Source organism: Pinus tabuliformis, chromosome 9 (genome assembly GCF_031772625.1).
Source record: "Pinus tabuliformis cultivar Carrire ecotype Pingquan chromosome 9, CPIR1, whole genome shotgun sequence".
Lineage (NCBI taxonomy): Eukaryota > Viridiplantae > Streptophyta > Pinopsida > Pinales > Pinaceae > Pinus > Pinus tabuliformis.
This window is the reverse complement of record NC_142307.1, coordinates 815,830,840-815,902,928: the sequence shown is the minus strand read 5'-3', so window position 1 is coordinate 815,902,928 and position 72,089 is coordinate 815,830,840.

The window sequence follows — 72,089 nt, the reverse complement described above, 5'->3', positions numbered from 1 at the left end:
CTTTGCACAAAAATGAGGCTTGGGATCTGGTGGAGTTGTTAGCTGGAAGGAAGCCCATTGGCAGCGAATGGGTGTTCAAGAAGAAGACAAATGCAGAAGGAAAGGTGGAGAAATACAAAGCTCAGTTGGTAGCAAAAGGTTATTCCTAGGTGCCGGGAATTGATTTTGGTGATATTTTTTCTCTTGTTTCCAAGGTAGCTTCCATGAGATTACTTTTATCTGTTGTTGCTGCTTTTGATTTTGAGGTAGAACATATGGATGTGAAGACAAAATTTCTTCACGGGGATCTAGAAGAGGAGATCTACATGAAGTAACCTGAAGGTTTTGCGGTGAAGGGTAAGAAAGAACTGGTATGCAAGTTAAAGAAGCCTCTGTATGGGTTAAAACAGTCACCAAGGATGTGGTATCAGAAATTTGATACATTTATATGGGGACTTGGCTGCACCAGAAGCATTGCAGATCATTGTGTGTCTTTTAAATTAATTAGTGACCGTGTTATTTATTTGGTCTTGTATGTGGATGATATGTTGCTGGTTGGAAATGACAAAGAAATTATCAAGGATTTGAAGACCCAATTGTCCTCCAAATTCGACATGAAAGATCTTGGTGCTGCAAACTATATTTTGGGCATGGAAATTAAAAGAGATCGGGCAAAGAGGAAGCTCTGGTTAAACTAGATGAAGTATGTCGACACAATACTGTAGAGGGTTAAAATGCAGGATAGTAAACTGGTGAAGGTTCCTATTCCTGTAGGTGTAAAGTTATCTGCTAAACAATGTCCCAAGACATAAGAAGAGGAAGAGGACATGTCCCGTGTTCCATATGTAAGTGTAGTCGGTAGCCTGATGTATGCAATGATCTGTACTAGACCAGACATTGCACATGAAGTGGGAGTATAGAGCAGGTTTATGTCAAAACCGGGGAAGGAGAACTGGACAATAGTGAAGCGGGTTTTCAGGTATTTGCATGGTACTAGTGATTATGGTTTGTGCTACCAAGGAAGACAAGGATTGGAGAGAGTGTTGGATATTCATGGGTTTGTTGATGCAGAGTGGGCTAGAGATTTGGATCAGAGAAGATCTACAAGTGGGTATGTGTTTAACCTATTTGGAGGTACAATCAGTTGGATGAGTAAGAAACAATCTATAGTGGCACTATCAAGTACAGAGGTAGAATACACAGCAGCCACTCATGCAAGAAAGGAATCAGTTTGGTTGTAGATATTGTGTTTAAGTATGGGGTTAGTATAGGGAGCTATAAGGATAGACTGTGACAACCAAAGTGAAATTTCCTTCGCAATGAACCTTGCTTATCATTTAAAGACAAAGCACATTAATGTTCAGTATCACTTTGTGAGGGATATGATAGAAGACAAAAAGGTGTTGCTGGTAAAGGTGGACAGTTTGAAGAATACTACAGATGCATTGAAAAAATATGTAAGCTCTAAGAAGTAGATAAACAATTGGCATTGTAGGGATGGATAAATGACTAAGCTCTCGTGTGGCCCCCTATGGAAAGAAAACAACAAGTGGGAGAATGTTGGGTTGTGTTATATTCTTTCCATGACTAGACTACATAGTTAACTGGGGGGTTAGAGGGGGAGAGGAGCCCCCCATTCATTGTGCTGATTGAGTAGCGGGCGGTCATAGGGGGGCGGGTAGACCACCTCTACGGGTTCGGGGGCAGCGCCCTGATAATTTTTTTTTGGATCCTATATTAGTTTGGCAGACCTACCTATGGTTTTGTGCATGGTTTGCGCACATTGTTTTGTACGCGATGGTTTTCGGTCCATGGTATTGTATGCTTTAGCATGTATAAATGTGTATTGTAACATTGAAAGGAACATTATGAAAAATCAAGCTGGTAGTCCCGGTTTTGGGTTCCAGGGGAAATCTCTGTGTATATGTGTTTTATGTGTTATGCTCTCGGATTGTTTATTTTCTGTGTTATAGAATTCGTATGCATGTAATTTCTATACGGGGTTAAAACCTACATCCTGGTCCTGTGGCTCTTGTTCCAACTCCTTATATATTGCTTCAACCATCTGCTCAATCTTCTGAGTAATTTCCCAAACCCTACTCACCCTCTTCTTCATTTATTGACTGCTCTGACTCCTCAACCTGTATAGGTGTAGTTTTCTCTATCATTGTGCCTTACCTTTCTTCCTATTCATGTTTCCACTTCTCTTCCCTTTCTCACCTCCTTAGCTCTTGCTCTTCTTTAAAATTCTTATATGTTTACTACAACTTCCTTTCTACATCCTCAAACCTTTGCTTCTCTCTCTTCCTCCATTCTACTCTCCTTTTTCTTTGTGCCTCATCGCCTCTATTTCCAAATCTACTTTCTCAACAAGAAGATTTTCTTTGAACTTGTATCTTTTCTCAGACTCTGGGTTATATGAAATCTTCCTCTTGCCTTTGTCCTACACTGGTTTTCTACACACTACTACTATTGTTTCTACTTCCTATGGTGCTATTGTCTGTAAAGCTTCTTTCCATTCTATAGCCATGCTGACCGGTTCATTAAGCCTAGAGGGGTTGTAGCAATACCTCCAAGGCTCTTCTTCTTGCCAATGACATGCCCAATCGATTCATGGATAATACACCATTTAATAGTGTTATTGCATATGCAGTTGAGATCATATAGATTGAAAATCTTGGTGCCGAAATCAAACTTCTTGAATTCCTCAGCCTTGGCATCCACATCCCTCAAGATTTGGGTCTCATACAATCCAATCTGTAAAGGAAGAGTAGGCCATGATGCCTTCATCCTCCTGTGCAGTCCTGATGATAACCCTATGGAGATGTGATATGAAACATCTTATATGACCAACTTATCCATGGAAAACCTTGGTAGCACATGCGAAGGTTTTTCTCCACCAAACATCATGATGAATGTGCCACTATGCGAGGCATACCAATCTTCAATGTTAAGAAATTCCTGCATCGCTTCTTGGGACATGCAAGGTGGATCCTCCTAAAAGATCATCTTATAAACCGAGGTGATGAAGTGGTTAGATAGGCTCACCATGAATCCTCGGTAGCTACACTCATAAAGTAACTTACAATAATATTCACAACATCCTCTGACAGTGTCCCTGTCCAACCCATGGTAGGAAACTGGTGTTGGGCACAAATTACATCAAGCAGGTATGTGGACATATAGAATCTCGCTTTCTCATCCTTGGGAGGATTTTAGGAATTAGTCACATGTAATTTCAACTGAAGAGCCAACATATCTGACAAGTTGAATGGATTTCCTTCATTTTCCAATTGATCCAATAAAAACACCCAATTTTGTGGAAAGGTTTCCATGCTCTCTTGATTATACAAGCGGCATGTAAAAATGATCAAGAGTTGGTAGGCCTTCCTAAGTGACTTAGTCTTGTAGACCTGATTTGGCATCAAATTAAACTTAGATGGCCCTTCTACCTAATGCTTCATGATTTCTCTAGTGCACGTTGTTGTTGGGAGTATAGAAGAGTGCATCCATGCGGTTCACCAACTCTAGTAAGTGATTCATCTGATGATAGTTTTCCAACCTGAAGGTAGTAAGTTGTGTTCCACTAGTACTACTCAATGTCATCATCTAAGGATTGATGTGTGAGACAATCTAGTGAATGATGTCTTTACATGGGAAGGTGGGGTACTTGCATGCAACCTTGTACAAGACTAACTTGTGGATGTTGACATAGACCTATCAATATTTGAGATATTCCTTCAAATTTCCTGTATATATGTCCTTAATTTCTTGCCATTTAATCTTCATGTCCTTGTCTATGAACAATTGTTTGTCTGAATAGACTGACAATTTCATTGACACATGTTCAACTACATCTCCAATGCTGCTCTCTACAGTATCCCTTGATCCAACTCTCCTAGAAACCATGTTTATTGTACTCTTGGGAAGCTGCTCAACAACTGATATACTTGGAGATAGAGAGGACACTCATGGCATGCAAATGTCAAATTGAAATCAAAAAGCACTTCAAGGACCAATTAATCAAAAAACTGAGAAACTACTAGGAAATATTGGACAATTCAGAATTTCAAAGGCAAGGGACTGGCAGCTCGATTTGTGCATTATGTAGTCACAGCTGCCAGAGAGAGGTGATGCTGACTGGAACTGTGCAATGCATAGTCCACTGTGCCTTGCTAGTGATTGGAACTACACAGTGCATAGTTCAGTCTGGCTTTGATGCTAGCTGGGACTACTCATTACACAATCCCAGTGGGCAAGTCTCTAGGACTATATCCTAGAACAAGACAATGCATAGTTGGAGCCAGTCACTTGCGGTCTCTGTTCAATTTCTAGAGCAAAGATAGAGCCTTGAGATCCATAAATGCGCTATGCATGCTGGGAAGAGCTAGATCTGAACCAAGGAATCTGAGATCTTCCCAAGAGTGACTTGTAAACGAGAAGATCTGAAAGTGTGTGCAATGGTTGGTGTAGATTTGAGTGAATAGTGGTGAATGCAATAAAAAAAATGCAAGAATTAGTCAAACATAATAACAACGAAGCTTGTGGGGAGAGTCGTCACAACGACATTGTTAGTGCAAAAACTGTGTTATGCATGTGACACTTACGAAAGGAAATGAAAAACTTGAAACACTACTTGTACAAGCTAAAACAAATCAAAATTCCAGTAAATTAGGAAAAACAAAACTCACACAAGCCAAGGAAACAAAAGTGACAGAAAAAGCAACAAAAGACGAGAAAAGTAAGACTTACCTAAAAAAGTTGTGATGATTATTCCAAAGGTTCTTAGATGCCTCGGGAATGCCATAGATCTAAGATCAAATGTGAAAATTAGCTCTAGACGTGTCCATTAAATAAATTTGGTCGATTTAGGGTTTATTATGCGAAGGCCAAAATTCTAGGAAAAAGTGACAAGTGGTGATAGTTTCTAAAATTAACTCAAGTGTAACTCCAACTGCTAAAAATACATACCTATTTTTTAAGGATTTTTCACTTTTTTCATTTTTCTTTTCTACGAAAGGATGCCATGCATGCATGGAGAAATGGTTCAATTCTAGGGAGAAACTAGGCAACTTACTTGCACATGCATCAGACAATAGCTGAAGGAATGGTTCTGCGCAATTCCTGGGTTGAGTGGCTCTAGATGCCTCTCATGCTCTATGCAGTTTCCCAATTAAAGACAAACTTCCAATTGGGTTTGTGCAATTCTGGAGCTAGAACTAGATGCAACCAAGTCAAAGGAGGTCAACTTGTGGTTAGAAAAAAAAGAAAGTACGCAAACACAAGCTATAAAGAAAAATATAAAACTTGATGAAAGCACAAATACCTGGGTAGTGTAAGATAAGCTACCGAGATGTTAGTAGGGATGCTCCAAAACAAATTGTAGGGAAAATTTTAGAGGGTGGTTGTATCTGCTACAAAATAATGAAAGTTGGAACATACACTATTATATTGGACTGTTGGACATAAATTTGGAATGCCTTTAGGGCTTTGACCAACGAATAGCCTTTTTTCCTTAAGATATTATACTTCAGCTTTACATCTCATAACACCTGTCTAAAGAAGGCAATTTGTGTTCACATCCTTCATTATTTTTCTCCAATAGAAGAGTTGTGACCATGTTGGGAGAGGCAAAAGAGAAAATGAGGAATGGACTCTCATAATTTGGGCTAGATAAGAGTCAGGCTTCTAAAAAAGTTTTTTTAATTCTGGAGAATGATTCCCTAGTTCTTACAATCAACTTTACTTCCCAGACCTTCTTCAACATCTTTGTGATCTCTTTGATAATTTTCACACAGTTTGGTATGAAAGCTTAAAAAGTTCATTCTAGCCAATAAAACTTGAATATCCTTCCTATTTCTTGGTAAGGTAATATTGTTAATATCATCCACCCTTTTAGGATCAATCTTCACTCCTTCCTTTGCTACAATATGGCCCAAAAGCTTCCCTTCACTTAAAGAAAATTGTGATTTCTTAGGATTTAAGGACATACCATACCTTCTACATTTTGCAAATGAGAGCTGGAAAATGCTTGAGGTGCTCTTCATTTGACTTGGAGAAAATATTTACGTCATCGAGGTATATTACTACGAATTTATCCTGCTCTCCAACAAAATCTATATCCATCACTCTCTGGAAAGTAGCTCCAATGTTTATGAGGTTGAAAGGCATTATGGCATACATAAACCTTCCCCATGGTGTAGTAAAAGTTTTTTTCTTCTGATCCTCAAGGTGTATTGTGACTTGTTATATCCAAAGAAACCATCCATCATGGACATTCGGGCATACCCTACTACTTTTTGCATAATATAATCCATTTTAGGTAGAGGATAGTTATCTTTTAGTAAGGCTTTATTCATATTTCTAAAATCTACACACAACCTTTTTTATCCATTCTCCTTCCTTCCAAGAACCAAATTTTCTACCCAATCGAAGTGCCTTAATGGCACAATTATCTTAGCCTGTAATAATTTCACTAGCTTTTCAATTCATGGGAGCAACATAGGATTAATCTGCCTGAGCATTTCATTATATGGATTCACCCCAATTTTTAAAGGAATTTTGTGTTGTATGATGCTAGGATCAAAAGTCTTCAAATCATCATATTACAAGGAAAACACACCCATGTATTCCTTAAAAATTTCTGATTATCTTTGTTTGTATTCCTTAGGAACCCCTTTAGCTAATTTGATAACTCTCAAATCTCCTTTGGTGCCAATGTTACAATCTTCCACATATTCCTCAAGTTGTTGCTTAGTTGGCTTAATAGCCACATCATTTCAGCTAAAAGTCATTCTAATGGAACCAATCCTCTGGGGATGACATTCCCCTTTAGCTGTGATATCTTGTGACCAGTGATGGTTTCTTACCAAGTACCTTGTTGTTCACATTTCATCTTCTCATCATCCTGACTAATCACCAAGTTCAAGAAATATGCAATGACCTCCATGAAGCGCTTGCTCCGTTCTTCATCTTTAAACACCTCCAATACTTCACATTGTCTGGCACCGATGGCCTGTACTTGACCTCGACTTCATATTTGAGCAAGGGATTCTGGAGAGGTTTCAAAGTGCTAGCATCAATGGCCAAGGAGTGTGCTATCCTATTATGCTCCCTCAACAAAAACTGAATATTGAAAGGTAAGAAGAATTTTTCAATCAAATACCATACCTCATTTTGATAGGACTTCAATCTTGGATACTTGGTTTCACACTGATTTTTTATTTTCTTCACCACCAACTCTGAATCCCCAAACACATTTAAGCACCTAATGTTAATATTTCTAGTATCTTTGAGCCCCAACAACAAGGCTTAATATTGAACAACATTTTTTGTGGCCTCGAACTCTAGCTTGAAATAGAGAGGGATCAGGTTGCCTTCTAGAGACACCAACAACACACCTACCCCATTTCCTTCTCTAGAATAAGCACCATCAAAATATAATTTCCATACCTTTTCATGATCCAATGATTTTTTACTTAGTTGAGTTGTACATTCCAGATGGGTGTCTCCCATGATTTGATCGTCTTATTCTAACAATAAAAAAGAAAGATCCTTCTCCTTACCATACACAAGATCATTGTTTGAACAATCTAACCTTGTAACTATCTTCACAAATATATATTCCCTTTACAATTGATGCTCTTCTCCACTAAACAGAAGAATGGTAGCATAGGTTAAATCCATTTTGATGGAAAATCCAAGTTTTAGTCCCATGACCTAGAGAAAAGAATACCAAATATTGCAGGGATATCAACCACTACAATATCCATTACCACACTTATGGTTGTGCTTTAGTCAAATTTACCACCAGATGCTTTATCATACCCAAGCACTTAACTCTTTTGGAATCAAAGGAGTAGAGGTCTTTGTATGGTTTCATTATCTCAAGTCCTAACTATTCCATCACAGATAGTGACATTAAGTTATGAGATGCTTATGGTTCAAGCATACAATCATGTAGTAGAAAGTCATGAATTATCAAGGTGGCATAGAATGGAGGAGTGGAAGGGTCCTTCTCCTCCACGTGGGGTCCAAACACAACCATAGGCCTCTCTTCTTGAAGTTTAAGGCTATCTTGCAGGGGGTAGTGGTGGGTGAACTCATAATGAGACCCTTGAGCTTTATACTAGGGTTGCTTCAATAATTCAATCAAAGGAAAATCTATCTTGACTTTCTCTAACTCTTTTTGGAGACCGAAGGGAGAGGGGTTCTTATCAATTTTACCATACTTGATAGGTTCTTTATCCTCATTGGATATTGGCTTCATCGGTGGGGGAAATTTCTCTGTTTTGGAGGCTCAAGACTCATATGAAGTGGGATGGGAGGATTCTTTCTTGGTTGGTGAGACATGGTTGAGTGGTTTCTTTCCTTTATCTTCTGGCTTAAGGGAATTTGGATGAATAGTTTCTTCATTCTATTCCTGCCCCCTAGACCTTTTCTTGGATGACCTTACATCATATTTCCTCTGTAATTGGGCTTGCATGAAGTCAACAATCTTCTTACAATAGTTGTCTATATCATCATCATCTTGTGGGGCCTCTAAATCATACCCTTCTCCTTCATCGACTTCTATTTCATTTTCTCCCTATGAGAGATAAGAGAAATGATTTTCTTGAACTTCTATGGTTTCTTCAATATTCTCTTTAGGATCATATTCTAGGTACAGAGGAGGTTGAATATGATCTTGTGTATCCTTCCTCTCCCTTTGCAAGAGATGCAAAGGTGGCCTTTTGTATTAAGGATTAAAACTTTTGTTAGGAGCCTGCTGACTTTGTAGAGGGGGATTTGTGTTCTCCAACTCTAGTCTTAATAATTTGTTAGAGAAATTCCTTATCAACTTATTTATCTCTTCTAACTTTTGTTATTGATCCAAGTTGACTCAACTCATAGATTTAACCAAGATCTTTTGCTTTCATGATGTGATTAGAATTGTATTTAAAAGAGCATAAAGGAACATATATGCATGTTGTAAAGAAGAAGGAACATGACACGAATCAACAACATAAAACACAACACGTTGATAACGGAGTTCATCCAGGAGGGACTATATCTCCAGGCCTAGTGTCAAGAAGGTTTAGGCCGCTACATTAAGTGCTGGAAAGAGTGATGATGCACATGCATGTGTTTTCTCTATCATATAAGGAATATTCCCTCACACAGGAGTGGCTCCAAGAGAGGTTCCGCTGCATGAACTCTCATTCAAAAAAGGACTGCTATCAACATGACATAATTTCACATATGTTAATAATGAGCATCCCACCAACACGGCATCAAAGGGATCTAAATTCAAACATACATGGCAACAACATGAGTATCCCATCGACATGATGACAAAGGGATCTCAATCAAAACATGACAATAAGTACATCTCACATCAAGAACAAAACAAGATCCTAGAAGCCTAAGAAGGCAACTCTGTGTCTTAACAGGGCTTCTCCGACTTCACTGTTGTAGTTGATTTGTGACAAGTCATCTATGACATCCTCCGATGCTTCGAAAACATGTGCATGAGAAAAAAAGCTGGAGTTGAGATTGTAATGTAAGTCGTGAATGATGTGCAAAGCTTCAAAATGGACTTTGAGGGATCAACTTGTCATCTAGCCCTCCTTCTAGCACAAGAAATGTTGACAATTCTTGACCCACCAACATCTCAGGGGATCTCCCTGATAATAAGTCCCAGCTAGACCTCAAACCATTTGGAATAGGAGTCCCAGTAGTGGGTAGTAAAGTAGTGCATTGACCATGGTAGTGTGTAGACGTAAGTATGATAACTTTGTCAAAAGAAAGTGTGTGATCTTACAACGAGTCAAGTGAGATGCATGGGGTTCTAACACATAGATGGGAAAAGGAAGTATGTCCCTTATAATAATGTAATTAGCACGCAACTTGAAAGGAACACAAAATCAGAATGACATCACAGGATGGAAGCAGAATAGTCCACAATCAGAAGTGACAAGTTAATCTAACAACACATCTCCAACAAAATTCATACAATTCCATACAGAATAGTTCATACACAAATGCGTTAGTTAAATAACAAACATTGCTAAAGTAACAAAAATAGTTGAACTACAATAACAACATATGCATGAAAACATGTTGGCTCAGTTATATTATTAAGTGAAAGTTCCATCCATACATACATCATTGACAACCACTAGATCAACTTGTCATCTAGCCCTCCTTCTAGCACAAGAAATGTTGACAATTCTTGACCCACCAACATCTCAGGGGATCTCCCTGATAATAAGTCCCAACTAGACCTCAAACCATTTGGAATAGGAGTCCCAGTAGTGGGTAGTAAAGTAGTGCATTGACCATGGTAGTGTGTAGACGTAAGTATGATAACTTTGTCAAAAGCAAGTGTGTGACCTTACAACGAGTCAAGTGAGATGCATGGGGTTCAAACACATAGATGGGAAAAGGAAGTATGTCCCTTAGAATAATGTAATTAGCACGCAACTTGAAAGGAACACACAATCAGAATGACATCACAAGATGGAAGCAGAATAGTCCACAATCAGAAGTGACAAGTTAATCTAACAACACATCTCCAACAAAATTCATACAATTCCATACAGAATAGTTCATACACAAATGCGTTAGTTAAATAACAAACATTGCTAAAGTAACAAAAATAGTTGAACTACAATAACAACATATGCATGAAAACATGTTGGCTCAGTTATATTATTAAGTGAAAGTTCCATCCATACATACATCATTGACAACCACTAGCCCAAATAGTGGAACATTATAGTCAACACTTCCTACTCCTCCAAAGAGATGTACTCACTCTACACTATGGAGAAGCCAAGGCTCATCACAATACTCTCCAAGCCTTCTCTAAGCAATGCATAGCCAAAAAATTGGCTCCCAAAAGCCTATTCGATGAGCTATGAGATTCTATATATAAAATAGGGTGGGGTGACCTTGGACATTCCCCTTTGACTCTTTCACTACTGTCATGACTCTTCACATTACATAGTGACTGCTCACATTCCACTAATGACACTTGGAATTTAACTTACCATATATTTACAAATAATAATACAATTTCCACATATACCAATGTGGGAAAAAATAGGCTTGAGACATCCTGAAAAGACAAACACCTTCACTCTAAAGCTTGGGGAAAGACCAAGTTGGCAACATCCTCTTGATGGTCTTCGGTGACAAACTGATACAAAGCTTGGTTGTGCTATTGTGTCCCCGTAATATTCGGTGATGTATTTCTGAAAAACGGACTCTTACATCCATCGCTTCTGGGTATATGGTTCTAAAACATCTTTCCAACTCATCTTGGAGCATGCACAACATTGTCTTGTGTGTGGCTAGACCACTGATGTACTTCTCCATGTTTTTTTCACTTAGCTGCAAGTCATCGCTAGTGGCCTCTCACATCAAGTGCTCCATGTACCTGTTGACCTCTAGTAGGAGTTGGTTCTTCTTCATGGCTTGAGTGAGGGATGTGATTGAAGAGATCCTATATGTCCTCATTATGACATCCAGACTCTTGAACAATAGTGCATAGAAAGCCTCGACATAGTGATGAGCACATGGAGCTACTCATAATTCTATATCAACATCTAAATCCGTGATTTCTCTAGCTCTGCCTATGGCTTCATCATCTTATGCAAGTAAAGCGAAGCTCCCTTGTACATCATTATGCATTCCTAGACATGCATAATAGCAACATGTATGTCCTTGAGAGTTTGGAAAATATTCATGCACTGCTTCTGAAAACCATATAGATAGACAACCACCTTCTGCACAGTGAGAAATATGTGATACAATTTCCACATGGTGGTCTCAATGGCTAATAATTCAACAAGTATCGCTTTTCTCATTTCTGCCATAGTGGATCCCGCGGACTATTCTATCCTTTGCCTGGTCTCCTGCAACTGTTTTGACATCCTATCATTCTCTGCTAAAGGAGCTTGATAGTTGAACCCGTGGCTTCTGCATAAGCCTTCGAAGCATCAACCATGGCAGCTGGATGTCTTATAACATCTGACACAATCGCCCTTTCCTCTATGTGTGCAGGTGACATGTGATTATTCCGGAGCTTCTTTCTTTGTGCTTGTACAATCCTTTGTTGTGACTCATCAAATGACAGATTGTACACATCTAGCAATGGATCATCATCAAGAAAGACAACCTCTCCTTGCTTGTTCGAGAATGGTTTTGATTCTGGAGGTGGCAGAGACTGAGGTGTGACCTCAAATGTTCTCGTCATGAGGTCAGTATCTTGTGTTGGGTTGTGTTATATTCTTTCCATGACTAGCCTACGTAGTTAACTGGGGGTTGGAGGGGGGGCGGAGTGCCCCCTTCATTGCATAGTGTGGGGGTCACAAGGGGGAGGGTAGCCCCCTTCTATAGTGTCCAGGGTAGTGCCCCGGGAAAATTTTTTTGGACCCTATATTAGGTTGGGTGGACCTACCTATGGTTTTGTGCATAGTTTTTGCACATGGTTTTGGACGCGATGGTTTTTGGTCCATGGTTTTGGAGGCTTCGACATGTATGAATATGTATTGTAACATTGAAAGAAACATTATGAAAAATCAAGCTGGTAGTCTTGGTTTTAGGATCAAAGGGAAAATCTCTGTGTATATGTGTTTTATGTGTTATGCTCCCGCATTGTTTATTTTCTATGTTTTAGAATTCATATGCAGGTAAATTATATACGGGGTTAAAACCTACATTTGGTATCAGAGTTATTTTGGCTTCAAGGGGATGCCTTTGTTGCTAAGGGGTTTCGCTCGGGCCTGTGGTAGACCCTGTTTAGTGGGAGATCTGCGGGATCGATTCTGGTGGTGAAAGAAGATGGTGAGCAGTAGAAAAATAGAGATCAAGAAATTTAATGGTCAGAGTTTTGAGTTATGGAAACTCAAGATGAAGGATATGTTGGTGGATAAAGATCAATGGATTTCGGTAGATCCAGGTACTGAAACAATGGGAGTGTCCGATGAAGAATGGAAGAAGTTGGATCGGAAGGCAAAGAGCACAATATGATTGCGTGTCTCAGATTTAGTATTTTTAAATGTATCAGGGGAAGCTACAACGAAGGCTTTGTGGGACAAGTTAGGGACTTTGTAACAATCTAAGTCTCTGGTGAATAAATTGTTCCTACGGAAAAAAGTTGTAAAACCTGAGGATGAAAGATGGAGACTCGGTGAAAGAACATCTGAACGCATTTAATACTATGGTAAGTTAGTTATTATCTGTTGATATTAAAAGTTCATATGAAGATAAGTGCATCAATTTGTTGTGTTCTATACTAGATTCGTGGGATAGTCTGGTTATTGCAATAGGTAGCAATGCAACTGCCTTTCAGTTTGATGAAATAGCCTCATCCTTGCTGATGGAGGAGATGAGATGGAAAAATATGGAGAGCTAGAATGGTGATGCCTTGTTTGTACAAGGACAGTCCCAGAGTAGAAACAAAAATAAGTCATCGAGTGGGAGATCTAAATCTAGATGGAGATCTAAATCTCCAGGAAAACTTGTAAAGGTGGTGTGCTGGAAATGCGGAAAGGAAGGTCACTACAAAAGGGACTGTAAATCTAAAGCTCCTAAAAAAGGAAAGGGATATGATGATGCTCCTTCTATAGAGGTGAAAACCACCTTAGATGAAGGTGGGGATGTGTACTTAGCTTCTTCAAGTACACATGCAGATCATGAGGCATGGTTGATTGACTCAGGTGCATCCTTTCACTTTACTCCCCATAGAGAGTGGTTCTGTGAGCATGAGAAATATGATGGTGGTGATGTCTTCTTAGGGGATGATAGGAAGGCTAGAATCCTTGGTTGTGGAAAAGTAAAGTTGAAGTTGCAAGGTGGAAGGGTTAGAACACTTTCGGGTGTTCTGCATATTCCTGCATTGGCCAGAAATATAATTTCCATAAGCAAGCTGGATGATGCAGGTGTAAAAACACTATTTGAGAAGGATACCTACAAGATAGTTCGGGGAGCACTGGTATTGATGTGGGGAGTTTGGATTGGAACCCTGTACAAGATACAAGGTAGCACTATTGTTGATGGGTGCAATAATTCTGTGGTTCCTAAAAGTGGAGCAGAAAATCTAGTGGTATTTTGCAGAGAAGACCATGTTGTGGCATCAAAGGCTTGGACATATTGGAGAGGAGGGCCTTCAAATTCTTCATGGTAAAGGTATGGTAGAAGGTATGAGTAATAGCTCTTTGGATTTTGATTTCTGTGAAAATTGTCTTTATGGGATGCAGAATCAGGTGAGTTTCCCCTCTGGTGGTAAGAGGGCGAAACAGATATTAGAACTTGTGCACAATGATGTGTTTAGACCTGTGAAGGTTCCATCACTGGGTAAGTCTATGTACTATGTATCATTTATAGATGACTTCTCAAGGAATACATGGATATATTTCCTTAAGAAGAAATCTGAAGTCTTTGACAGGTTTAAAGAATTTAAGGCTCCGATGGAAAACCAAACAAAGAAAAAGATAAAGGTGCCGAGGACAGATAACGGTGGAGAGTTTTGCAGTAAGGAATTTGAAGAATTCTGTAACAAGTGTGGTAAAGCATGACAGAAGACTACTCCATACACACCTGAGAAAAATGGAGTTGCAGAAGGAATGAACAATATGTTGATGGAAAGGGCAAGAAGCACGCTTAGTGGTGTTGGGTTAGGATAGGGATTTTGGGCAAAGGTGGTGGAGACAACATGTTACCTGGTCAAAAGATCAGCTTCATTAGCATTGGAGGATAAGACTCCATAAGAGGTATGGACTGGTAAGAAACCCTCTCATTCAAATTTTAAGGTATTTGGATGTGATGCATATGTACATGTTCCAATGGAGAAAAGAACCAAGTTGGATAGTAAATCTAAAAAATGCATCTTTATTAGATATAAGGATGGTTTAAAGGGTTATAGGCTTTGGAACCAAGTAACAAGGAAGGTTGTGTACAGTTGAGATGTGGTGTTTAGAGAGGTGAAAGATGTTATTAAACATGAAGTCCAAGCAAAGGAACCTGAGAAGATAGAGTTTGAGCCTAAGGAGGAAGAATCAATCTCTACAGCAAAGGAGGAATCAGAAGATGAAGAGCCACAAGCTCTGTGTGTGAGAAGACCAGTTCAAGAAAGAAGGCAACCAGAAAGGTATAGTCCATTTGCTTTCTATTCAAATTTTTCTTTATATGTTACTGATGATGATCCTAGAACTGTGAAGGAAGTAGTAGTTTCAGAGGATGGAAAACTCTGGAAAGAGGCCATGGTTGATGAAATGGCATCTTTGCACAAAAATGAGGCTTGGGATCTGGTGGAGTTTCTGGCTCGAAGGAAGCCCTTTGGCAGCAAATGGGTGTTCAAGAAGAAGACAAATGCAGAAGGAAAGGTGGAGAAATAAAAAGCTTGGTTGGTGGCAAAAAGTTATTGCCAGGTGCCGGGAATTGATTTTGGTGATATTTTTTCTCTTGTTGCCAAGGTAGCTTCTATTAGATTACTTTTATCTATTGTTGTTGCTTTTGATTTTGAGGTAGAACAGATGGATGTGAGGACAACATTTCTTCACAGGGATCTAGAAGAGGAGATCTACATGAACTAACTTAAAGGTTTTTCGGTGAAGGTTAAGAAAGAACTAGTATACAAGTTAAAGAAGCCTCTGTATGGGTTAAAATAGTCACCAAGGATGTGGTATCAGAAATTTGATACATTTATATGGGGACTTGGCTTCACCAGAAGCAAAGCAGATCATTGTGTGTCTTTTAAATTAATTGGTGACCATGTTATTTATATGGTCTTGTATGTGGATGATATGTTGCTGGTTGGAAATGACAAAGAAATTATCAAGGATTTGAAGACCCAATTGTCCTCCAAATTCGACATGAAAGATCTTGGTGCTGCAAACTATATTTTGGGGATGGAAATTAAAAGAGATTGGGCAAAGAGGAAGCTCTGGTTAAACTAGAGGAAGTATGTCGAGACAATACTGCAGCGGTTTAAAATGCAGGATAGTAAACCGGTGAAGGTTCCTATTCCTGTAGGTGTAAAGTTATCTGCTAGACAATGTCCCAAGACATAAGAAGAGGAAGAGGACATGTCCCATGTTCCATATGCAAGTGTAGTCGGTAGCCTGATGTATGCAATGATCTGTACTAGACCAGACATTGCACATGAAGTGAGAGTATTGAGCAGGTTTATGTCAAAGCCAGAGAAGGAGCACTGGAGAATAGTGAAGCGGGTTTTCAGGTATTTGTGTGGTACTAGTGATTATGGTTTGTGCTACCAAGGAAGACCATGATTGGAGAGAGTGTTGGATATTCATGGGTTTGTTGATGCAGACTGGGCTACAGATTTGGATCAGAGAAGATCTACAAGTGGGTATGTGTTTAACCTATTTGGAGGTGCAATCAGTTGGATGAGTAAGAAACAATCTGTAGTGGCATTATCAATTACAGAGGCAAAATATATGGAGGCCACTCATGCAAGCAAGGAATCGGTTTGGTTGTAGATATTGTGTTAAAGTATGGGGTTAATATAGGGAGATATAAAGATAGACTGTGATAGCCAAAGTGCAATTATCTTGGCAATGAACCCTGCTCATCATTCAAAGACAAAGCACATTGATGTTCAGTATCACCTTGTGAGGGATATGATAGAAGACAAAAAGGTGTTGCTGGTAAATGTGGACAGTTTGAAGAATACTACAGATGCATTGACAAAATCTGTGAGCTCTAAGAATTTATCTTGGTGTAGAGAAACAATGGGCATTGTAGGGATGGATAAATGACTAAGCTCTCATGTGGCCCCCTATGGAAAGAAAACAACAAGTGGGAGAATGTTGGGTTGTGTTATATTCCTTCCACGACTAGACTACATAGTTAACCGGGGGTTAGAGGGGGGGACGAGCCCCCCCTTCGTTGTGCTCATTGCGTAGCGGGTGGGTCACAGGGAGGCAGGTAGCCCCCCTCTACGAGTTCAAGGGCAGCACCCCGATAATTTTTTTTTGGACCCTATATTAGTTTGGCAGACCTACCTATGGTTTTGTGTATGGTTTGCGCACATTGTTTTGGACGCAATGGTTTTCTGTCCATGGTATTAGATGCTTTAGCATGTATAAATGTGTATTGTAACATTGAAAGGAACAATATGAAAAATCAAGCTGGTAGTCCCAGTTTTGGGATCCAGGGGAAATCTCTGTGTATATGTGTTTTATGTGTTATCCTCTTGCATTGTTTATTTTCTGTGTTATAGAATTCGTATGCATGTAATTTTTGTACGGGGTTAAAGCCTACATCTTGGTCCTGTGGCTCCTGTTCCAACTCCATATATATTGCTTCAACCATCTGCTCAATCTACTGAGCAATTTCCCAAACCTGCACCTACTCACCCTCTTCTTCATTTGCTAACTGCTCTGACTCCTCAACCTGTATAGGTGTAGTTTTCTCCATCATTGTGCCTTACCTTTCTTCCTATTCCTTAGCTCCTGCTCTTCTTTCAAATTCTTATCTGTTTACTACAACTTCCTTTCTACATCCTCCAACCTTTGCTTCTCTCTCTTCCTCCATTCTACTCTCCTTTTTCTTTTTGCCTCATCGCCTCTATCTCCAAATCTACTTTCTCAATGAGAGGATTTTCTATAAACTTGTATCTTTTCTCAGACTCTGGGTTATATGCAATCTTCCTCTTGCCTTTGTTCTACACTAGTTTTCTACTCACTACTGCTATTGTTTCTACTTCCTATGGTGCTATTTTCTGCAGAGCTTCTTTCCATTCTATAGCCATGCTGACCAGTTCATTAAGCCCAGAGGGGTTGTAGCAATACCTCCAAGGGTCTTCATGTTGCCAATGACATGCTCAGTCCATTCATGGATAATACACCTTTTCATAGTGGTTATTGCATATGCAGCTGAGATCATATAGATTGAAAATCTTGGTGCCGAAATCAAACTTCTTGAAGTCCTCGGCCTCGGCATCCACATCCCTCAAGATTTGGGTCTCATACAATCCAATCTATAAAGGAATAGTAGGCCATGGTGCTTTCATCCTCCTGTGCAGTCCTGATGATAACCCTATGGAGATGTGATATGAAACATCTTGTATGACCAACTTATCCATGGAAAACCTTGGTAGCACATGCAGAGGTTTCGCTCCACCAAACATCATGATGAATGTGCCACTACGTGAGGCATACCAATCTTCAATGTTAAGAAATTCCTGCATCGCTTCTTAGGACATGCAAGGTGGATCCTCCTGAAAGATCATCTTATAAACTTGGGTGATAAAGTGGTCAGATAGGCTCACCATGACTCCTTAGTAGCTACACTCAGAAAATAACTTACAATAATATTCACAACATCCTCTGATGGTGTCCATGTCCAACCCATGCCAGGAAATTGGTGTTGGGCACAAATTGCATCAAGCAGGTACGTGGACATATAGAATCTCGCTTGCTCATCCTTGTGAGGATTTCAGGAATTAGTCACATGTACTTTCAACTAAAGAGCCAACATATCCGACAAGTTGAATGGATTTCCTTCATTTGCATTTTGATCTAATAAAAACACCCAGTTTTGTGGAAAGGTTTCCATGCTCTCTTGATTATACAAGCGGCATGTAAAAATGATCAAGAGTTGGTAGGAATTCCTGAGTGACTTAGTCTTGTAGACCTGATTGAGCATCAAATTAAACTTCAATGGCCCTTCTACCCAATGCTTCATGATGTCTCTAGTGCACATTGTTGTTGGGAGTATAGAAGAGTGCATCCGTGCGGTTCACCAACTCTAGTAAGTGATACATCTGAGGATGATTTTCCGACCTGAAGGTAGCAAGTTTTATTCCACTAGTACTACTCAATGTCATCATCTCCGGATTGATGTGTGAGACAATCCAGTGAATTATGTCTTTACATGGGAAGGTGGGGTACTTGCATGCAACCTTTTACAAGAATAACTTGTGGATGTTGATATAGACCTATCAATATTCGAGATATTCCTTCAAATTTCCTGTATATATGTCCTTAATTTCTTGCCAATTAATCTTCATGTCCTTGTCTATGAACAATTGTTTGTCTGCATAGACTGACAGGTTCATTGACACATGTTCAACTACATCTCTAATGCTGCTCTCTACAGTATCCTTCGATCCAACTCTCTTGGAAACCATGCTTATTGTACTCTCGGGAAGCCGCTCAACAACTGATATACTTGGATATAGAGAGGACACTCATGGCATGCAAATGTCAAATTGAAATCAAAAAGCACTTCAAGGACCAATCAAGCAAAAAACTAGGAAACTACTAGGAAATATTGGACAATTCAAAATTTTAGAGGCGAGGGACTAGCAGCTCGATTTGCGTATTATGTAGTTGCAGCTACCAGAGAGAGGTGATGATGACTAGAACTGTGCAATGCATAGTCCACTGTGCCTTACTAGTGATTGGAACTACACAGTGCATAGTTCAGTCTGGCTTTGATGCTAGCTGGGACTACTCGTTACACAATCCCAGTGGGCAAGTCTCTAGGACTAGATCTTAGAACAACACAATGCATAGTTGGAGCCAGTCATTTGCGGTCTCTGTTCAATTTCTAGAGCAAAGACATAGCCTTGAGATCCATAAATGTGCTATGCATGCCAGGAAGAGTTAGATCCAAGCCAAGGAATCCTAGATCTTCCTAAGAGCGACTTGTAAATGAGAAGATCTGATATTGTGTGCAATGGTTGGTGCAGATTTGAGTGAATAGTGGTGAATGCAATAAAAAAATTCAAGAATAGTCAAACATAATAACAATGAAGCTTGTGGGGAGAGTTGTCACAACGACAACTGTTAGTGCAAAAAATACATTATGCATGTGACACTTACAAAATTCAATGAAAAACTTAAAACACTACTTCTACAAGCTAAAACAAATCAAAATTCCAGTAAATTAGGAAAAACAACACTCACACAAGCCAAGGAAACAAAAGTGATAGAAAAAGCAGCAAAAGATAAGAAAAGTAAGACTTACCTAGAAAAGTTGTGATGATTATTCCGAAGGTTCTTAGATGCCTTAGGAATGCCATATATCTAAGATCAAATGTAAAAATTAGCTCTAGAAGTGTCCATTAAATAGATTTGGTCGATTTAGGGTTTATGATGTGAAGGCCAAAATTCTAGGAAAAAGTGACAAGTGCTGACAATTTCTAAAATTAACTCAAGTGTAACTCCAACTGCTAAAAATACATCCCTTTTTTTCGGGATTTTTTTCTGTTTTTTTTTTTCTTTTTTATGAAAGGATGCCATGCATGCATGGAGAAATGGTTTAGTTCTGGGGAGAAACTAGGCAACTTACTCGCACATGCATCAGACAATAGCTGGAGGAATGGTTCTACACAATTCCTGGGTTGAGTGGCTCTAGATGCCTCTCATGCTCTATGTAGTTTCCCAATTAAAGATAAGCTACCAATTAGGTCTGTGCAATTCTGGAGTCGAAGCTCGCTGTTGTGTTGAACTACGCATTTCCTAAGAGCAAGGCTAGTTGCCTCTAGGATTGCGTAGATCAGCAAGGCAATGCTAGAACTAGATGCAACCAAGTCAAAGGAGGTCAACTTGTGGTTAGAAAAAAAAGAAAGTACGCAAACACAAGCTGTAAAGCAAAAGATAAAACTTGATGAAAGCACAAATACCTGGGTAGTGTAAGATAAGCTACCGAGATGTTAGTAGGGATGCTCCAAAACAAATTGTAGGGAAAATTTTAGAGGGTGGTTGTATCCACTACAAAACAATGAAAGTTGGAACATACACTATTATATTGGACTGTAGGACATAAATTTGGAAGGCCTTCAGGGATTTGACCAACGAATAACCTTGCTTCCTTAAGATATTATACTTCAGCTTTACATCTCATAACACCTGTCTAAAGAAGGCAATTGGTTGTTCACATCCTTCATTATTTTTCTCCAATAGAAGAGTTGTGACCATGTTGGGAGAGGCAAAAGAGAAAATGAGGAATGGACTCTCATAATTTGGGCTAGATAAGAGTCGGGCTTTTGAAAAAGTTTTTTTAATTCTGGAGAATGATTCCTTAGTTCTTACAATCAACTTTACTTCCCAGACCTTCTTCAACATCTTTGTGATCTCTTTGATAATTTTCACACAGTTTGGTATGAAAGCTTAAAAAGTTCATTCTAGCCAATAAAACTTGAATATCCTTCCTATTTCTTGGTAAGGTAATATTGTTGATATCGTCCACCCTTTTAGGATCAATCTTCACTCCTTCCTTTGCTACAATATGGCCCAAAACAGGGAAAATTTTAAGAACCCCCCCAAATTTATAAATATAATAAATGGGCGAATCTCCATGGTATATAGGAAAAATGGAAGGCGATTTTATCAATAATATAATATGTATATATAATTTTTTGGCGAATCTCTCACCAGGCATGGCGAATATTTTACTCAATTATAAAATCTTGTAATATCTTGCCGAGTCTTTCACTAAATAATAAAACTTTGTAAAGTTGAATCTTAGCATAGGCTACATGCTGGTTTAATTCCCCCATTTAAATAGGCTACATTCCAGGTGAATACCATGGGTCAATACCATGTGCCATTTTGGTGAATACCATGGGTCAATACCATGTGCCATTTTTATTTTTATTAATTCTAATATTAGGGTTAATAATGGTTTTTTGCATGGTATTAATAACAATCTAGTCCATGGTATTTGTCCCATAGTATTTTGGCCATAGGTTTCACCTAAATATAACCCATTTTTTGAGTGTTCGTAAATATAAGATGACTTATGGAGTAAATATAAAAAAATGTTTTATTTGTTTACCATACCTCTCGTTTATTTATATTTTTATTAATTTACCATACCTCTTTTACAAATATGGTATTTGCCCATAGGATTCACTTAAATAAAACCTCTTTCTTGAGCCTTCATAAATAGAACGAGGGTTATGGACTAAATATAAAAAGAGGTTTTATTTATTTACGATACGTCTAGTTTATTTATATTTTTATTTATTTACCATAACTTTTGAGTAAGTATAAAAAGACGTTTTATTTATTTACCATACCTCCACTTTACTTATATTTTTATTTGTTTACACCCTTACATGTATATAAGGTGACTTATGGAGTAAATATAAAAAATGTTTTATTTATTTACCATACCTCTCATTTATTTATATTTTTATTAATTTACCATACCTCTTTTATAAATATGGTATTTGGCCCATAGGATTCACTTAAATAAAACCTATTCTTGAAAATGGTCGAATGGATTCACTTAAATAAAACCTATTCTTGAAAATGGGCGAATGGAAGGTTGTAAGTCCTAATTTCAAGGGCTAAATTTACCTTTTTTACCCTCTCCCTTAAAATAAGGTGGGCTATTTGAGGTGATTTGTAAAAATGTACTATGATACAAAATATTCGCCCACTAAAAATTTAAAACCCCTTAATTTCGCCAAAGGGCGAACATTCGCCCCTAAAATTATCCTTGGCCCAAAAGTTCCCTTCACTTAAAGAAAATTGTGATTTCTTAGGATTTAAGGACATACCATACCTTCTACATTTTGCAAATGAGAGCTAGAAAATTCTTGAGGTGCTCTTCATTTGACTTGGAGAAAATATTTACGTCATCGAGGTATATTACTACGAATTTATCCTGCTCTCCAACAAAATCTATATCCATCACTCTCTGGAAAGTATCTCCTACATTTATGAGGTTGAAAGGCATTATGGCATACATAAACCTTCCCCATGGTGTAGTAAAAGTTTTTTTCTTCTGATCCTCAAGGTGTACTGTGACTTGTTATATCCAAAGAAACCATCCATCATGGACATTCGGGCATACCCTACTACTTTTTTCATAATATAATCCATTTTAGGTAGAGGATAGTTATCTTTTAGTAAGGCTTTATTCATATTTCTAAAATCTGCACAACCTTATTTATTCATTCTTCTTAATTCCAGGAACCAAATTTTCTACCCAATCGAAGTGCCTTAATGGCACAATTATCTTAGCCTGTAATAGTTTCACTAGCTTTTCAATTGATGTGAGCAACTTAAGATTAATCTGCCTGAGCATTTTATTATATGGATTCACCCCAATTTTTAAAGGAATTTTGTGTTGTATGATGCTAGGATCAAAAGTCTTCAAATCATCATATTACGAGGAAAACACACCCATGTATTCCTTAAAAATTTCCGATTATCTTTGTTTTTATTCCTTAGGAACTCCTTTGGCTAATTTGATGACTCTCAAATCTCCTTTGGTGCCAATGTTACAATCTTCCACATATTCCTCAAGTTGTTGCTTAGTTGGATTAATAGCAACATCATTTGAGTTAAAAATCATTCTAATGGAACCAATCCTTTGGGGATGATATTCCCCTTTAGCTGCGATATCATGTGACCAGTGATGGTTTCTTACCAACTGCCTTGTTGTTCACATTTCATCTTCTCATCCTCCTAACTAATCACCAAGTTCAAGAATTATCCAATGACCTCCATGAAGCGATTGCTCTGTTCTTCATCTTCAAACACCTCCAATACTTCATATTGTCTAGCACTTATGGCTTGTACTTGATCTCGACTTCATATCTGAGCAAGGGATTTTGGGGAGGTTTAAAAGTGCTAGCATCAATGGCCAAGGAGTGTGCCATCCTATTATGCTCCCTCAACAAAAGCTGAATATTAAAAGGTAAGAAGAATTTTTCAATCAAATACCATAGCTCATTCTAATAAGACTTCAATCTTGGATACTTGGTTTGGCACTCATTTTTTATTTTCTTCACCACCAACTCTAAATCCCCAAACACATTTAAGCACCTAATGTTATTATTTCTGGTATCTTTCAGCCCCAACAACAAGGCTTCATATTGAACAACATTTTTTGTGGCCTCGAACTCTAGCTTGAAATAGAGAGGGATCAGTTTGCCTTCTAGAGACACCAACAACACACCTACCCCATTTCCTTATCTAGAATAAGCACCATCAAAATATAATTTCCATACCTTTCCATGATCCAATGATTTTTTACTCAGTTGAGTTGTACATTCGACATGGGTTTCTCCCATGATTTGATCGTCTTATTCTAACAATAAAAAAGAAAAATCCTTCTCCTTACCATACATAAGAGCATTGTTTGAACAATCTAACCTTGTAACTATCTTCACAAATATATATTCCCTTTACAATTGATGCTCTTCTCCACTAAAAAAAAGAATGGTAGCATAGGTTAAATCCATTTTGATGGAAAATCCAAGTTTCAATCCCCATGACCTAGAGAAAAGCATACCAAATATTGCAGGGATATCAACCACTACAATATCCATTATCACACTTATGGTTGGGTTTTAGTCAAATTTACCACCAGATGCTTTATCATACCCAAGCACTTAACTCTTTTGGAATCAAAGGAGTAGAGGTATTTGTATGGTTTCATTATCTAAAGTCCCAACTATTCCATCACAGATAGTGACATTAAGTTATGAGATGCTCGTGATTCAAGCATACAATTTTGTAGTAGAAAGTCATGAATTATCAAGGTGACATAGAATGGAGGAGTGGAAGGGTCCTTCTCCTCCACGTGGGGTCCAAACACAACCATAGGCCTCTCTTCTTGAAGGTTAAGGCTATCTTGTAGGGGGTAGTGGTGGGTGAACTCATAATGAGACCCTTGAGCTTTATACTAGGGTTGCTTCAATAATTCAATCAAAGGAAAATCTATCTTGACTTTCTCTAACTCTTTTTAGAGACTGAATGTATAGGGGTTCTTATCAATTTTACCATACTTGATAGGTTCTTTATCCTCATTGGATATTGGCTTCATCGGGGGGTGGGGGGGGGGGGGGGGATTTCTCTGTTTTGGAGGCTCGAGAGTCATTTGGAGTGGGATGGGAGGATTCTTTCTTGGTTGGTGAGACATGGTTGAGTGGTTTCTTCCCTTTATCTTCTGGCTTAAGGGAATTTGGATGAATAGTTTCTTCATTCTATTCTTGCCCCCTAGAACTTTTCTTGGATGATATGAGATCATATTTCCTCTGTAATTGAGCTTGCATGAAGTCAACAATCTTGTTACAATAATTGTCTATCTCATCATGATCTTGTTGGGCCTATAAATCATACCCTTCTCCTTCATCGACTTCTATTTAATTTTCTCCCTATGAGAGATAACAGAAATGATTTTCTTGAACTTCTATGGTTTCTTCAATATTCTCTTCAGGATCATATTCTAGGTACAAAGGAGGTTGAATATGATCTTGTCTATCCTTGCTCTCCCTTTGCAAGAGATGCAAAGGTGGCCTTTTGTATTAAGGAATAAAACTTTTGTTAGGAGTCTGCTGACTTTGTAGAGGGGGATTTTTGTTCTCCAACTCTAGCTTTAATAATTTGTTAGAGAAATTCCTTATCAACTTATTCATCTCTTCTAACTTTTGTCATTGATCTGAGTTGACTCAACTCGCAGATTTAACCAAGATCTTTTGCTTTCATGATGTGACTAGAATTGTATTTAAAAGTGCATAAAGGAACATATATGCATGTTGTAAAGAAGAAGGAACATGACAAGAATCAGCAACATAAAACACAAGACGTTGATAACGGAGTTCATCCAAGAGGGACTACATCTCTAGGCCCGGTGTCAAGATGGTGTAGGCCACTGCATTAAGTGCTGGAAAGAGTGATGATGTACATGCATGTGTTTTCTCTATCATATAAGGAATATGCCCTCACACAGGAGTGGCTCCAAGAGATGTTTCACTGCATGAACTCTCATTCAAAAAAGGACTCCTATCAGCATGACATAATTTCATGTATGTTAATAATGAGCATCCCACCAACATGGCATCAAAGGGATCTCAATTCAAACATACATGGTGAAAACATGAGTATCCCGTCAACATGACGACAAAGGGATCTCAATCAAAACATGACAATAAGTACATCTCACATCAAGAACAAAACAAGATCCCACATCAAACATCAAATAAGGATCTATACAGCATAATGCATCTCAAGCAAAGAGACAAAGAAGTACATGATCACACTGCATATACCTCACATCAAGGAGTTATCTAAAGAAGAGGATGATAAACTGCTGGATCTGGCTATACCATCAATCTCGCGGTGTTGAATCTCATGGAAATGACTACTTGCACATTGAATGCTGAAACCTGCACCGCACTTTGAAAAGTGGCCGAAAAATGGAATGATCAAATGGAAAATCTGATTGCACCATCATATTTGTGGCATCGAATAGTGTATAATCAACTGTCAAATTTATGAATTTTGACAAAGGGAAAATCTGGGGCTACAAGAATCTTTTAGATTCCCCCTAGATTCCTCAGAGATTCCCTCCTCCAATTCATCTGAATATCTGCTTCTCAAATCAAAATTTTGTATGTGCCATCAGGTTCCTTGTGAAATTCTGAGAAGAATGAGTATGAAGTTCGCTGCATTCTGACTCTGGTGAATTTTAGCCTCCAAGGAAACTGAAAGATTCCCTCAAGATTCTTGAAGATTCTCCTCCATTGGGAATATGAAAATCTGCTACTCAAAAGGAGAATCCCACCTCGCCATTATGTTCCTTGCGAAAATTTGAGAAAAACAACTATAAACTTGGTTACATTCTGATAAAAAGATTTTTTACCTCCCAAGGAATCTTTTTAGCATCTTAAGATTCTCTGCAAAATTTTGTCTCGAAAAGCGTGCCATCATTTTGCCTCCTGGAACTATGTCATGGTTCTGTCTCTGGCTTGGCTTGTGGTTCCTCCATTCTGTTCTATAATTCCCGTTCCGTCTAAATCCGTCTCCATCCTCCACGCACAAATGAATTTGAAGGTTTAAATATAAATGGGTGGCAGAGTTTACCAAGGTAAAGGCTGTTGGCTTGTTGGTTAAGGCAGAGACATCAAGGTAGGGAGGTCGGGGGATCAAATCTTGCCTCTGCAAAAAATGCATGCAGCAATCCTTTTTTTATTATAAAAATAGGTGCAAATTTTTATGTGGAGAGTTTGTTATTATAACCTTGCATGGTGTATTGGTTAAAAACGTTGTGCGGTTTGGGTTGTGGTAACCACCATGCTATATGGAAATGTTGGTTATATTAATTTTTGGGTTGGCGTACGCCACATGGGGCCACCCGGTGGGGGCCAACCCACGTCGGACGAGCAGGTTCAGTTCCCGTCAGCTCCGTTAAATTATATATAACGTATATGATGTTTGGTGCAGGGGTGTGGGCCGGGCCCACCAGAGGTGGCCTGCCCACCCCATAGATAATAAAATGTGGGTTATAATATGGTTGGGGGTCGGCAGGGGTCATGGCCTACTGGCCCTGTTAAAATTTTAATATATATTTGGTTTTTGAATTCCGGTGGAGGTGGCGGGGGTCATGGCCCACCACCTATATAATATTTTTTTGATTTTTATATAACAGTAGGTTAATTTTGATTTTTTCTAATATAAGGGATATTAGAAAAATTAAGTATCCAACAAATTTTCCCGCTCCTTGGGAGCCAGATTCCATCCTCGGGACTCGGTCAATTTGTAGGACACTTAAACTTGGCCCACAACCCAACTTTGACCAAAAATTTGATTGACTCTTTCTCCCTCATACGAGCTTGAATTTGAGTGTCATTCACACCGTTGGAATCAACACGATAAGAAATTCGACGTGGTCCTAGTTTGGGAGCAATATGATCACTTTGAATTTTGACCCTTTTTGAGTCCTCTGGGACTTCTGCTTGTGTCTAGAGCCACCTGGATCAGTTATTGAGTTTCCTATATAGGGCCTGAAGATCTGTTTTCTTCATTTCCTCTCCTCTTGTCACCATATTCCACTTTCTCTTTCCATTTTCAAGTAGAGGTGAAATTTTCTTCAACTTCTAGGGCATCTATTTAGATTTGGTCCAGAGTACGAGACATTCTTTATTTGAGGGTAAACCCAAAATATGGTTCAAAGAATCTAGTAAAAACCACTTTGGAAGCAGCTTGTGGAGGTTTAATTTCTGCAAGAATATTTTTATATAGTTTATTGAACCTCCTTATAAATTATGAAAAATATCCATTATGATTTTTCTTCATTGCATTAAGTTTTGTAAGAATACAACCATAGTCCCTTTTCTCCCCCCATTTTTGCATGAAAGATTTCCCCATCTCCTCCCAAATATTAATTGAAGCATTTGGTAGAGTCTTGAATAGTTTCCTGACCTCTCCATCCAAAGATTGAACAAAGAGTCTCAACACTACATCAAGATGTTCTACATTCAGATTCTCAGCAAATGGGTAGAAAGTATCTATATGTTTTTGGGCTTAAATATCATCCTCTCTAGTGAACCTTGGAATACTTTAAAGATAATCTTGTGGTATACCATTCAGAGGTGGAGGAAATTTAAGTGGAGCATATATATTAAATAGGAAACCAAGGACATCCATGTTTTGCAATGGAGGTGGTAGAATATTTACCACAGGGCCTAGTTGAGGTGCTGTATGGATTATGGTTGTATGGAGATAAGAATAAGTACTAGAAAAGCTTTGAGCGAGACTCTTTATGAATGTATATTTGACTTATTTAGGTTCTGGGAAGGTAAGGAATATGAGAGGATGAAAACTAATAGAAGGTTCTTCAGATTTGACTTTGTTGGAAACATTCTTCTTAATATTCCAAAGCTTTGAAGGAGGAATTGAAGCATTTTATCTAACATTTCTTAGAGCTAGAAGTTGACACTTGAAGAAAAGATATTGCAGGATCTAGAGTGACAGGGGTCCTCTCTTTCCAAATCCTCTTGGATATGAACTTTTGGGAAGTATCAGAGTGAGTATGAGGCCTCTTGAAATCCAGGATGGTCAAATAAATATATAAACAGTGGAGTCACCAAGGTGAGAGATATTCAAACCACACTTCCCTTGCTCACTTGACATAGGGAATGTAAAAATGTTGTACCCAGGGAAAAATATTATGATTCTGTCCTTGGCAACGATGCGAGAAGATGTTGTATCTCCTAGATACAACCCATGGGTTGAGGAGAGGTTAGTGCCTAGCACATATTAGTCTCTCTTGAAGATGATTCATTTTTGCTCAAGCGATAAATAAAAAATGATTTTAAATCTGGTTCAATTATCTTTCATAGTGGTAGATGCAAACATACACATAAACAATATAGATCATCCTGAGAATAAATGTCCAAGTCTGGTGGCCTACACACAGTAAATGTAACTCAATTTATCATTGCAGTAAATATGGGAAGGGGGAAGTAAGGAAGGAATTCACCACAGAGGGCTAGATAGGCCAAAAATCCTAAGTGATAAATCCCAACATAACCCATAATCCTAAGTAATAAATCCCAGCAGAATCATGAAAGAATAAGGAAATGAAGTGCATAAATTATGGAGCACATTTTAAGGTTTCCAGCTCAATATTCCATGGGTACTTTCTACTACATTATAACATAGTAAATTTGTAATCTCACAGGTATTGTTTGCTATAATATAACATAAGTAAAATCATGATTTATAAGAGAATCCAACAACTACTACTTACACAATTTGTGAGGAAGAGAAACATATATGAAGTAACACGCAGAGGAAGAACACATACTACACATTACTATGCTTGGAATCACTATATATTCTTCATTAATATTAAAAAATGGAGTCCATATCACAAGCTTAAATTTTTGAAATTTGTATAATAATTATCACCTCGTGAACAAGTAATTGAACCAAAACTTGGAACCTCTTTCCCTACAAATAGAACTCAGAATCTCTGAAAAGACAGAATTGAGACCCCTGAAAATAGAATTTCGTAACTCGTCTAATGAGTTTACTCTACCCTTATATAGGGAGGGAGAGCTCTAAAAATAGTTACAAAAAATCTCCTAATACTCCAGCTATCTGAACTACTAGTTGTTTGACTGTGCAAATGTCCTAATGATTACAAAACAGATCTAATTCTTTTATTGAAAATGAATTTTTTTTTAAATAACAAAACATGAGAAACATGAGGTGTGATGATGGACATTACAAAATATCTCCAATTCCAACTCCTCTGATCTCCTCTTATCAGGCCACGATATCCCTCCATGGTTACCAACCTATTTTCCTGTCACTTTCTCCCTTTAAAAACTTAAAACTTCCCCTTTTTGGAGTTGAATGTGGTCGAGTGTAGTGGCGTTATAGTGGATCTATAGCTTAGCTTCCTGTAAGACCCTCCTCCCACATCTACCCAAGTAACTGGCCAACGAGGGTAAACATGTGGCCAGAAGTTACTATGATATGATACGACTCCCTATGTGTTAGTTAAGGAAGTGGAACTGGTGGAAGACATCACACAAACCTTCTACATCAGCAGCATAACTCCCAGGATCCATCCAAACCACTCAGGTAACCAACCCTTGAGACCAACTTAATTTTTAGTGCATAAAACCCTAGATGCTCCCTTGATATGGAATACAATGCATCTTGGAGGCTCAAGAAGCTCCCACAACAAGGGAAACAAAGCTTCCAGGGACTTTTTTCCCTAGTGTTGTGCTTGCAACTTCGGGATTTGTGCCAATTTTTCAGGCCCATAGCTAGGTCACTACCTAGAACTCAATGACACCCTCATAAATGACTTTACAAAACAGAACAATGATACATTTTCCAAACATCAACAAGGACTAGAATTGACCCCTACTAGCTATGACAGGCATTTCGTCAAACATGTTACAAACATGAAAGCTACAAGTCTTAAAAACATAACTAAGCATAGGGGTCTCATACTTATTTGAGAATGACCAAGAAGAATAGATCCCTCCACACATTAGCTGTAATTTCATCTATTAGGCCATAGATACATTTCTCATTCATTTACAAGTAAAAACATGATATAAGCCAAACATCATGACAATCATAAAACTCATTCATAACCAGCATATAAACATCAGAGATGCTAAGCATAGAACATCCATATAAGCCACATAACTATAAGAATATTTACCCATAAATACCACAGGAAAGATATTTTATCGTCACCAGCAAAATGCAAACAAGTCTAGGACTTCCACGTACCACCTAACCATAGACATGGTTGAGCCAAATTTCTCTTTAGCTAGTCACCCCTGTGCCATATTCCAAGCATGAATATGGGATCTCATGGAACAATCCATCAAAACCGAACTAGGGTTTCTAGAGGCTAAACCACCTCAACCCATCAAACAATGATTCCACCTCATAGTTGGAAATCACAAACCATCACCAAATCAATCTCTACCCAAGCCTTCAAGGGCTCAAGAGTGTTTGCTCCAACCAAGGCTTCAAGGACTAGTAACTCAACCCACAGCTGCTGTTGTGCTTCCAGATCCTTTTTCCAATGAGGGCTTATAGGACTAGTAACTCAACCCACCAAGGGCTTCCAGAGTGTTTTTCCAACCAAGGGTTCCAGGACTAGTAACTCTACCCAAGCTGTTACAGGGCTTCTAAAGCGTTTTTCCAACCAAGGCTTCTAGGAACTAGTAACTCAACCTAAGCTAAAGGAAACATGAGAACAACCCATAGAAAAAAATAAATGAGCCCACAACACCATGGCTATCCTAGAAATGGTAAGAATAATAAAATCTACTATCAATCCAGGAAATCCTCCATGCCAATGACAAATCATGACTAGTAAACCACATGCATATGCCATGCATGCCAAAAATAGTGAGGAAAACATGCACACAACTCCGAACATGCAAGAAAAAAGTGTTGTAGTTGGTGATCCCGATGTCCTCTTGTGCTTTCCTACTCTTCCTTTGCCTTCTTTCTCCAAGCATCGAAGTATACCACACTCTTTAAAAGTGCACCAAGAAAGCTCTGTGTCCAAGAGTATGAGAGAGAGAGAATATAATGAGAGCTCCAAAATTGAACTCACCAAAAGCTTACATGACCAAGCCCGAGAAAAAAAAAGCCTGAGAAAAAGTTTTCCAATTGATCCTTAGAAGCCTTTTTATAAATAATGCCTCTATTTTCTTCAATTTCCATTATTTTCCTTCATTTTCCTCCTCACATGAAACCTGTGATCTTTAACCTTCCTTTTCCCTTACTTTATGATATTTTCATAAATAAATGTGCCAAAAATGCCATTTTCTTTTCCAAAGCGTTTTCCATTTCCTTTTAAAATTTCCTTTAGCCATAATAACATAAATGAATACCCACTAGGATGTTTTTCCCACCATTCATCTTGGAATACGTGTCCTATGACCATGGTCTTGTGTATTTTTACATGGGATTTTAACCAAGGATATTACAGAACCCTCTCTCTTGGGTGAATACCATCCTTGATGTTCAATGACACCTATAGCTAGAAAGACCACTGAAAACAAAACATAATTCCCATGGCACTTTAAAACATAGCTCGTTGTAGTGTTTACAACAACTATCTACTAAAACATGACAAACATATTGTTTATTTGATCTTTATAACACAACTCATTATGATATTTACAATAATAACCACATATACACACATAAAAATTTGCGTCACCCAAAAAATAATCATATTGTCTATGAAGTCTTATAAATCCAGCTCGATATAGTATTTACAATAATACACACATATACACATATGCACATTTCCTCAACCAATAAATAAAAGGATATGATGCCTTCATCCATAAAAAGTTAATATAGAAGCTCACAACTCCACCCTCAAAGTAATACCAGGATTCACCTCCTTTCCAGGAAGTCCAGAATCTATTGCAAGGTAAAATATGCATCTAATGTCCAATGCTATAACCCTGTGCCACTTATCCTCTCAGTGAACAGTTATAGACTCATTGTTCAAGGGCACACTCCCAATGTGAATTTGATTCCATCTAGCAATGCTAATGAGCAAAAAAGATATATCCCTTGGCCTTCCCTTCTCTGCTAAATAGTCCCTCGGGAAATCTGGTCACCCCCTTTCGTGCAGTCACACACCTTCCAAGTTCTGCTGGCACCCCGATCTCGGAAATCCATCCCTCAGCAAGGTTTCCTCACATCGAAGGTCCAAAAACGAAGGCATATCCCTGCCATAAAACCATCATACTAGTGAGAGCATTCTCATTGAAATCAATGGACACTATTGGGTACTAGTGTCCCATAATGACCCCGCTCCTAAATGCTTTACCAGCATAATGTTGCATGTTCCAATTCCTTTTGTTGTTGTTGCTAATGCTTGTTGTCAGTTTCGACCACCCAACCAAGAATTTCATGATTTCCTGTACCAAGCACATAATTTCCATTAGATTCAAAATAAATTGAAATAACTTCAAATCATACCTCATTGGTGGCTAGTCAACAAGGTACATTTGCAATTTTGTTTTCTTCCTATCACAACAATTCAAACTAACATATTTGACCAAATCATCATGTATAAACATATCACATCATGTTAGCTCAAAACACAACCATCATAGTTCAAAATCATAAATCACATGTAACCATCATAAACCATAATCATAAATCACATGTAATCATGATATACCAGAATCATAAATCACATGCATAATAAAACTAAAACAAAATATTAATACTTATCATTTAATAAATCCTTAGCTTCTACCTTTATCCTTATTCCGTATGCACACAAGATTCATTTCAACGCCCGACAAATACCCAGTGCTTTCTCCTTAACCATGTGCACATACAACCACACACGATGTACAATACCATGAAATACATGCACCTACACCTAACATACCACACATGAACCTACACCCAGTGCACAACACAACACAATACATACTCCTACATCTGGTGTACAACACAACATAATACATACAGCTACGCCTAGTGTACAACACAACACAAATACGCACATACAATACAACACAATGAATACATATGTCACGATACCATGACTACACAATGCACATACATAGTACCACGTGCCTGCAACACAACATGTACGACACCTGCACAATACCATATGTACACTAGTACCATATGTACAACATGTACACAGTACCACCTGTACACAACACCACTTGCACAACATGTGCACAACATCACATGTACACAAAACCACCTTCACAATGCATACAAAGCGCCACATGTACACCACACCACCTATACAACATGTACACAATACCACATGCACGACATGCACACGACACCACATTACACAAGATCACATGCACGCCATGTACACAACAATCACTGCACATAGCTCCACATGTAAAACATGTACACAACACCACATGTAAAATCATGCACACAACACCATATGTACATAGTACCACTTGTACAACATGCACACAACACCATATGTACATAGAAATTCATATACAACATATACATAGCATTCCTTATGCAACATGTGCACAACACCATATGCACACAACACCACATATCCATCATGCACACAATACGATATGTACAAAACACCACATATCCAACATGTACATAACATCATCTATACCCAACACTGCATATGCAATATTCACACAACACCATAGGTACAATCACTAAATATAAAATATGCACAACATATACACAAAAATAGCACTTACATCTAAGAACACACTACCTCTACGAAGAAAATTTGCTTCCAATGTCTCTCTGCCATCCATGCTTATCCTAGCATGTCATGGATCATCGTTGATGTATCTCTTAGAATTAACTTGTCCATAACATAAACATAGACATAGTATAATCACATAATATCAGTTCATATTCACATGATACCGACACCAGAGATCTGTCAAGCTACTCTTCCCACTTAATTCCCCATGAACCATGAATCTCTTCTTACCATTCACCTGCATAATCATTCCTCCATAAGAATAACTCTTGATGACCCTGTCAGAAAACAGTATGCACACACACACACACACACACACACACACATATATATATATATATATATATCAACTTAAAACAATCATGATCCTGTTAGACAACAACATATATACATACATATATACATGTAGATATGTAAACATTAGCATAAGCATGATCACAACATAATTACCAAATACCATAAGGTCAAGATTAAGATAACTCCCTTTATCCATGCACACCATGCACAACATTGAGAAAAACCGTTCCCAACATAGCCAAGGAATCAGATGCCTCACATCCATTCACTTTACCTTTTTGATTAGCTTTATCATGATTGTCCTTCCACCATCCATTTACACTAATGGACCCAACCAACTTAGTCGATTGTCATACTCTTACCTTTAGCTACCCTTACACATGCACCAGCTTCATCTGAGTCTTTCATTACCTATTGGGTTCCACACAGCTCTCCCAGAGTTCCATCAACTTTATTCTTTCCCAACCAATTCCCAAGACCCTCAAAACATAAAAGGCAAGAAGAAGAAACAAACAAGAAGAAAATCATGAAAACCAATATGAATACGACACCACAAACAAAGTGTCATGATCATGCACTAGGCATAAAAAAACTACAAATCAAGCACAAGAGAATGACAAGGTAACAAAAGAACAAGAATCTCAACATACACCGTGACTCAATCCCCATGGGTTCCCATTGCTTCCAAGTGAAAGCTCAACCTGAGCCTTCTTCAAGATTCTATGGCAATATCTTTGGCACACAATTCTTTGTATCATACTGCCATAACACATAACTGCCAGTGCATAATAAATGTAACAATATACAAATTATATTACCTTGTTGTGCCAATCACGCTGCCTTATAACTAAACAAACATGTCAACCACATGTTCCAACTATCAAGACAACATATCTACTAATTTAAAATGAACCTTTACCAAGACTAACAATCATGTCATAATCCATAGTCAACTCGTAGTCATTAGACATAATGCTACAACTATCACCTACATACACTCAAGTACATATCATCTATCTCAACACATATGTCTGAGTAAAACCATCTTAAGACAATATCATTCATTCGAGAAATCTTACATACACATAGTCATATTATTCAATTCATCAAACATTCAACCAACTTGCAAATATACCATGTTAAATAAATCAACTAGATCATATAATCAAACACTCAGACATCAAATAGATGACATAGTCAAACTCATACCTTAATATCATAACCCTAGACATTTGCATAGGCCAATCCAATTCAACATGATACATATAACATCAAAATCTTAATGAAATAACCCTAATTATTAGCTAACATATAACAAAAACAAGTTAACATATAACTTGCTCATCAACAACATATAACATAATCATTAGGTTAACTATCACAAAACAACAATAATAATGCATACAACCACAGGTTATTATCATACATGACTATCTGACACACGTGCATATGACTACACTAATCAACTAGCATTTATCATATATGTAACCATAATAATAGAATGAAAAGCATATTAGTAATTCTAATGCTTATAACAAACATTAACCAACATACCTTCATGTGCACCATAAAACCTATATGATGATATGCTCTTACCCCAAATTCCATTGTTGCAACTTCACTTTAATGATTTGCATCTCCTACTCTATTTCAGCCAATACATTAGCATCATACAATACCAATATCATCGTCATGAACAAATTCCATACAATGACCTTATGCACAACAACTTTCACCATGAAATTGAATGCATAACAACATATAAACACCGACATGCAAAACAAATGCATATACAACCATACACTCATGACGAAATGTCCCACAATAACACCATCAACCTTCACATGGCGACATCACTACAGCCATGATTAACACCATGCAAATGCAACAAGAACACCGACTACAAGCATAATGAACACATATGCAACCGATATGAATGCATTAGCAACACATTGACCATCCATTCTGAGTGGTGAACCATGCTCTGATACGACTCTTTGGTATCAGATATCAAACAAAGAGACCAGAAACCAAACACCACCCAAAGAGAATGAAACCCGCTCTGATACCACTCTGTGGTATCATATGTGACCCAAAGAGAATGAAACACGCTCTAATACCACCTTGTGGTATCAGATATGACACAAAGAGAGTACAACCTACTTTGATACCACCATGTGGTATTAGAAATGACCCAAATCAAGTGCAACCCACTCTAATACCACTTTGTAACAATCTCTTCCCAAATCTACCCAAGTAACTGACCAACCGAGATAAACATGTGACGAGGAGTTACTATGATATGATTCGACTCCCTATGTGTCAGTTAAGGAAGTGGAACCAGTGGAACACATTGTTGGGTCGCCCAAATACCATTTTTTTACCAACCTTTCACTTCACTTTCACTTCACTTTTAAACCATATTTCTCTTTCCCATACCCTTACTTTAAACTATTTTCATGATTACATCGGGTTTAGACCTATTATTTTCCAATGCATATGTTTTAGTGTTTTTGAGTGAATTTATGATTATTTTTTGGAAAAATAACATGTTTTCACTTATATATGGAGGTGGGATGACATTCATGATGCTTGTAGGTGTATTTGAAGACTTCAACAAGGTCATATTTGACCACCAAGCTTCAAATTCGATTTTCTTCTTCAACCCCTTGAAGATTTGATGAAAATTTGGAAGATTCCTTCAAGCATACTTCATGGAGAAGAATCATGAAAGTTTTGATAAGATTTCTTATCAAATATATTATATATTTGTGAGAGGATTTGTAGATATGTTACTTACTAAGTTTTAGAACACAGCTGTAACCAAATGAGACATTTGTGGATTTAGGAGATATTTTTGGATCTCAAATATTTGTCAGTTGTCTCAATTTTATGTATAAATAGGAGTGCCTCCTCCATTCCAAGGGGAGGACTCTTGGAGCATGTATCTAACTTATGATGTAATAGAATAAAGCTTCATTTTACATAAATTTCCATTCTATAGTTTTAGATGTAAATTTATCGAATCATTTAGATTTTGGACATGATCTCATTTCAGTGATTAAGTTTGGATAAAGAAGGACAACCTAGGCCTCCAAGTTGGAGCCTCTTCTTAGTGGACTTGGACTAAAATCTCTTTACATCTCCTCTTGCTTTCTTAAATAAATTTGTTTCTTAAATAAGATGTTATGCTTTATGGCATGTTCGGTTTTAGTTGAAAAAGAAATCAAAGGAAGGACAACCATGATCTCTAGATATAGAGCCTTTTCTGTGTTGATTCTGATTTAGTCAAAATCATTATTTTCTTTCTTAAATCAATTGTTTTTTATGGTGTGTTTGGTTTTAGTTGAAAAGGAAATGAAAGGAAGGAAAACTAGGATCTCTGGATATAGAGTCTCTTCTGGGTTGATTATGATTAAGTTAAAATCATTATTTTCTTACTTATGCATGTAGATCAAGTTTTCATGGATTTATGGAATAGATTTTCACTTTGATCTTAGGAGAATTGATCTCACTCCAAATGGATCAATGAAGCATTTTATTTTGTTATGACCAAGTTTTCTAATCTTAGAGACATTTGCCTACTCCTTCATATATTCTTTTTGGCATCATCACAATCTTACAAGTATCCCTGGTTGATAATTTAATGAAAGAAATTTAAGCAATTGAATTGCCCAACATTTTGGCATCGTTTTCAGGGATGGTTATAAGGGATAAGGCATTAGGAGTTTAATTTAGTACCAATATTTTTATTTGGTTTGATTCATGGAAAATCTAACTCATGTCGAAAGGATGACTTGGTGACAACAAGATCTTAGTAACATGGGGAAGTGTACATAGGAGTTAGCTTTGAATCCCATTTTTAGCTGCATATATAAAGCATGATAAATAGGATGCATAAATTTGAATCAATCTTTTCACTATAAGAGTTTCGAACTAATCCATTTATGGACATGAGATCTAGAATGATATTCAAGCATTTGGAGGAGACCTAAGACAAAGAAGACTACATTGAAGATTGGTTTCAAAAGGTGACTATACCACAACATTCTTCAATTCTTCAACAAATCCTAGCATTTAATCCAAATGCGCAATTGATATCTCATATCCTTGTAAACATTCAGTTATATTTTTCACATTTGGATGTGAGCATACTAGATATTTTGATCTGTAAAAGGCTTCATTGGAAATACTCCTACACTTGAAAAAAAACAAGAATCTCTTTCTTAAGATAGATTAGGATAGAATAGGAAAATAAAACCAAGCTTGGAAAGTTTTTTTTTTTAAGTTTTTGATTTTCAAATTTGATTTCATTTATTTTCTTGGAAACTTTGGTGGTGCAGTAAGAGCCACATCATTCACTAACAATTGGTAGGAAGATCTACAATCAAAGGGATATTTGTGAAGAAGGAAAACAAGTGGAGTTTAGAGAACTAAAATTTGAGGTTTGAGATCAATTCTTCTTACTTTGTTTTTCAAATTTCAAATGAATAAAAAAACATGATAGTCCTGAGTATGCTCTCTTCTTGCACTTTGTTACGACCTGGAAAATTAGAAAATAAAATTGGATAAGTCAGCTTTGAAATTTCACAATGAAATACATAGATCTAAAGAAATGGCTAGAAGATCTAAATCCAATATTCATTCTAAAAAAATATTTAAAATTTTGATCTCTATTTCCAAATAAATTTGTCTCACAATTTGCTAAAATAAAGTCTTTATATATATATATATATATATATATATATATATATATAAAGACTTTATTTTAGCAAATTGTGAGACAAATTTATTTGGAAATACAGATCAAAATTTTAAATTATATATATTATTTTTCTCGAAAAAATTCTAAAATAAGGTCTTTATTTTGAATGAAAATTAAAAACAAAACACAAGCATATAAAAAATATATAATAAAACCCATATATAAAACCCAATCCATTATATATAACACAAAATATATAAATAAAAAACACAAACAAATAAATATTAAACATAAAATATGAAATAATAAAAGAAAAAACAATTAAAAAAAATCAAATAAAAAAAAACAAAACTAAAAACACAAGTAAAGAAAAGAAAAAAAAACATATAAAAAAAACAAACCAGAAAGTAATTAAAAACCAAAACACAACAAAAGGAAAAACAATTAACATAAAATAATGAATAAAAAACAACAAATAAACAAAAAAACTAAAATGTACAAATAAAAAAACAACAAACCATATAAAAATAAAAACCAACCAATGCAAAACATATGATAAAATGAGAGTCGAGGGTTGTAAACAACGAAAGAAATCAGTGATGCGATGGCGATTAGTGGCATTGAATCTAAGTTTTTCCGGCTCGACCATTTGCAATCCAATAGAAATAATCAACCTGCAAATAAAACCCAAATGTTGGTGAAGTTCTCGAGTGATGGTAAAAGTATTCGTTTATGTAATGGTTAGTCAGCACTCAATCCCATGGGTAGGTCCAATTTTTCGGGGAGGCGGACAAGTTTGAATCGAACTCGAACATCTAGCTAGAAAATTGATGTTCTGACATGTGGGTATAGTTGTTGAGTCCAATGATAGTGGGGGTTGAGATCACAAATCCATCTCGTAGTTGTTTCACCATTTTGCAGCGTTGTTACTTTTTTTTGCATGGTTAAAATTTTAACATTTAAATACGGTTTATTTCATATTCACATTACATATATGGTTTTTGGTGTTTTTGGTGCAGTGAGAAAATGTTGGAGTTGTGAGTGGGAGGTGACGAGTTAAAATTTTGGTGGAGGTGCTCAATTAATTATTTAGAAATTTGATATTAATTGTGTGACAATTTGCTACCACGTGACAACACATGGAAGCGTAGCATTGGTCCACTCAACCCTGACATTGTCCAGTCAACAGTTGAGTAGAATTGACCAATCAACGACCACATCAGTTGCCACCTAGCACTAACACAAGACACTCTCTAGGGCTGCCACGTGGCACTCTCTGGAACTACCACGTGGCACCGATGCACCCTATTTTCACTGTTTTGCTAAAACTTCAAACATCAATAATTTTCTCATATGGTGTCTGTGTGAGGTGATTCAAATGTCGTTGGAAATATCTTGGCAAGATCTACACTATGAGATAAGTTTCAATAACATTTGAGACAATAAAAATGGTCAATTTTTATGGATTTTATAGCAATTGGACTTGGAAAAAGCATTAAATCATTAAAAACATGTTTCTGATATGAATTTGCTTTAACCTAGTTTTTGAATCACTGAAATTCAATATCAAGCGAAGAAATTATCAATGAAACATTGATGGGTAGTCCAAGGTGTACCATTCCCTGACATGTAAAAAGTGCATTTTATTTTTATTTATTTTCCTTGAATTTGTTGTGTATATAATCATTAAAAACATGTTTCTGATATGAATTTGCTTTAACCTAGTTTTTGAATCACTGAAATTCAATATCAAGCGAAGAAATTATCAATGAAACATTGATGGGTAGTCCAAGGTGCACCACTCCCTGACATGTAAAAAGTGCATTTTATTTTTATTTATCTTCATTGAATTTTTTGTGTATATAGCATATGAAGAGGGACTAATCACCTCTCTCCTTCAAGAATCTTATGTTTTATTGTAGAATAGTTCTAAGTTTTTGCAGGTTCAACATAGTTACCGATCAAACGAGAAATATTACCTCAAAACAGGTACTCGAGCCCAAAAATACGAAAAAAAAAACACGAAACAACACATTGAAATCGAAAAGTGTTGATGTCGGAATAATGTATTTTTTTCAAAGTAAAGTTTCAATATTTTTTAAAAATAACAGTAAAAAACAATAAAAGCCATTTTGTTAGGTGAAAAAAACACTTTGAAATTGAAAAGTGCTGATGTCGGAGTAACATTTTTTTTAGGGTACATTTTCAACATTTTTTAGTAATAACGTTAAAAACAAAATATCGTGACTCTAAAAAACTTTAAATTTCCAATGATTTTCAAGCATGACATTAACGATAAAATATCACGTCTTTGAAAACCCTTAAAATTCTAATAATTTTTAAGCATGACATTAAATTTAAAATATCACTTCTTTGAAAAACTTTAAAATTCCAACAATTTTCAAGCATGGTGCTAAGAAAAAATATTTATAATTGTTTTCAACCATAACATTAAAGATAAAATATCACGACTTAGAAAAACATTAAAATCTTGACAATTTTTCAACCATGGAATTAAAACCAAATATTATGACTACAAAACAATCTTATATTTTCAAAATATTTCAAGCATGACATTATGGAAAAAATTTATGCCTAGAAAAACTTTAAAAATGGACATCTGAATGAAAGAGTTATTATACCAAGGATAATTTTTTTTAAAATTCTAAATGTATAGCAATTTTGAAATCTTAGCCTAAGACAACTTGATACATTGCAAAAAAAAATTAAAAATCAACTATCAAATTGCACATAATGGGATCGGGTTGCTAGACAAGCATCAACACATACGCTACAATATATATATAGACCAAAATTTGGCTTATCAGACCTAAAGAAATGAATTATTTAGTTTGATTTAAGATTTTATTCCTATGCTCAAAAAGCTTGGAGAGAAAGCTCCCGAGCTCACTATAATTTTGACATCGTAAAAGGCTAGGGAGGTTAGGATTGCAACAAAGATTATGAAACTGAGATCTAATGTGGATGTACGCGAGGCACTCTAAGAGGAAGTGATTTTCATCCTTGATGTTCATATTCTCATAGAGATGGCATATCCTTTCCATCCATAGACTTTTAGGAACTACCCAACGACCCATTTCACTATGGAGCTCATGAAAGTTCGTTCTAATCTTGGCTATATTAATTTTCTTCTTTGAGCTAGTTAAAACAGGGCGATGCTTTTAATCTTTTAGGGTGGGGTTGACGACCCCCTTATAATATCTTAATTTTCTTTTAGTTACTAAATCTTTCTCACACCACATTTTTTCTTTGAACTTAGAAGTATATACATATATATGAAAGATACATAAGAAAACAAAAATTTAAATATTGAAAAACAAAATACTTAAACGTAAAAAACATGACAAAAAATATCAAATATAAAAAATATATAGAAGTGCAAAAATTCAAATATTGAAAAAAGAAACAATAAAAAAAACACAAAAATTCAAAAGCAAACAAATATTCAAATATTGTAAAAAAATAAAATAATAACAAGTAATAAAACATGACAAAAAAATCAAATATAAAAAATATATGGTAATGACATGAAAAAAACTATAAAATGTAAAAAAATTTAACCATACCATGTAAAATTTGAAGAAAATGAAGGAAAAAAGAACAAAAAAGTAAAATAAAATAAAAACCAAATAAAAAAATAAAATACAACTTTAAAAAAAATAAAAAACTTAAAAAAAAATAAAATAAATAACAATTCCCAGGTGATCAACTGGTCAGGGGTGGCAAGGGGACGATTCATGACAAAAAATAAATTAAATTTCATAAAATATATAAAGAAAAAAAATTAACTTGTAAAAATGAAAAATTTAAATAAAAATAAACAAAAAAATAATAAAAAATTAAAAAAATTACCATTTTTTAAGCTAAAATCAAAAATCAAAAATCAAAACAACATTTTAAAAAATGTTAAATAATTATCCAAAAATAAAAAAAAAATAAAAACAAAAAAAAATTAAAACAACTAAAAAAATAAATTTAAAATTTAAATTAAAAAAATAAAAATATTTATTTTCTTTTTAATTAAAAAAAAATAAAATTAAATTTAAAAATTCAAAAAACACTTAAATTACAATTAAAAATATCTAAATTTAATAATTAAAAAAAATAAAAAAATTAAAAATTAATTTAAAAAAATAAAATAAAAACAATTAAAAAAAAAATAAAATGAAAAACAATTAAAAAATACCCCAATCTTCGCCCTCTCTCACCCCGCTCCCTTCCTCCATCTGACATCCACCCCTCTGCACCCTCGACCCTTCCCCTCCATCCCCCTATCTCCCACCCTTACCCCCACGCACCCCCCTCCCCTCCCCAACCAAGCACCCAGCCTGCAGTTTCTTGGCTACTGGTTGGGGGCCCAGGTGGGGAGGAGAGGGGGGTGTGTGGAGGGGAGGGGGGGAGGGAGAGGGCCAAGGATGGGGAAGGGAGGATGGTGGGTTGGGGGTGGAGCGAGTGGAGGGGAGGGAGAAGGCAGGTCGAGGGTGGAGAGGGGAGGTGGGTGAGGGATGGGAAAGGGGATGGGCGGGGAGGCGGAGGAGAGAGGGGAGAGGGGAGTGTCGAGGGTGGAGAGGGGTGAGGGAATGGGGGTAGGGGATGAGGGTGAGGGAGCGGAGAGGGGAGGGGTCGTGTCATGCCCCTACACCTGTGGTAGTCTTTCAACCGCTTATAGCGAGGTGCGATACTACCAATCGTTTTCTTTTTACCAATACATACGATTGTAGACTATGCCTAATATTCCACTTTTCCTACTTAGTTTGTGTTTCGCAACCAAGTATTATTAATGTGTTCCTTTATACAAGTGAAAGACCATAACATTTACATAAACAACATTATACAATAGAAATGCACAACAGTATAAAGGGAGGGGCAACTCCCTGCAATATGAGTTTGCCCGAATCAATATATTATATAATCTTCACTTTTACAAAGTACAAGTTAAATCTTGGGAAACCCCAAATTTACACTTAGCCAATTTTCAACTTCGGAAAACTCAGTTGCCGAGCTCGTCGACACCTCTACATAGTCGCCACACGACTCACCAACCCTTCGTTCACCTCGTTTCACGATCGTGTTGTTTTCCCAACTTGGGTGCACCTCCAAGTCGCCACACACGGGCGCCTCTGCCCGAGACACACCTCCGTTAACAATCTCAACACTTCACCAAAAGTCACACCGTGCACACTTGCACGACGGGCAGGTGCTCACCTGAGTCGCCCAAGAACCCGTGCCAAGTCGTCGCACAAATCGGGCGCCCACCAAAGTTTCACTGTGAGGTGCTCCTTCGCACAATCCGGGCGCCACACACTCGTGCACGCCCTTCTCCAACCGACGGGCGGCCCTGCCCACGCCCTTCACCCAAGACCAAGACGTGCATTCACTTCCGTGTGGCTTCGCCCAAGAACGGGCACATCACCAAATCTGCGCCCTCCTATCTTCCTACGCCACCTTCTAGTTTTGCGCACTCTTCTTTGTTGAGCGAAGTTCGAATGTGTTCAAATGAGCTCTCATGCGTGCTAACTTATATGAGTGGCAGGGCAAAGTCTTGGCTGCCCAGCCGACTTGCCCATGCCCTCAATTCCATCACAAAAGCCTTTGAACATGTGTCGAGCTTGCTACCATTGTAGGTCGGCCTCCATACGTTTAAACCCATGTTTCCACGCATATAACTCAGCTTGCCCTCCTTCCACACGCATTATAACTTGATTCCTTCGTGTGCTAAGTCAAGGCTCGCTCTTCCTTCATCGCTCTTCAAGCCGGAGCGTGCGCATAGGGACCGCAGGTCCTTACATCCTCCTCTGCCTGAAGTCGTTGTCGTCCTCGACAACATACCATCCTGGTAGCCATCCACCAAGATCAACAACAACTGTCTCATCCATGATGTCAACTCCTCTACATACTGCAACTATCGACAATGTAAACTTTGAAACGGGAACTGATACTGTTACCCGTTTTGTAGAGATATCAAAAAAGTGACCCGATTTTGAAAAGGGGTGATGCAGAACACACATGTTTTTTTTAGAGCATAGTTTTTGGCACTTTATTTTTTTTAAATTCTTGTTATGTACATTGCGTTTTAGAATGGTAGTGATTTTCATGCTAATTTAAAAAAGTGGTTATTCTGCATCACACCCTTTTTTTAAAAAACCCGTTTTTTTGACTTTAACTTTTCTAATGTATGAAAAGTAAATAATTATTTTGTAAATTTAATAATTTTCGAAGTGGTCTTCCTCTTCATATTTTCTTGTTTTTATTTTTATTTTTATTTTTTTGTAGTGAGGTTTTTATTGATTTGCATATTTAAAGAAGAAGGTCGATATTTTTCATTTTCGATATTTTACATATTTATACATCGTTAATTAAATTTTCAATCCAAATGAAATAATTGTCTCTAAAAAACAAATAAAAAATTATATATAAAAAAAAACAAAAATAAAAAATAAAAAATGTTAAAAAAAATATCTTATAAACCATAAAACAATTTGGAAAAAAAAAACAAAATTAATATAGATATATATAAGTCAGTAAAAATTGAGGAAAAGAAAAAAACATGAGCAAAAACTAGGGAAAAAAAATTTAAAAACAAACTAATTAAAAAAATTTAATTAATGAAAAAAATTTAAAAAATAGTAAAATTAATATTTAAAAAAAAATGTTAAAAAAATTATCTCACAAACCATAAAAGAATTTGGAAAAAAAATAAAAATAAAATATATATATATATATATATATATATATATATATATATATATATATATTAAGTAAGTAAAAATAGAGAAATAAAAAAAAAAAACATTAGAAAAAGCTGGGGAAAAAAAAAAAATTAAAAACAAAATAGTTTAAAAAAAATAGAAAAAAAAAGGAAAAAAAAAATTGATAAAATTAATATTAAAGAAAACAAAAAAAAAATTAAAATTAAAAAAAAAACCAAAAAAAAAGTGTATTTTTTATTAAAAAAAAAAACGTAATTATTTTTTTATTAAACATAGATATTTTGTTTAAACAAAAAATCAAAATTTAATTTTTTTTAAACAATCTTTTTTATTATTAAAAACAAATTTTATTTTTATTTTTATTTTTTATTTAAAAATAAAATTATTCAACATATCTTTTATACTTAAAAAAGAAAAAAACCTATATTTTATATTTAAACAAAAAATTACATTTTTTTTTTCTTTAAACAATGTTTTTATATTTAAAAAAAAATGAAAAATAATTTTTTTTTTTTAACAATTTTTTTTTAAAACCATTTTTTTTTGTTATAATTAAAAATAGGTTTTTCCTTTTTTTTTTTTTAACCAGTTTAATTTTTTTTTTTTTTTTTTTTTTTTTTTTTTTTTAATTTAAAATTTTAAAAATTATTAAAAATTAAAAATTTTAAAAATTAAAATCGTTCTTTTTTTAAATCAAAAATTTAAAAAATTTAAAAATTTAAAATCGTTTTTTTAATTAATAATAATAAAAAAAATGTTCGTGCCCCTCCGGCCGCCCGTGGTGGCGCTGCAGTGGGCGGAGGGCCTGCACAGCGCCACCACGGGCGGCCAGGGGGCGGGAGGGGGCACTAACATATTTTTTTTTATTAATTAAAAAATGATTTTAAATTTTTAAATTTTTTATTTTTAAAATTTGTAATTTTTTTTTAATAATTTTGAAAATTTTAAATTAAAAAAAAAAATTAAATTGGTTTAAAAAAAAGAAAACTATTTTTAACTATAACTAAGAAAAATTGGTTTTAAAAAAAAAATTGTTAAAAAAAAAATTAATTTTCGAGTTTTTTTTTTAATAAAAAAACATTGTTTAAAAAAAATTTAAATGTAATTTTTTTTTTTAAATATAAAATATAGGTTTTTTTTTTTTAATTTTTATTTTTAAATATAAAAGATATGTTGAATAATTTTTTTTTGAAATAAAAAATAGAAATTAAAATAAAATTTGTTTTTAATAATAAAAAAGATTGTTTAAAAAAAATTTAAATTTTGATTTTTTTTAAACAAAATATCTATGTTTAACAAAAAATAATTACATTTTTTTTTTTAATAAAAAATACACTTTTTTTTGGTTTTTTTTTTTTTTTTTAATATTAATTTTATTAGTTTTTATTTTTTTCATTAATTTCTACTTTTTTTTTAACTAGTTTTTTTTTAATATATATATATATTTTTCTTTTCCGAGTTTTTTCTAATGTTTTTTTTTTTTATTTATCTATTTTTACTTACTTAATATATATATATATATATATATATATATATATATATATATATATATATATATATATATATATATATATATATATATATATATATATATATGTTAATTTTTTTTTTTGTTTTCCAGATTCTTTTATGGCTTGTGAGATTATTTTTTTAACATTTTTTGTTTTTTTATTTTTGTCTTTTATATATATTTTTATATTTGTTTTTTAAGTAATCAACATTTTAATCTTAGTTTTAGTAGCTTTTATTTTTTTTTATTTTTTTTTTTTTTTTTTTAAATCTAGTTTGTTTTTAATTTTAATTTTAATTTTTTTGTTTTCTCGTTTATTTTTTTTTTCACCCACTTAATTTTTTGTTTCTTTTAATATATATATATATATTTTTTTTTCCATATATATTTTATTTTGCCAATTTTTTTTTGGTTTACAAGATTACTCCTTTTTTCCCCATTTTTTTAAAATATTTTTTTTACTATTTAATTGTTTGTAATTTTTTTATTTTTTATAGTTCTTTAATTCTTATCATTAATTTCGTTCTTTTTACGTTTTATGATTGATTTTTTTTTTTTTTTTTCACTTTTTATTTTTGTTTTATATTTTTCTTTTAATATATATTTTAATCTATGTTTTGTTTTTTTGTTTTTTTACTTTTTGTGTCTTTTCATTGTTTTAATTTTTTTTTAATTTTATGTTTTCATTATTTTTTTAAATTTAATGTTTTTTCGAGGTCATGATAAAATATTTCATGCTATTATTTCGAAATGTTGAAATTTTACTTTTTAAAAAAAAAGTCTTCTTCCAGAATTAGCCCTTTTCGTTTTGAGGGTGTTTTTTGGATAATTTTTGCACAAAAAATTGGTTTTCACCGCCATTTTTAAAACATGTTGAAAATTTACCCAAGAAAAGAAAAGGTGTTATTCCAGCATCAACACTTTTCACTTTTAGCACTGTTTTTGATGTTTTTTCGGGGTTTTTTGGCCAGAGTTCCCGTTTTGAGTTTATAGTTCCTGTTTCAAAGTTTACATTGTTCATCTCTACAACATATGTAGAACCATTGTCTTCATCATGTCTCGTCCCGGCAACCATCTGTCACCAAGATCACCATACCATGGTATACACCCCATCGGTATGTCACACATCAGAAATCATCTCAATCCATGATCATCAACCATCTCGTCACAATCTCCACATGCTGCTCCCAATCGTGGAAGGCTAATCCCTCCATCTCAAGCTACATGCTTCCTGCAACCTCCGTGTCGACCTCATCATGTGTCGTTCCTATGTGAACTGCTACCATGATACTCCAACATAATGCTAACACATCTTTGCACACTTCGCGACCCCATGTCTAAACTAGTTGGGTAGCTAATCCAACTGTCACGCCAAAACCATGAGAGTGAACATCCTCATGCCATCATCAGTTGTTTCTCAGAACGCCCTGTCACATCCTCAACTCAATCAAGAATCCATCTCCATATAAGTGTAAGCCATGCTTAGGTCCATGAAGTAGTCCTCATCTCATCTACAACATGTTGTCCATGATGTTTGGTACCAATGTGCTGCCTGAAATCAGCCACATCTATCCCAACATCATCATCCATATGTGTACCTCCTCAATATGAAGAGACCATCTCATCAAACTTCGACCCTCGATGTGCCACATCCAGGCCCATGAAGCAACCTCCATCATATCTGCAATGTGCCATCCCTCAAGTCTGTCATAGAAACAAGTATACACCTGTCTCATCTATCCATGTGCTGCCCATGATCATAGATCAATCAGCTCCCATGTGCCAAAAGTGGTTAATCCTCGGCTCAACCCATGCCCAAGTGTTGCCACCAAGGCATCATCATCGTTGTAACTCCATCACTTCAAAGTGTCTCATATCGATCCTCCACATCAAGTCACTCTTTCAAGCCATTCCCATACATGTACTTGAAAGTATGCACCCCATCCTGCATGAAAGTCTCTGACCTCAGCTCCTCAATGCATCAGATCCTCTAATTCCACCATATATGAAGTCCCTAAAAATCACAACCTTATGTCATCATGAGCTCCATGAGTCATCTCCAACCAACATCTCAACAAGCATACAAGTCTTGGCCCGAAGGTCTCTGCAAGATGCCTCAGCTTTCCATGTAGTAGGAATGCTCCATAGTCTGCTCACAATTCCATCCAAGTCCATGGCCTTGTTGTACATAAGTGCACAACCTCTCCATCGGCTCATAATCAAAACATCTCCATGTCACATCAGCAAATCTACCTGCACAACATCCATGCCTCGGCACTCCTCATTGGATGCCCATAAGTGACACCTCTACAGGTGCTCTTGCACAATGTCCCTGCATAAGACTGCCATGCTCCATGTCTCCAACTTGATGTCCATGACTAAGTTGCCCATGTAGTCCAACCAAGTAGACCCATCACAACAATCGGTCATCCTCATCCAAGTCTGCAATCTTTGGTCTAGTGAACTCAGTCACCCAACCATATCATCATCATCACGAGTCCCTTCAATCATAACTCCCCCACTGAAGGTTCCACCAAGACTTGCTCTTGGTCTCGGCCATGAGAAGTCCACCCAAGCATCATCATACCCAAGTGTGTTCCCTCCTCAATCTGTCCATGAGTCATGTTGGGCACTTAGCCCATTCTTCATGTGGCTACAACATGACCCAATCCTCTGCAATGATCATCATGTTCCTCCCTTGTCACGGGTCTTTGCACCTTCTGCCATAAGGTCACAAACAACCCCAACAAGTCCTGCAACAATCAACAATCCTTGCTTCTCCATACAAGGTCTCATCATAGTCATCCATGGTAAGATCCTCCCTTGCATCAACAAACTGATTTTGCCCTTCCCTGCATACGGTCCATCTACCAAATGCTCAAGTAAACACAAGTAGCAATAGTACTTACACCATCATCATCATGAGGATTCTCCATGTGAGTATCCTCATCCATCCATGTCTGCAAACTGCATGATCCTGGTCCAACTTGATCAATCTCAAGTTCATCCCCCATCATTGTCACATCCGCAACATCCTCGATCATCACGACTTCCTCTTCTTTGTCAGCGCAATCTGCAACTTCATCTTGCTCCATTATCCAACCAAGTTGAAGAAGTTCGTTTTCAACATTCCTTTCCAAGACTTCAAGTTCATTTCGAATCCGGGGATAATCTTCTTTCATCTGCTTCAACTTGTATAAGGTCAGCAAGAGATTCCCTTCGCATTCTTCCAAACTTTCCATGCCTTGTCATTCAGCTTGGTCCAAGCACTAAGCTTCACCTCTACTAAACTTGTTTCACCATTCACCTGAATCACCCTGATATTCCACCCATCACCTGCAAAACTTGAGCTCCCTGCCAAGCCTTCGGTCTTCGTAGAATCAGCTCCTTGATTCAGTTCACCAAGTTTCCTGCAAAACTTGGACCAACTCTGATACCACCTGTCATGCCCCTACACCTGTGGTAGTCTTTCAACCGCTTATAGCGAGGTCACTACCAATCGTTTTCTTTTTACCAATACTTACAATTGTAGACTACACCTAACATTCCTCTTTTCCTACTTAGTTTGTGTTTTGCAACCAAGTATTATTAATGTGTTCCTTTATACGAGTGAAAGCCCATAACATTCACATAAACAACATTATACAATAGAAATGCACAATAGTATAAAGGGAGGGGAAACTCCCTGCAATATGAGTCTGCCCGAATCAATATATTATACAATCTTCACTTTTACAAAGTACAAGTTAAATCTTGGGAAACCCCAAATTTACACTTAGCCAATTTTCAACTTCGGCAAACTCGGTTTCCCAGCTCGTCGGCGCCTCCGCATGGTCGTCGCACGACTCACCAACCCTTCGTTCACCTCGTCACATGATCGTGTTGTTTGCCTAACTTGGGTGCGCTTCCAAGTCACCACACACGGGCACCTCTGCCCGAGACACACCTCCGTTCACAATCTCAACACTTCACCAAAAGTCACACCGTGCACACTTGCATGACGGGCGAGCGCTCACCCGAGTCGCCCAAGAACTCGTGCCAAGTCGTCGCACAAATTGGGTGCCCACCAATGTTTCACCGTCGGGTGCTCCTTCGTACAATCCAGGCGCCACAAACTCGTGCACGCCCTTCTCCAACCGACGGGTAGCCCTGCCCGCGCCCTTTACCCAAGACTAAGACGTGCGTTCATTTCCGTGTGGCTTTACCCAAGAACGGGCGCATCACCAAATCTGCGCCCTCCTATCTTGCTGCGCCACCTTCTAGTTCTGCGCACTCTTCTTTGTTGAGCGAAGTTTGAATGTGTTCAAATGAGCTCTCATGCGTGCTAACTTATATGAGTGGCAGGGCGAAGTCTTGGCTGCCCAGCCGACTTGCCCACGCCCTCAATTCCATCGCAAAATCCTTTGAACATGTGTAGGCCTTGCTACCATTGTAGGTTGGCCTCCATACGTTCAAACCCATGTTTCCACGCATATAACTCAGCTCGCCCTCCTTCCACATGCATTATAACTTGATGCCTTCACGTGCTAAGTCAAGGCTCGCTCTTCCTTCGTCGCTCTTCAAGCCGGAGCGTGCGCATAAGGACTGCAGGTCCTTACAGGTTGGGACGGGAATGAGGGAGGGTTGAAGGTAGATTTTTTTTTTGATTGTGTTTTTTTTAAATCTTTTTTTAATGGTTTATTTTTAATTGTTTTTATTTTTTATTTTTTCTAATTGTTTTTATTTTTTTTTTTTTTTTTTTTTTTAATTGTGTTTTTTAAATTGTTTATTTTAATTTATTTTAGTTTATTTTTTTAATTAATTTTTAATTGTTTTTATTTTTTAATTATTTTTAATCATTTTGAATTTTCTTTTTAATGTTTTTTTTTAATAATTTTTTTTGGTTACTTTTTGTTATTTTTAATTTTATTTATTTATTTTTATAATTTTAATTTAAAAAAAAAAATTCCTAAATTTTTATTTTATTTATTTTTTCTTTTTAATTTTACTAATTTTTTTTAATTAAATTTTTTTCTTATTTTTTTTTTGTAATTATTTTAAGTTTTTTTTGTAATGAGGTTTTTTTTAATTATTTTTATTAGGTTAAAAATAATGTTTTTAGTTTTCTTTTTTCTTTTGTGGATCAATTTGTTTTTCTTTATATATATATATATATATAAATATATATATATATATTTTGAAAAAAAAATCATTTTTTAATTTATTTTTTGATATTTTTTAATTTTATTCTTTTTTTTTTTTTGGTTTTTTTCTTCCTTTTTATGTATTTTATTTTTTTGTCATGTTTTTTATTTTTATTTTTATGTTTTATTATTGATGTGTTTTGTATTTTATGTTTTTTATTTTTTATTTTTTTTGTCATGGTTTTTTATCTTTATTATATTATTGTTATATTTTTTATAGTTTTTTATGTTTTATTATTTTTATTTTTGTCATGCTTTATGTTTTTTGTTCTATTTTTACATTTTAATAGGTTTTCTTTCTTTTTTTTCTTTTGCTTTTTTATTTTTTTTTATTTTTTTGTATTTGATTTTTTTTTTTGGTCATGTTTTTTTTTTTTTACTAACATGAAAATCACCAACATTTAAAAAAAATATCCACACTTCATTCATTAGAAAATTTAAAGTGTAAAAACTAAGCCCTCTGAACCAAAAGCGTTGATGCTCATCAACACTTTTCAAAATCAAGATGAAAATCACTAACAAAAAAAATGTTCACACCTGATACATAAAAAAATTTAAGTGTGAAAAATAAGCCCTCTAAAAAAAATTGTTGATGTTGCATCAACACTTTTCAAAATCAGCATGAAAATCACTAACATCAAAAAAAAATGTTCATACCTGATACATAAGAAAATTTGAAGTGCCAAAAATATGCTTAAAAAAAAAGTTTATTCTGGCATCACCACTTTTCAAAATCGGGTGATTTTTTGCTACCTCAAAAAAATGGGTAGCAGTTCACTTTCTCGTTTGATCGGTAACTATGTTGTTCCAAGAAGATCAAAGAATACCAATTTATGCACAAACGATTTCCAAAGACCAATCTATTTTTCAAAAAGGAACACGAAGAAGTCAATTCCATTTCAAATCATGTCCATAATACCATTGCGACTCATTCATTTTCTTCTTTCTAAGCTTACAACCCATCCATCGATTTCCATCTTCCTAGAGAATAACTTCAAATCATTTTTCCTTTGCAAGTTTCACACTTTCCTGCCTCACTCACATTTCATTCCTAACCCATGAATAAAGTCATTCAACTCACTTACAATGTTGAGTTACCTCATTGTGCTTTTCCTTTTGAAAAATAAACCCTGCTTCATAAATGCAAATCTTTCATCTGTGGTCCTCTAAATCATTACTTTATGCTCATGTGTAGACGATGGGGGATTCATTAAGGCCCTCCTTCTAGTAAGTCTTCACCCATCGACTTCAACACATTAACTATGTTTCAAACAAGAGTTATTTTTAGTATCTTGAGGCTTTCATGCCTTAATGGCAAGTTATCTCACTAATGAACATTAGGAATACATCAATGTCCCATGTTTGTCGGATCTTCTAGGTGACTCGACTTCAACTCATTTATTCGTACCTAGTAAGATGTACTTGGGCAACTTGATTCTCATTGACATTAATGGTGATGGGCCTCTAAATTAGACATAAATTAAGGCACACGGCTTTAAATTAAACATAGATTAAGGCCTATGACCATCGTTTATCACATTAAACCTCTCTTTTTGGATTAGATAATGTATTTTTAACTTTAATATATTTATTAGGAAGGTTTATGAATAATTGCATATTTGTGCCTAATATTATTTATTTTTGTGGAAGATTATGAGAATATTGGGCAGATTATGAAGATTTGGAGGAGGAGATAATTTACAGACTTGCTCCCTACTACAAGAGGATCACTATTAAATAACAAATCAACAAGATATTATGGAATTCTGGCACAGATTGTGGAACTCCAATGATTGAGAAAATCTAGAAATGTTCCCCGTCATTTAATGCAGATTCCTAGTATTGGGAGCTAGATCCACTAATCAAAGGATTTTTGTGGGGAAAGCTTCCTCCATTCATGGGGAAGGATTCTTAATCATTTTGTATAAGTACTGAGTCAAATTTTCATCTAGGGATAGAGTTTTATAAGTGTTCTTGTGGAGAGAACTCGTACTTCTGTAGGTCCATTGTATTTTCTTGTAGGGATGTAATTGTATTGATGAAAATAATGAAGATTGGTGTCATGCTCAACTTCTAAATATTTTTCTCCTCCATAGGTCTCAAAGTTTCCTTGGGCTTGGCCATTCTAGGAGCCTCATGTGATAAAGGAAAGTGTTCCCTCTACGGACAGAGGCAACCCCTTTAGCCCTAGAGTGGGTATAGTCACATCAAAGACAAAACAACAATCGATTCCCTTAAATAGTCATCGTTGGAGGCCTACCTCAAACCGATGGTTGATGAAGTTTCCGTTGCACTGCTCCAGCTTCCATTTCTTTCTCCTCAGTGAGAAATCAACTTGAAACACCACAGGAAAACAACAGAGCATGTAACCGAGAACAACAATGATCTATTTACTTATAAAGTCAAGAAATCATAAGCTATCAAGTAAATTGTGCACAAGATATAGGAAATCATCATTGATTGTATTCAAATGAATCAAAAGAAAAGCTCTCAACCAAGTCTTGACGTTGCAAGCCTTTTCGGAGGGTCCAGCCAGTACATTTCTTCAAGCATTCACTCTCAAGAATGGGTCTCCCAAATAGATGATATCTCTCTCTCACTCACAAGCTCTAATACAAGGTTAAGGCACTCCACAACCTCTTACCAAAGTATTAGCAATCCCACACTTGTCACACTCACACCAAAGCTATCTACTTAGTTTCAAACCAAACTCAAAAGAACTAGCAAACACTAATCCCAACACTATAGAACTAAAGAACCAGAAGATCATAGGAATGGTGAGTGATTTTATAGGAGAAGGAGTCTCCATGAAATGAGGGAGAGGGAGCTTATCCTCAAGGAAGGTTGCGCAAGAGGCGGAACCACCATCCCATAGGAGGAAAAGTGACTCAAATTGACCTAACAACCAGCTCTAGAAACACCCAGAAGGCCGACTATTTGAACAAATTCACCAAATCTATATCGTCGTAGGTTACGAACTAGGGATCAGCGACGACATTGCAAGGGAGCAATGCTTTCGGACCAATCGTCGCAACAAGAAATCGAAAGACTTGCGTTGAGCCCTAAAATTCGATCGTCATAGGAAACAGGTGTACACCTGTGACGGTGTCGCGACGATATTGTTCATGACAAGGAATCGTTGTGGATTTTAAGGGATTACTAGTGACGATGCAGAAACTTAGGCAAACAAGGTCAATCTTCAGCATTAGAGAGCACTTGCTTAATCTTCTTGCATAAGTGGGAAGATATGGACATGTGTATTTGATGTATGACATAGCAGAGGGACTGAGATGAGGATAGTGACAAATTACTTTGTAACAGATGCCTGTAAATCATGAAGCCCGAGAGAGTGGCACGGGTGAAATGCTTTATGAAACTACATGAACTAGAAAACCACCTTGAAGAACCTGCAGGCACAAGTACAACTAATATCTCTAATAGTGAAATACATGTAGTCTAGGCATGGGCGCAGCCATCCAAAAGACATATGAAACTTGGTTTGTGGTATGGATGTAGCCACTAAGTTGATAAGACTATATATAATGATAAAGGTATGGTCGCAGCCATCCATGAAGACTCAGGTATGGTCACAGCCATCCAATCAAAGACTCATGTATGTAATCACGAACCAATCCACGCAGCCCGAACATATGCAAGCTTAGTCCGGGGTCTTGAAACCCTAACCGATCATAGTACAAATTCTAGCATGCAAGCAAATGTGCTGAAGTCAAGCATGATAGAAAGTTTCTTGATTACCGGTCAATAATGAAAACCATTAACAAGCACGAGAGAAACCACCAATAATGCCAATGGCTCTTAAGGTACTGCCAGTACAATCCACTAAGTGTAAAAAATGGGCTGAAGTCGAACATTCATGGAATCACCCAATTGAAGACCAATGATGAAAGTCTATCATCAGGCGCGAAGAACTTGCCATTGAGGCATGCAAGCTCCAAGGTACTGAAAGGGATCTCTAGATCAACCTCCTGGATAATGAGCTGGTGTCAATAGGAGGTGATCCATCGTAGGAGGGCCATAATGTTTCCCCCATCAATGATGCGAGATAAGGAACAAGTGGTAGATGATGGAACAGAGCATCAGAGGAGGAGGTAAGGGTGAGAACTAAAGGAGAATTATACTCTTGAACATATTGGCGACACGACTATGGAATGTGGCAGCATTTTGGTACCAAGGGATCGGAGGTCTGATGGAGACAATATGGATTAGATGGAATGAGGCAAAATGGCAACCCAAAAACCCCGGAAGGCCAATGACAATGTGAGGATATCCCAACCTGAGAAGAAGCAAAAGTGTCAATGTTCAAGAGTGGCTAGCTGCCGTAGGTAACCAATGACGACTTCCAAATTTTCCCCCACCATTGCTGGCGAGTACCCCAGTTATTTTTTGAAAAACAAGCTTGAAGGGGATAGCATATGCTTGTGATATAAGCTTGACCTTTAGACGAATCCAACCTAGTAACAGTTTAACAAGCCTTAGGAAGGAGAAGCTTGAGTCTTGTCATGGTGACGAGTCCAATGTTTTCAGGGTTTAACGAGTTTGACATAGGTAAAACTTAGAGTCCTTTTCATGTTTAGAGAGTTTGAAAAAGACACGGAAAAGAAAAATCCAGGGGGGTCATTTTTCATAAATTTGTGTCCCTCGAGCCCAAAAAAGTAGAAAACAATACCCGAGAGAACCGCTTGACCATTACGACCAAGGAGTACTTTTCATAATTAGTGGTCTCGATCCAAAAAAGTAAAAAAGCGATTGAAGACATGACATTTCTTAACCAATATCAAACTTGAAACGACAAAATTCTGGTGATCTTTTCATATTTATACGGTCAGAAAAGAGCTGAAAGTGGACCGCCTTTTATTTTGTTTAACAAGTCAAAAAGGGAAAAATGCTCGGCAATGTTTTTATCTTTTACGAGTCAGAAAAGAGCTTAAAGGAGACTCATCCTGGAGGAATGAGTGGTATAAAGGGTAGCAACTGGTTTTGGCAATGGCAGAACTGCTCAAAAAATGTAATGGTCAAGAGGTTGGCTAATAAAACCACTCATCACTGCGGTCCCTCAGGAAAGGAAAAACAACCAAGTGAAAGCATATGATCGGCCAAAGAGATGGCGATGATGGAACGAAACAACCAAGGCTCATCTAGAAGAATTTAGCAGATAAAAACGACAATCATGAGGTGTAAATCGGGTATGGGTTCACGTTTACACAAGCTTGAACCATGGAGAACTCTGCTTGGATTCGGTTTCATGTTTACACAAGCTTGAAACAAAAAACTATGCTTGTTAAGTTCGCATGCCCCCAGCATAATAATGAAAATCGAGGTACATGCCCCCCAAGCTTCATTGAATTCAATGAGGTGGACGGAATGAAGGTTCACTTTCAAGATCTTGGAAAGACTCGACTCAGATTTTACGAGATCTTAATCAAAGACTCGATTTGGAAAAGGGAGTTGTTTAATTTTTTAATGAGGTTGACACAGTAAAAGAACTATCCTCATAAACCTTGTTTCATTTTTTAATGAGCTTGACACAAGATTTGGAACTATGCTCGTCACTCCTTGTTTCAATTTTTAACGAGGTTGACATAGGAACAAACTATACTCGTCCTTGATTCATTTTTCGACGAGGTCAACACAAGATCAAAACTATCCTCGAGACACTCGATTTTATTTTTTAATGAGGTTGACACAGGAACAAACTATCCTTGCCCTTGATTCATTTTTTGACGAGGTTGACACAAGATAAAAACTATCCTCGAGACCCTTTGATTCATGGGTCATACGAAAACATGATTCCCAAGAGGTCTTCACTAGATGGAAGAACTACACTCTGGGAGCAACACATGTCATTAGACACCAATGACAGATCAAGTTCCAATGCCCCAAGTACATGATGTACGAGACCATCTGCATGATCATCAGCAGAGGTGGAGATGGAACAGGTAGCCACATAATTGACCTGTGGCAAGGAAGAGGCTGCTTGCAAACAAGAGCTGATAGGGGATGATGGTGGTACAGGAGGCACTAGGGGACTAAAGAATGAAAATTGATCTATAGTCACCATTCTTCCATCGTGCGGAAAACAAACCACATGGAAAAGCGAAGAAATAAGAGCCCCCATGGCATAAATATAATCACGGCCAAGGAGAAGACTAAAATCTAAAGCACCTTGGACAACCATCACGTCTATATAGATGGTTTTTCCTCCCAAACTAACAGGGAACTTTGGAAGGATCCCTAAAGGTTGATGAGTTCCTCCATCAATTGCTAAAAGATTTTGAGTAACAGGCACAAGCTGTGGGGAGCCCAAAGCTTGCCAAGTAGTAGAAGGCATAAGACTGACAGACACACCTTCATCCAAGAGAGTGCCCGGTACGGCCTTATCATAGGTGAGTATAATAATCTAGAAAGGCACATAGGAGGGATGGTGGAAAGCAGTCAAATGACTCCAGTCAAAGGAAACGTATGAATTACTTGGTGGGGGTATCATATGATTGCCCCCTTGCTCTATAGAAACCGAAGAAGGACCCTTTGAATTAGCTGGGATAGGAGGGTTGTTCTCGGACTCAGGAGAATCTGACAAGATGAGAAGAACATGAGCAGTGTAATCATGATTCTCTTCTAGAACAGAGTGATCAATGGGTGGTGAATCCAAGTTGACACTCTTTCCGACCAATGGTTGTCAGGAATAGGCTGAGCACAACCAAGTTCGGGAAGAGAATGGTGGACAAGAGAAGAATCTAAGTTAATCTCGTTGTCAATTGGGAGAGGGTCTAAAGAGAGCCTTTGATAACCAATTGGAAGTCGGGGTGAAAAAGCTGTAAGAATTTCAAAAATGGCGGAAGCTTTATCCATGAGTGGACAAAGGTGAAGGGGATGGTTGCCTTCACACAGTCCACAGGGGAATTGAATCTTCCCTTTCTTCTGAGCACTGCCAATTGAGGATTGAACATCGACATGAGCTTTAGAGGATGATGAGGGATGAGCCAGATTGTGAGACCATACTTCTAAGATCCTAGGAATGCCAAGACAATCATGAATAATATGGTCACCCTTGCAAAATTTACAAGGAAACTTAACCTTCTGCGGAGGAGCAGGAGGTGTTCCAACCTAAGATGTACTCAGAGCAATAGTTGCATAGGTGGCCTCATGCTTATCAGACTTCTTCTTCTTATTCCTCTTCTTAGTCTCCTAGTTACTAGATGTGGAACTTTCACCATGCGAAGTAGGAGATGAAGATGAAGAAACAAGAGAAGAAGGCGCAAGCTCAACCTTGGAATCATCGTGTTGTGATTCAGATGGAGGAGAGAGTGGAATAGGAGTCATGACACTCAAGACCACAACCAAACGGGCAAAACAATGGTTAACTCGGGCAAGGACAATGTTGCCATATATGGAGCACCGACATTTCCAAAAGGCAGAAATAGATCAAGATTTCCATTTGGGGGAAGACCTTGGCCAGTAGACTTGGGGAAAGTTTCCATCGGGAATGAGCCTAAAAAACACTTGTACTCTAACCAAGAACTCGAACTATTACCGGGAATATTTCGTGGGCAGTAAATTTTATGACACAGGAACAAAACTAGACATTTTCATGTTTCAAGAGTCAAGAAAAGGACGAAAAGGTGACTCTATCTCTTTCGAGGTTTAATGAGCCTAAAAGGACAAGTGCTTAGACAAACCTTTTCTTTTAAGGAGTCGAAAAGGAACGAAAGTGACTACTCTGGAGAACTAGGAAAAAGGTTTACTAGACAAACCATAAAACTGCATATACACCTTGGTGATCAAATGAAAGAGAAATGACCAAGGACTTTCCGTATGACAGTCAATCTTCCCGAATGTTGTGTTCGGTGTGTTACGGTTCACAAGGCAGCAGACACGGCTTCCTATGATGTAGGATGATAAGCTAGTGGGGTCTCCAGATATATACTCAACAGTACTGGGAGAACAAGTCCGTACTAGTAGATATTGAGTCACAGAAGGAGGAATCACCCAACCTCAAGCGAAAACAATAGTGACTAGGTTTAATGACGCTAGAGTACATCTCTAGCCTAGACCTGTAAATAATGTGTGTTAAGTTCCAATGCATTGTTAAGTTCATTAAGTTAATTTTAGAGTTGATCTTGAATTAGGTTTCAGATTTTAGGCCCTACCATATGTATATTAAAAACCCTAGGATGCAACTAGAATGAGTAAAGCATCTTTCATTTCGATGAACACCTACTTAAAGGAGGGTAGAAAGTTCATTCCCAAGCAAACACAAGCGAATGCAAACACTAAGAAACACAATGCATCAATACACTAATCTCACGATGCATTGATACTACTAATGAAAGATTTAGAGTTCACTTTTCAATTTCTCAAACATAAAAATTTGAAATGCACATATACTTTCACTTTCGTATATCAAATGAATGAAATCCCTTAATTTTTTTTGTTTTGAATTTAAAGAGACAAACAAGCAAGTGTGAACTAATCAATCCAAACAATTGTGATCTATGCTTGGTAGTGAAAAAATCAATTCAATATCAGAAATGGGTTCACTAATCGACATTAAAAATAAACCAACAAGAAAACAAGCAACGAAAAATCCTCAAGCAAATCACTAAGACGGTTGTGGATGAACCTTGGACACACAAGTAACCCAAGCAAATGGTTTCTCGAAGAAACCTCTAAAGAGCTAGGTCACACAGTCTAAAAACACAAGACTCACTCAATGAAACCAAAGAGACAGTACCTTAACCAAAAGCAATCAAAACAAGCTGATGGGAGAGAGGAAACAACAGGGGATAAACAAGACTGGTGGATTCAGGAGGTAAAGTTGTAAAAACAACTTTATAGGAATCGTCACAGGTGGTACACTGACAACTAGAGATGTCGTTGCAGGTGTTGCACTGTCAACTAGAGACGTCGTTGCAGGTATTACACTATCAACTAGAGACTAGTCGCTAAAGTACACCCATTTTCAGAGACAGTCCGATTTCAGGAATCGTCATGGGAATTAAACTAGAAACCTGAGACAAAAGCCAAATAGTCACGGGTACAAAGCTAGAACATCAGCGAAATCATCACAACTGTTAGGCTATCTTCAGCGACGATCTTACTTAAGAAAAAGACAAAGTAAAATCACTTAAATGACACCAGATAATCATTCCAAGCAGTAAGGAGAATTCCTAGATTGACCCAGGTAACCCAAAAAACTAATGGTTTTAGCCCAAAATTCAAGAGACATTAAAACAAAAACAGATCAAGGGTGAACAAGAAGAAAACATCTCAAGGACTCCCTAGCGGTGTCACCAACTTGTGATAAAGGAAAGTGTTCCCTCTGCGGATAGAGGCAACCCCTCTAGCTCTAGAGTGGGTCTAGCCACAAAAAAGACAAAACAACAATCGATTCCCTTAAATAGTCATCGTTGGAGGCCTACCTCAAACCGATGGTTGATGAAGTTTCTGTTGCACTACTCCAGCTTTTTTTTCTTTCTCCTCAGTGAGCAATCAACCTGAAACACTACAAGAAAACAATAGAGCACATAACCAAGAACAACAATGATCTATTTACTTATAAAGTCAAGAAATCATAAGCTATCAAGTAAATTGTGCACAAGATATAGGAAATCATCATTGATTGTATTAAAATGAATCAAAAGCAAAGCTTACAACCAAGTCTTGACATCGCAAGCCTTCTCGGAGGGTCCAGCCAGTACGTTTCTTCAAGCATTCACTCTCAAGAATGGGTCTCCCAAATAGATGATATCTCTCTCTCTCACTCACAAGCTCTAATACAAGGTTAAGTCACTCCACAACCTCTTATAAAACTATTAGCAATCCCATACTTGTCACACTCACATCGAAGATATCTACTTAATTTCAAACCAAACTCAAAAGAACTAGCAAACACTAATCCCAACACTGCAGAACTAGAGAACCAACAGATCATAGGAATGGTGAGTGATTTTATAGGAGAAGGAGTCTCCATGAAATGAGTGCGTGGGAGCTTATCCTCAAGGGAGGTTGCACAAGAGGTGGAACCACCATCCTAGAGGAGGAAAAGTGACCCAAACTGGCCCAACAACCAGCACTAGAAACACCCAGAAGGTCGACTGTTTGAACAAATTCGCTAAATCTGGATCGTCGCAGGTTATGAACTAGGGATCAACAATGACATCACAAGGGAGAAATGCTTCTAGAAAAATCGTCGCAACAAGAAATCGGAAGACTTGCGATGAGCCCTAAAATTTGACCGTCGCAAGAAACAGGTGTACACCTACGATGGTGTCGCGACAATACTATTCATGACATGGAATCATCACGGATTTTAAGGGATTACTAGAGATGATGCAAAAACTTAGGCAAACAGGGTCAATCTTCAGCATTAGAGAGCACCTGCTTAATCTTCTTGCATAAGTGGGAAGATATGGAGATGTGTATTTGGTATATGACACAGCAGAGGGACTGAGACGAGGACAGTGACAAATTACTGTGTAACACCTCAAATCCCTTTTGTATCATTTTATTTCCTTCTTTTCATTTCTTATTCACATGCATCTCTTGTTTTTATTTCTTTTTATTTCTACATTTAGTACTAATGATTTATTGTTGTAGAATTGGGTTAAATGGTTGATGTAAGCTATTTTGCAGGATCACAATTATCATTTCATCCTTAGAAAATCTTTGGAATTTCATAGTAATCATTGAGCTACTTGGGTTATCTTTCTTATTCCCAAATCTAGATTTCTGGAACTCCTTTGTGGCAAAGAACAATAAATTTCTACTATTTTTTAGAGCATGCTAACAAGTTTCAATTGAGTGGTTCCACTTGCATTAGATCAAAACAACATTTTATTTAATAACAAAATCTACACCATTGCATTTTCACTTGATTAGGTTAGGCATTTGATAGATTTACTAGCTCACTATTTCTTGAATTTTTATATTTTCGACCAGTAATGTTCTGTTATTTTTTAGCATGGGTTAACAGAGGTCTTTTTGAGTGATTCCAGTTGGAATGAGGACCTAAGACATCCTAGTCAATAAAAAATATGTCCCATCCAATTTGTATTTGATTTTCTTGGTCACTCGATGAATTATAATTTCGTATAGTAAATCTATAACATCCTGAGTAAAACAGGGGATCCTATAGGAGAACTAGTACATCCTATAGGAAATCCTATAGCGGCCTATTTTGAGCCCGAATTGAGAAAAATCATCATTGAAGCTAGGATTAGGCCCCTACTTGACCTCCAAGCCATCGAAATCATTGTACCCCTCTTCCTCCACACCTCTCTCCCCTGCCAAAGATCAAGGAAATATTAGCATTTGCGTTTGTAAAGAAAAAAGATTAAAAAAATTAGTTCTTTTATATTTACACATGAACATAGAAGTTAGTACTCTCTAGATCATATTTCATGCTTATATTAGTTAAAACATCACGTGTGACAAATAGGGTTAAAATAGGTTTCTTTTGAGAGCAAAGTGTGTTAACAAGTAGATAGAGGATTTCATGTTACTTTACAAGCATTTTTAAATTCAGTCTTTCATTCCTGTAAATAGGCACCATTTCTTTTATCTCATGACATAAAAGGAAGGACACATTGTATGTTGCACATACAGTGTCAATACCACTTAAGTTTTTACAAACCTCGGGTTAATAATTAAAGTTGGTAGCCTTAGGAGTTGCAGCATTCTTGTTGCAATACGAAGGCTCATCACTTTTTGGCACCATTGTCGGGGAGGTGTCAAAGTATGAATTGTTTTCTTCCCTAGTTGATTCATTTCTTTTTACTTTTTGCAAAAACAAAAAATAATTGCATTAGGCATATTTCATTTCAAAGTAGAAAAGTGCATTGCATTAGTGTTTTCATTCAATCATAAAAACAAAACAAAAAATCTCCAACACCGACCCACCCCCCATTTAATCACGTGGTGTAGTAAAAGCCACATCACCATTGAATTTTGTAGGTAGAAGAATAATATGACAAAGAATGTAGAGGAAATGGATAGAGAAGATAACAATGAGGGAGATCCTCTTGGATTTCTCATTCAAGATATTGATGTTAATGTGCACATGAATAAAATCCCTCCATCTTTTCTTCCAAAATTTCATGGTCTAAGATCATTGGATCTGAAAAAATTTCTCTTTGAATTTGAAATTGTTTGTAGATATTATGGTTACTTATTAAAAACTAAAAAACTCAGATTGTTTCTGGAAACATTGAAGGATAGAGCTCTTAAATGGTTTATGGGTTTAGGGACTAATTCAATAAGATCATGAAATGATATGCAAAAGATATTTCTAGAAAAATATAAAGATCATGATCTTAAAGAATAAATATTTAGAATGAATCAAGGAGAAGATGAGAGCCTTCAAGATCTAATAGAGAGGTTCGTGTATAATGTTAGGAGGGAAAAAATACATCATTTAGGATTCGACACGCTAAAAACCCTCTTACTTAGAATAATTATGGATGAATGGATTGATCTCTATGATCTCATGAGTAGAGGTGATGTATATCAATTATAATTTGATGAAATTTGTGAAACATGCAAACACATATCAAGAGCAAGGGCAAGAGTAGGTAAATCCGCATCAAGATTGGTAAGTCAAGCTAAACTTAGAAATTTTCTTCATAACTTTAAAACATAAATTCTTAGCAATCTAAGTGAACAAGTAGAAATGTTAAGTATACAAAATAATCAAAAATAAGATGATGATATTCGTGTTGCCCATGCAGAATCACATGATGTTAAATGTTTCCTCTCATTACCAAGGTTGAAGGAAGTTCACCAAGAGGACAATGGAGCAAGTCAATTACCAATGCAACTATGTTATGTAGCTCCAAGAGGACCATGGCAGCCTATTCAACCTGATATAATGCAAGAGCCTAATTCACAATTTCAATATTATGCACATCCATCTCAAAGTAATTGGAACACACCATTTCCTTGGCAACATTGGCCATCTCAACCCCAAAACCAATCTTGGCAACAAGGTTGGCATGGAACTTATGTGAGCCATCCAAAATATCCTCAATATTTTCCTCAATATCCTCCATACCCAACCCCATGATATCCCTACCATTCACCTCCACCACAACCATAACCCCAACCACATCCATCTCAAATATCCAGTCCCACTCAACTACCTATACCACCATTTCCAAACCCACACATTGAAGTAGTTTAGCCCACATATAATGTTGAGGTAAAACACTTCCAAACATCTCCTCTTTAGCTTAATGGTATTCACCATAGTATCACAAAAAATAGATTATCTTGATATCATTGAAGGACCACATCTAGAAGAAGAATATTCACAGGAGAAGACCATAGAATCATGCGCTGCACTTGATGAAGAGAAGACATTAAAATCAGAGATCGAGAGATCTCCCTCATGGTTTCCATCAAAGCCTCCATGTATTCAAGAGAACAATAAGCAAAAAGAAGAATATTTTAAGGTCATGGTAGAGCAAGACATGAAGAATAATCCAGATAACCAAGAAAACCAAGGAAATCAAAGTTATATTGAGGTTTGGTTCCAGAAAATCAACAAGATGGAGCATCGCTCTCTTCTTCAACTATGTTTGATCCTTTCAAAAACAAATCATTTGGTCTCTGAGATCCAGGTACATGCCAAAGCATACATTTCAAGCCTACACATCATTTTCTCTATCATCTTGATGTGCATATGGCTCCATTGGAAGTATTCTTATACTTGAAAGTGATTTTGTTTTTAAAGTAGGGTAGGGTAGAAAAAAAATATATAAAAAATAAGAAAAAAATAAAAATCTCAGGTGAAAACCTCCTTGGAGGCGCCTCAAGTTGGCTCATTAATTAAAAACCTCCATGAGGTAGTCAATGGGTTGAAAAAAACAGAAAAAAGATCCTAGGTGAAAACCTCCTTTGAGGTGCCTAGGCAGACCTACTAGTTTAAAACCTCATTGAGGCGGCTAGTAGGCATAGAAGAAAAAAAAGGAGAAAAATAAAAAAATCCTTACTCCATGTATCTCTTTGATGAATGTAGGTGCTCTCCAACATCTACAAGGAAAAAAAACAAGTTGTCACCAACGAAAACAAAATTGGTCAAATCTAGTCAAAAGAAGTCAAATTTTGACTTTCTCCTCCTTTGCTCAACTGCTCCAATAGGACCAAGTCCATGCCAATCCATCACCCCCATCTATTTACACCATCCACTCATCATTCCCAATATTCTACCACTCATTTTCCTCCTTGTCCCAAAATACTACACGAAGGCTCTGTTTTACTACAGGAAACAAAAATACATAGAGTATAAATTGGTTTTACCATAACTTGAAAAACATGCATCCATTTTCCAAGATGTTTCAGGGGACAATGCATATGGATGCATGCTCAAGCAATTTCATAAAATTCAGTGCACAATTTTTGATAAATCAACCTCGATCACCTACAATGATTTTTTCATTTTCTCGATATTTGTGCATCCATTTAAAAATATGTTTCATGGGGAGATGCATATGGACGATGGTAACATGCCCAAGAAATTTTAGCAAATTCTAGTGCATGGTTTCCAAGAGATCAACCTCCATCGACTTCAGCCAGTTTTAGTTTTTCTCGAGATCCGTGCATCCATTGACCAATTTTTTTTTATGGGGAGGTACATAATAATGATGGCAACATGTTCAGAAAGTTTGAGGTCAATCCATTCTACCGTTTTGGAGATAAGGACAAAACAAGTCTACTACAAGAGGCTGTCTTGAATTACTACTGGAGTTTCCTGTAGTACCACAGGAAGTTCTGAAAATCTACAGGAAAGGCAGTCTGACGGAAAAATTATGATGCATGCCTGTTTTTGGATAGGAAAAAAGGACATTGAATTCATCACATCTTATCCAACACCCATCATGATGATGTCACTCTATGGCCACACCTTCCACTCATTCCAATACCTATTTACCCTCCAACAGAGAAATGACACGAACATTAAAAAAAAGGGCAGCTACAACAACCTATTTGGAAGTAACAATAGGCTCCAGGCCTAACCTTTAGCACCATGATTGAAATAGGAGAGGTTGTAAATAATACTAAGAGCGGGGGTGAATCAGTATTATCAAGTCAATTATTTTTCATTTCACAATCAGATTTGTATACGCTACTTCAGTTAGTGAAAATTGCGTATATACGCAACTACAATTAAGGAAACTAGCGTATAACCTATAGATTCATAATTTAATTTATTCTTCAGATGTTGATCATTAATCTGTGCATTAGAATCATATAGACAGTAACCAAGAATAATAAAATAGATCAGACAGTCACACACAAGAACACAAGATATAAGGTGGAAGCCCAATGTGGGTGAAAACCCCCTGCTGCAATTCGTCTCTATCTTCTTTTAATGAGAATCTTCTTTTTACAATAGTTCTGTACTGGTTCCTGTAGAAGACTACAACCTTTTCTCGTTCTCTAGACTCTCCTGGAAGGGAGCTACCACCCCCTAAGCTCTTGTACTAGTACATAGGTGCTGACCTACATAAGGCTCCAACCTTCTCTTTTCTTCCAGGGACCACGTTTCATAAATTTTCAAACTGGATCAATCAATAACAAAACATCAAATACATCTGCATCAACCAATCTCATTTTCTTCAATCAAAACTGAATCAAACAATTGTTTTTCTGAATGTTGTAACCAGAATACATTAACAGTAACCAGAAACCAATCCTGAACCCAGAACACTATAACAATAAACAGAAGTAGCTAAAACATATTTCATGAGACATATGCTACTTCAATATGTAGAACCCGCGTGCATACGTTGTTGTATTAAGGCCAACCTGCGTATACACTGTTTTGAATTAATGAACCAACATGTATACGCATCGATGCTGTGCCGAACCTGCGTACAGATCTATAAAATCCTTTTTAGATATTCAAACATTAGTAATACCCAGATCATCAGATTTATAGATCAAGTCATGCGCCAAAATTAATAGATCCAAATCAGACAAAGATACTTCTCTTCAAGCCTTAAGATCCTGACCCATCAATAGAACTTATACTTCTCCTTGCACTCAGGTTCCTCCTTGATTCAGATCCAGCTATGCTCCAATCACCAGTATTCTAGATCTCACTCTTCATAAGATATTCCATCCTCGAGTCCTTTGCTTAATGATCTCTTTCCCCTTTTATAGTCTTAGGCCTTGCCCAATACCATGGTCCAAAACCATAGAGAATCAATACCATGGACCCAATACCTAGGTTCAACACTTCAGACGAGATACCATGGTCCAAAACCATAGGTCCAAATAGCAAGGACTAAATACCATGGACCAAAAATAAGTTTTCCCACATGTACATGCTTTGCCTTACATGAAAGTGCGTGCATATGTATACACGCCTTTTGATCGGCGATCCCGCGTGTATACGCGACTTGGTTAAGAGGAACTTGCGTATATCTCTTTTTCCTTCATTCTAAGAGCCTGAATTATGATCTGTCATTTGAGTGAGTTGCCATCAAGGACAACACCTGTGTCATAGTGCCAAACCTGTGTCATAATGCCAACAATCTCCCCCTTTGGACTTGATGGCAACCCCAAGTCACTCAAAGTCATTCTCCCCCTTTGTCATCAATTGCAAAGGGTTATTTTCCCCTCGGGTACATGCCGAAATCTCTGCTTTGTTGTGCTGTCCATGCTACCATTGACTGTAGGCAAGGTCTGCAAAAAGATGCTCTACAATAAATTTAACATGACTCTATACATCATAAATGACCTTCCTATCACCAAAGCCTCATACATACATCCATCTCCCAACCAAGTGGGGATTCACTCATCCATCCAACCAAGTGGGGATACACCAAAAGTTTACACATGATAAAACAAGAACATTACATCGTCCATCCCAAACATAGTGGGGAAACCAACATAGGCTATTAAATGACCTTGATAATAAAAGAATTACATGACATAGAGACTAAATTTCTAAGACAAGACTATGATAGTCATCAACAACTAACATCAACAGCACCTGTCAATCATCATTCAGACTGGCAACCATAATCTCCCTCTGCACCTATTCCACCTAAAACAAAAAACAGTTATGAAATTGAACCAAGATCTTCTAAGATAATGCCAACAATGCATTATTAGAATTATATGCTCCCCCTGAACCTGTGCCAGATGGTCTCTATCAAACCCATATCAAACTCTTTTCATCCTGAGTCTAGCCCCACTGTTTGTCTTCAAACCATAATATACATGACTGTGTCCATAGACACCTGCGTATGTATGCGGATACACTTCATGAAACTCACGTACAACCAATGTTCTCTGAAACAGATACTTTCAACAGCAAGATGATGCATCAACTACTCCCAGCTTCTCTCTGAGGTATTCAAATGTCTCCACGGGTAGTGGTTTGGTGAATATATCAGCAACCCATTCCTTGGAGGCAAAATACTCTAATTTGACATTTTGTTCAAGAACTTGTTCCCGAAGAAAATGATATTTGATAGGTATGTGCTTGATCTTCGAATGCATGACTGGATTCTTTGAAATACTGATTGCACTTATATTATCACAAAAAATGGAGATAGGTGGAGTAAAAGTGATTTGAATGTCTTACAATGTTTGCATCATCCAAACGCATCGTGTGTAGCAAGATGCAGCAGCCACATATTCTTCTTCAGCTGTAGATAATGCAATTGAACTTTGTTTCTTGCTAAACCAAGATACTAATCTAGAACCCATAAAGAATGCACCACCACTAGTTGTTTTTCTGTCATCCACACTTCCTGCCCAATCTACATCTCTATATGCGTGAAGTGTGAGATTTGTATCTCTAGGATACCATAAGCCATAGTTTTGTGTTCCTTGAAGGTATTTGAAAATCCTCTTAACTGCCTGAAGGTGTGCTTCCTTTGGATTTGCTTGGAGTCTTCCAACTATTCTTACTGCATGCATGATGTCTGGTCAGGTACCTGTTAGATAGAGTAGACTACCAATCATTGATCTATAGGTTGGTTGACGCACTGCTATTGATTCATGATTTGTGTTGAGGCTGCATCCTGTTACCATAGGGGTACATACTGGTTTCGAATCCTCCATCCCATATTTCTTCAAGATCTGCTTGAGGTACTTGGTTTGTGATAGAAAGATATCGTCTTTGTTTTGTTGGACTTGTAAACCAAGAAAATATGTGAGCTCACCAAGTAAGGACATTTTAAATTCTTTTTGCATCACCAAAGTGAAGTTTTGACTCATGGCTTCTTCATTGCTACCAAGGATGATATCATTAACAAACACAAAAAGTATTAGCAATTTATCAATATCAATTTTTATATATAGATTGCTATCTGTTGATCCTTTTGAAAAACCTTGTTGATGGAGGTATATGTCCAAAAAAAAATACCAAGCCCTTTGAGCCTATTTAAGGCCATAGAGAGCCTTTTTGAGTCTGCATACAAGTTTTGGATCATTCCCAAGGATGAATCCATCTGGTTGCTCAATGTACACTTCTTCTTCTATGTCTCCATTTAGAAAAGTAGATTTCACATCCATTTGATATACTTTGAACTCCTAAAAGCTAGAAAGAGCAAGGAACATTCTTATGGCATTAAGTCTAGCAACAGGTGCAAAAGTTTCTACAAAGTCTATGCCTTCATGTTGAGCATACCCTTTACAAACAATTTTGGCCTTGTTTCTAATAACATCTCCATTTTCATTCAACTTGTTTTTGAATATCCATTTTGTCCCTATGACATTTTTATCATTTGGTCTAGGAACCAACTCCCAAGTGTTATTCTTTTCACTCTTCTCGAGTTCTTCATTCATGGCCTTGAAAGCATTCACCTTTGCATGCTTCACTTACATTTTGTGGTTCAATGGAGGAGAGAAATGCTAAATAGCTTGAAGCTTATGAAATAGTTCTTCTTGTTTGTACATCTGCCTCTTTTTGCCCCAAAATTTGAGTCTCTAGATGATTCTTCTAGACGTACCTGGATGGAGTCTTTTCTTCTACCCTTATCTGTTCTTCTGGTGCCTCATAGGTTTCTTCTTCATTATTAGTCTGATTTGATTTTGAAGGATAGTCTTCATCATCTTCGGAATCTTCAAATTTTACTTGCCTTGGATTGTTTCCTGCTTCGGATTGTTTCCTGCTTCATCAACCACTACATCAGTACTTTCAACAATTTTTCCAAGTATTT